General features: G+C 45.5%; 1 pseudogene; it reads right to left on the bottom strand.

Moving 5' to 3' along the window:
* Positions 1-2933: 2933 nt before the first annotated feature.
* LOC133762216 (ETS translocation variant 4-like) lies at positions 2934-46297 on the bottom strand (annotated as a pseudogene).
* Positions 46298-60948: the final 14651 nt, after the last annotated feature.

The following is a 60948-nucleotide window of genomic DNA, read 5'->3' as shown; positions in this document are numbered from 1 at the left end:
GCACACTTCAGGCTTCTGTATGTGGATATCCAATTTTCTCAGCACCATTTATTGACAAGAGTGCTCTTTCCCCATTGTGTGGTCTTGGCATTTTTGTCTGAAGTCAGTTGACAACAAATTTGTTTCTGGGCTCTCTCTTTGAGCTCCACTGGTCCATGTGTCTGATTGCAAGCCCAGGCCATGCTGGTTGGTAACCACAGTTTTGTGCATATTTTAAAGTCGGGTGTTGTGATGCTTCCAGATTGGTTCTTTTGCTCAGGATTGCTGTGGCTGTTGAGGATCTTATGTGATTTCACGTGCTTTTTGGGGTGGTTTTTCTTATTTCTGTGAAGAACACCATTGGAATTTTTATAGGACTTGCATTGAATCTGCAGATTGCCTTGAGTAACACCATTGTTTAAACAGTATTTTTCTAATACCTGAATATGGGATAGCTTTCCTTTTTTGTATTTTTTATGTTTTTCATCACAGTTTTATAGTTTTCATTGTAGCTATTATTTTCTTGATCTATTTTTCAGGCATTTGCTCTTAGCAGATGGAAACACTAAGAATTTTTGTGTGGCTTGAAATTTTTTTACTTGAGTCAGTGAGAGAACATTCCCCATCCACTGCTCACTCTCCAAACACCTGCAATGGCTGGGGCTGGGCCAGATTGAAGCTGGCAGCCGGAACTGAATCCACGTCTTCTATGTGGGTGCTAGGGACTGACCAGTGAATGTGTCACCTGCTACCTCCCAGGGTACGCCTGATAATTCAGGAAACTGCAATCAGGAGTGTAGCTGGGCTTGAGCTGATATGGGATTTGGGTATCTGAACTGGCACCTTTACAGCTAGGCCAATACCCTCCCCTGTGTAGTGATGCATGCCGTCTTTACACAAGAACAGTTTAATGTCTCATTTCCTGTTTTGTTGCTGTTTATTTCTTTCTCTTTCCTGATTTCACTAGTTAAAAATTCCAGTGTTGTTTTGAAAAGAAAGTGGTGAAAGAGGAGCCGTTGTCTTGTTTCAGATTGTAGAGGAAATACTTTCAGGTTTTCCCCATTCAGTGTGATGGCAGTTGTAGGTTTGTCACATAAAACCTCCATTGTGTCAAGGAGGTATATTGCTTCCATATTTGCTAACTTTTTTTTAAATCATGAAGCAATGTTTAATTTTATCAAATGCTTTTTCTGCATGCATTACAATTTTTTTTTTTGACAGGCAGAGTAGACAGTGAGAGAGAGACAGAGAGAAAGGTCTTCCTTTTTGCCGTTGGTTCACCCCCCAAATGGCCGCTACGACCGGCGCTGCGACCTGCGCATCGTGCTGATCTGATGGCAGGAGCCAGGTGCTTCTCCTGGTCTCCCATGGGGTGCAGGGCCCAAGCACTTGGGCCATCCTGCACTGCACTCCCTGGCCACAGCAGAGAGCTGGCCTGGAAGAGGGGCAACCGGGACAGGATCGGTGCCCCGACCGGGACTAGAACCCGGTGTGCCGGCACTGCAAGGTGGAGGATTAGCCTAGTGAGCCGCGGCGCCGGCCTCAATTTTTTTTTTAAGATGTATTTATTTACTTGAGATGCAGAGTTACAGATAGAGAGAGAGGGAGAGAGAGAGGTCTTCCATCCACTGGTTCACTCCCCAAATGGCTGCAATGGCCGGAGCTGGGCCAATCCAAAGTCAGGAGCTTCTTTTGGGTCTCCCATTGAGGTGCAGGGGCCCAAGAACTTGAGCCATCTAATGCTGCTTTCCCAGCATTGCAAATGGAGCAGCCAGGACTTGAGCTGTCACCCACATGGGATGCTGGTGCCAGAAGCAGATGCTTAACCTACTGTACCATAGCATTGGCCCCCACAATATATATATATATATATATATATATATATATATATATATATATATATATGTGTGTGTGTGTGTGTGTGTGTATGTATATGTATGTATGTATATGTATATAGCAGAAGCAGGGGCCTTTATTAAGAGTCAGCAGATGTGGTCAGGGGTAGAGATGAAATCCCAGGCTTGAGCCATGAAAAGAACTCCTTGGGGCAGGAACTCATCCCTCCCCTGCACCCCTTCATCCAAGGTTCCTTCCCCCCTCCCCCTGCTGCAGGGAACACAGAGCACCAAGACCTGACAATCAGGACCCTGAAGGGCTCCGGCTTGGGGTGGAGTACAGAATCCAGGCTTGGATCTCCCCACAGCAGGAAACCCGCAGAGCTCAATGAGCCCCCTGTCCCCCTGCCAAGATGGAAGTCAGGAAGTTCCCTCTCTGTCCCCCAGAACACAGCAAACGCTGGTTCTCTAGTGGGGGGAAGGGAGCAGGGCTTGGGCCTCTAAGCAGGCCCTAGGAAGGGGTTGGGAGGAACTCCTTGGAGCAAAAGTAAAAGCCGCAGTGGAGGGGCCGATGCTGTGGCGTAGCAGGCAAAGCTTCTGTCTACAGTGCTGGCATCCCATATGGGCGCCGGTTCAAGACCCAGCTGCTCCACTTCCAATCCAGCTCTCTACTATGGCCTAGGAAAGCAGTAGAAGATGGACCAAGTCCTTGGGCTCCTGCACCTGTGTGGGAGACCCGGAAGAAGCTCCTGGCTCCTGGCTTTGGATGGGCACAGCTCCGGCTTTTGCGTCCACCTGGGGAGTGAACCATCAGATGGAAGACCTGCCTCTCTTTCTCTCTGCCTCTCCTTCTCTGTCTGTATAACTCTGACTTTCAAGTAAATAAATAAATGTTAAAAAGCCGCAGAGGAGTGTCTGAGATTGCACTACAGATTTGCTAGCTTCCCAAAGACGCTGGTGGGCAGTTGAGAGTCAGGGCTGGGTTGACTGATGGACAGTGGAGACCTGCCTTGGCGACATCTGTGGGTGTCAGAGCAAGGGTTTTTTACCTGACAGCAAATTTAACCACAGATACACAGAGCAGCACCCATCCACAGCGGGGGGAGAAGTCGCTGGGGGCTAATAAGAGTAGCCACCCTTGGGACCAAGGAGCTGGGCAGGGCCAGCCGGCTCTGGGAGCTAGACAGGGCTCTCGTCCAGGTGGGAAAGGACTGTGTCCTCCTCACTGACTGGCCGGTCACACTGAGCCCTAAGAGCAGGACGCTGATTGTCCGGGAAGGCCAGAGAGAAGAGGCCTCAGGCTTGCACACAAACGTGTACACGCAACGCTAGGCAGCCGCCTTCTGCTGATGCCTTTCTCATTACAGTATACCAGCCAGCATCTCAGCTGTGGTTGTTCATGGCTGCTGGTTTGTGTGGACGCCCCGGAGTCTGGCAGTCTCCTCAGGCTTGATGGGCTTGAACTCGATCCCCTGGCCCAGCCCAACAGGGCCAGCAGAAACTGCCACAGCTGCAAAGCATGCCGGGCTGGCCGGGCGGCCTCTCTCCAAAGGCTCCAACCCCTTCCTGCTTCCCTCCTGCTTCCCATCTGCTTCAGATTTCTCAGGGACAACGCAGACACCATCTGGAATGGTTGCAGAGGTTTCTCAGAACCGTAGCCCATGGCCCCATCAGCTGGGGAGGGCCCAGAGAAGTGGAGGGACATGGAGGCACACCCACGGACGGGTGAGTCTTGGCGAGGTCTGTCTGTCCCTGCTTGATCACTACCCCGCTCCCTGGTACCTGTGCCCGCTGAGTCCGCCCTGAGTAGATACGAAGGAGTGGCACGTGACCAGGGGCTGCTGGGAGACGGAGCTGGGTGTGCTGTGCTGCCCGAGGTCCCCATGGCTGGGTGGGGCTGCAGGGCGCCAGGGGATCTCAGGAACCTGCAGGGTTCCGACCGGGAAAGCGCTGCACCGGGGGAGGGAGACTTGATGACGGTCTGGAGTAAAGCGCTGCTCACCATGGTGGTAGGGGAGTAGGACAGGGCCGGGTCTGTGTGGGGACGCCGGGGCTCCTTCTTTTTTTTTTTTTTTTTTTTTTTGACGGAGAGTTACACAGTGAGAGACAGAGAGAGAGGTCTTCCTTTTCTGTTGGTTCACCCCCCAAATGGCCACTACGGCCGGTGTGCTAGGCCAATCCGAAGCCAGGAGCCAGGTGCTTCTCCTGGTCTCCCATGGGGTGCAGGGCCCAAGCACTTGGGCCATCCTCCACTGCACTCCCGGGCCACAGCAGAGAGCTGGCCTGGAAGAGGGGCAACTGGGACAGAATCCGGTGCGGGGCTTCTTCTTGATCCTGGCAGTGGGGCTTCAGAAAGCTAGGTTTTCTGATTGGAAATCAGGGACGACTTCTCATCACTGTCTGGTGCCTGAGCTTCAGCGAGCCCCCATCTCCTGGAAGGGACTTAGATCCTGGAAGAGATCTTCCAAGTTGGGGAGGGGGTGGCAGCAGGGAGCCGGGGTCCATGAGCTTCCCCTGCCTGACCAGCTCACTTTTCCGGGTGATTCACTGCACAAGGTGTAAGCATTTGCTGGCCCAAGGTTCGGCCTTCCATCCTCCTCACCCTCTGACCATGCGGCCATAGACACCTGCTCCCCAAGCCAGGCTGCCACTGTTTGAGCTTCCTGCAGCTCTGCCTGGGCTCGGTTACATAAGCTGAGTGTGTGTGTGTGTGTGTGTGCGCGCGTGCCGTCCCATGCACCATTCGCACACCTGCATTTCCCAGTGTATTTTTCCATACTATTTTGGTACTTTATGCTGTTGATGTCATTTACCACATTTATTGATTTTTGTATTTAAACAATCTTTACATCCCTGGAATGAAGCTCACTTGATATGGTCAGTGATATTTTAAATGTGCTATTGAGTATTTGATAATATTTTCTTGAAGATTTTTGTATCTGTTTGTCAGGGATATAGATATATTTTTATTATCGTTGTTGTAATGTCCTGTATGGTTTTGGTGTTGGGTAATGCTGGCCTCATAGAATGAGTTTGGATAGAGTCCCTCCTCTTCAACATTTTCGAATAGCTTAGAACAATTGGTGTTCTTCTTCTTTACTTGTTGGTAGAAGTCAGCAATGCAGCCATTAGGGTGGGTCTTCTCTCACATTGGAGACTTTGTCTTGATGGAGTAGAAGACGTTACAGCAGATGCCACATAGATCAAGAGCTTTAGAGACTATCTTGAGCAATTAGAAATGGTTTGGGAGTCTGCTGCTATTAGGTCTGAATTTTGTATAAGGGTAATGATTGCCTCATACTATAAGTTTGGAAGAATTCATTTCTCTCCAGTATTTTGGAGTAGGGTAGAAAAAGTGGTGCTAGTTCTTTTTTAAGTGTTGAGTGGAATCCATCACCAAAGCTATCAGGTACTGGACTTTGCTTTGTTGGGAGATTTTTTTTCTTTAAATATGTACTCCATCTCCTTGCTTGTTATTGCTCTGTGCAGGTTTCCTATTTCTTAATGACTTGCTTATGAGATGTTATATTTTGAGGTATTTATCCATTCTAAGTCCTCAAAATTATTGGTGTACAGCTGTTCATAACAGCAGCTTGTGATCCTCTGTGTTTCTGTTGTATCAGTTGTGATGTCTCATTATTGATCTCTAGTTTTATCTGGGTGTCCTCTTTTTTTCATCTGTCTTTCTAATGATTCTTCAATTTTCTTACCTTTTCAAATACCAACTCTCTGTTTCACTGATATTTATCTAAGTTTCTGTTTTACTTGTTTCTGCTAAGATCTCTATTCTTTCCCTGGTCTATGTCATTAGGCTGCTTGAAGTATTCTGGTTTCTGATGGAGGCCCTTACTGCTATAGACTTCCCTCTTAAGTATTGTTTTGCTATATCCCATAGGTTTCAGTGTATTCTGTTTCCATTTTCATTTGTCTAAGAAAGATTTCAATTTCCCTTTATGATTCTTCATTGATCCATTGGTTGTTCAGGAGCATATTGTTTTTTTTTTTTTTAATTTTTTTTTTTTTTGACAGGCAGAGTAGATAGAGAGAGAGAGAAAGGTCTTCCTTTTTGCCACTGGTTCACCCTCCAATGGCCGCTGTGGCCGGCGAATCTCGCTGATCCGAAGGCAGGAGCCAGGTGCTTTTTCTGGTCTCCCATGCGGGTGCAGGGCCCAAGGACTTGGGCCATCCTCCACTGTACTCCCTGGCCACAGCAGAGAGCTGGCCTGGAAGAGGGGCAACCGGGATAGAATCGGGCGCCCCAACCGGGACTAGAACCCGGTGTGCCGGCGCCGCAAGGCGGAGGATTAGCCTGTTAAGCCACGGCTCCGGCCAGGAGCATATTGTTTAATTGTGTTTATACAGTTTTCAGAGTTCTTCCTATTGTTGATTTCTAGGTTCATTTCATTGTATTCACAAACAAATCTTGACACACTTTGATTTTTTTGAGTTTGTTGAGGCCTCTCTGTGGCTGACATGATCTAGCCTAGAGAATGTCCCATGCACACTTTGATGGAAGGCTCTGTAAATATCTGTTAGCTTGATTTGGTCTAGAGTGCAGTTTAAATCTGATATTTCTTTGTGGATTTCGTCTAGATAATCAATCCATTAATGAGAGTGCATATTTAAGTCTTCTGCTCTTATTGTATGGCAGCCTACCTTTTACTTGAAATCTGTTGATGTTAGCTGATATATTTAGATGCTCCAGTGTACATACATATTTATGACTGTTAGATCCTCTGGCTGTATTGAATTCTTCATGATTATGTCATGGCCTGTTTGTCTCTTTACATAGATTTTGTTTTGAAGCCTATTTGACTTGATAGGAGTATGGCTGTCTCTGCTTTCCTTCGGTTCATGTTTGAATGGAATAACTTTTTTTTTTTTTTTTTTTTTTTTTTGGACAGGCAGAGAGAAAGGTCTTCCCTTGGCCATTGGTTCACCCTCTAACGGCCGCTGCGGCCTGCTCACCGTGCTGATCCGAATCCAGGAGCCAGGTGCCTCTCCTGGTGTCCCATGGGGTGCAGGGCCCAAGCACTTGGGCCATCCTCCACTGCACTCCCGGGCCACAGCAGAGAGCTGGCCTGGAAGAGGAGCAACCAGGACAGAATCCGGCGCCCCGACCGGGACTAGAACCTAGTGTGCCAGCACCACAAGGCGGAGGATTAGCCTATTGAGCCGCAGCGCCGGCCTGAGTGTAATAGCTTTTTCTGTCCACTCCTTTTCAGTCTGCGTGTCCTTAGTGGTGACGTGAGTCTGTTACAAGCAGCTGTTTAGTTGGATTCTTTTTTTTAAACTGTTCAGACTATCTCTTTTTAAAGATTTATTTATTTATTTGAGAGGCAGAGAGGTCTTCCATCTGTTGATTCACTCCCCAAATGGCCACAATGGCTGGAGCTAGGCCGATCTGAAGACAGGAACCGGGAGCTCCTTTGGGGTCTCCCACATGGATGCAGGGGTCCAAACACTTGACCATTTTCTTCTGCCTTCTGAGGCACATCAGCTGGGAGCTGGATGGGAAGTGGGGGAGCTGGGACTTGAACCAGTGCCCATATGGGATGCTGATACTACAAGTGGAGGCTTAACCCACTACACCACAGCGCCAGCCCAGCTACTCTGTCTTAAATGGAAGATACGTTTTATTGATATCCAAGGTAATTATTGATAGATTAAGGCTTGGTACTACTGTTTTGTTAGGAGTGAGAGGGGAAGAGAGAGTGATAAAGAGAGAGAGGGAGAGATCCATGACTGTTGTACTCTCCAAATGCCCACTACAACCAGGGCTGTGCCTGGTGTAAGCCAGAAGCTGGAACTCAGTGCAGGTCTCCCACATGTGTGGCAGGGACTCACGTACTTGACCCACCACCCACTAGTCCTGGGTGCGTATTGTAGGCAGCTGGATTGGAGACAGAGTACCTTTGTGATACCTATTACCCCTCTCCCCCATCTGTCTTTTGTGGCTAAATGATTTTCTAAACGCTACATTTGGATTTTTATACTTTTAATTTTTGATGTGCCTATTACTGGTTTTGCTTTGTGATTACTATGAGGTTTCTGATCAACACGTTATAACAAGTTATTTTAAACTGATAACTTAATTTTGATTGCAGAACTTTAACCTCCTCCCCTCACAATGTGGATTCTATGCAGTCCACACGTTTTTATATTTCCTTTCCTTAACAGTTACTGTAGTTGTTGCTCTTTTCATTTGTTTTGTCTTTAACCTGCCTACTTCTGCCATAAATGGTTTAAGCCCCATGTTTACGGTATATACGGACTCAAAATCTGGATGCTTTTGTTGATGGGTTTTCTACACTCAGATGTTTTTGTGTTACATGTTGGCATTCTCTTCCAACAGTCTGAAGAACTTTTTAAAGCGTTGGTTGTAAGGCATGTCTGGTGTCAATGAATTCTCGGAGCTTAGATTTTCCTCTCTGTCTGGGGAAGTTGCTACTTCTCTGTCGTTGATGAAGGATGGCTTTGCTGGGTAGAGTATTCCTGGCTGACAAATTGGTGTTCCTGTTGCACTTGGTCATTCTAGCTTCAGATCAGGGCTTTCTCTAGAAGGCAGGCTTAGGGGGCTTTAGGAAGAGAGCAGAGAGATGGTGATGCTTGGACTGAACTCACCGGAGTGCTTGATGTCCGCTCAGTAAGGGCGGCCTTACTTCTTCTCAGACTGTGTAAACGAAGGCAGATTACATCAAGGGTCTGTGCTCGGCTTCTCGGGTCCCAGAGGGAATGCGAATCCTTAGGCCTGTGCCTTGTTCGGAGCCGTGTGTTGCTCAGACAGGAGGCCCACGGCTCCTGTTGGCCTGACCTAGACATCTGCCACTCTGCAAGCCCTGGGCCTGAAGGAAGGGAGAAGAGAGCTCAGTGCTCCTCGTTGATGAACACAGGCACCTGCCCACAGCAGCTCCACAGGGTGAGACAGGAGGGCTTCTACAGACCAGCAGTTTGACTGGACTGGGATTTTATTAAGTATGTTTTTGAATATTTGGAGAATTCATAAACATTTATGAAAATAATCTCATTTATAATAACACAAAAAGAATAAAACATTGGGGATTAAATTTAACTAGGAAAAGAGTTGCACATTGAAAACTATAAAACTATGATCAATGAAAATGAAGAAAATACAAATAAATAGAAATAGATCCTTTGTTCATGAATTGAAAGAATTAATATTGTTAAGATGTCCCCAATACTCAAACTCATCTACGTATTCAGTGCAATCTCTAACAAAATTCCAATGGCATTTTTCATGGAATTTGAAAGAGCAACCCTAAGATTCATATGGAAACTGTGAAAGATCCTGAATAGTTAAAGCAGTCTTGAATAAGAATAGTCAAAATAATATTGCACTTGCATAAAAACAGAAAAGAGACCAATGGAACAAAATGAGGATTCTACAAGAAACCCACATGTATGTGCTTAACTAATCTTATACCAAGCACCTGACATACACAGTGTCCGCTGTAATAAATGTAGTTAGGTAGACTGTACACCCACACACAGAGGAATGAAATATGACACCCATTCCTATACAAAATCAACTCCAAATCACATAAAAACTGAAATGTGAGATCCATAAATATAAAACTAATAGGTAAAAACAGGAGAAAAGCTTCCTGATACTAATGTTGGCAATTGTATATATATATAGATACAGATATATAGATAGATAGATATAGATATGACACCAAAAGTGCAGGAAACAAAAACAAAGATAAACAAGTAGGACTACATCAAATTAAAAAGTTTCTTCACAGCAAATGAAATACTCAGTGAGATGCAAAGACAGCCAATGGAATAGGAGAAAACTTTTGTGAACCTTATACCTGATTGCAGTAATGTCCAAAATTTATAATGAATTCCTACAGAAAAATGGATAACTCAATTGCAAAATGAGCAAAGAACTTGAGTAGACATTTTTCCTAAGAAGACAGAAAAGTGGCCAACAGATACATGAAAAGATGTTCAATACCACGAATCATCAATGAAGTACAGATTGAACCCTCAGTGAACTATCCCAGCTGTTACATTGTATCTATAAGGAAGCTTGTTTTCAGAAAGTCAAAAGGTTAGGGGTGAGGATCTATACGTTGTTGATGGGAATGTTCATTGGCACAGCTATTATGGAAGATAGTATCTTAAAAAATAAAAATATCTCATGATCCAGGCATCCGCCTTCAGGATATGTATCAATAGGAAAATACCTCACTATCTTGAGACAATTGCCATCTCATGTTTATTGCAGCTTTATTCATAATAGCCAACATACAGAAACAACCTAAGTGCCTGTTGATACGTGATTGAATGAAGGAAAAAACTGGTGTGTGTGTGTGTGTGTATGTGTGTATGTGTGTACGTATGTTTGTCATTTGGATGTGTGAAAGTACATACATGGCTTTCAAAGGAAAAATGTGATATATGCTTCTATGTGAACTGTTATTTTGTCTCGACGTAGGAGGAAATCCTGTCATTTTTGGTAGCATGAAGGAACTTACAGGAAGCCAGAAACAGAAAGATAAGTACTGGGTGATATTACTGATATATGAAATCTAAAAAAGATTCACAGAAACAGAGATGAAAGGTGGTTATCAGGACTTGGGGGAGGGGGAGGGGGGAGGGCTGGTCATCAGCTGTGCACAGTGATGGCCCCTAGGGACCTGACGTAGTGCAGACTCACGCTAGTTAACAGTATCATATGAGATACTGGAAGCTTCCCAGGCGAGTAGCACTTAGGGCTCGTGTCTCACTCACACACACACACACATACACACACTCCCCTGTGTGAGGCAATGGCTCTGTTAATTAGCTCGACTGTATTCACTGCTGTATAGTGAAGATGTGTCCTGAATCATCTTGTAAAGTGCCTCAAGTGTGTACAAGCTTTGGCAGTGATACCTCTGTTGATCACGTTGCACACCGCGTCGAGGGGAGGTTTTCTGCATTCTTGTAGGCCCTGCAGATCAGAGGGGGCTCTTGTCTGTCCTTTCCTTAGTTGGGCTATTTCCCTAGTCCAAGCCTGGTTGCACAGAAACTATTTGCCCTGGAAATCACAACCCCGTGTCCCCTGGCCCTGGGCGCTGCTCCGTGCTGTCCGCCCGCAGGTCTGCATCACCTCCAGGTGGTCTTCGTATGGTCACTGTGCAGCTTGTGTGCGTGGAGCAGGTTCTGGCTTCCGTCTGTACAGAACATGGAATCCTGCTTGCACTGCCTTGCTGATTTAGTTCAGCCCACAAAACGAATGAACATTTTCATATTGGTCGCAAACATGGACAATTTTTAGGCTTTTAGCTTCTTTGGAAAACCTGGAAGATCTGGCTTGGAGGCTCCAGCTGCTTACATGGGCGGGGTTAGCAGAAGCTGACGCCCCATGCAAGGAGCGTTCCTTCCTCTTTTCAGGAAATCCCTCACCCCTCAGCATTTGGATGTGTGACGACCTGCTTCCTCCATGCTGGCCACAGCTTGCCCCACACTCCCCCAGAGCCACCGAGCCAGCAGGTCTTCCTGCTTGCCAAGTCGCCATGGTGGTTTCTGGGATGCGCTCCTCTCCTGGGGCTCTTGGACAACTTGAACGAACCCTGCTCCGTGCTCGATCGCTTTCACTCCTGTTGGCTTCCTTTGTGTGGATCCTCATGCATCAGAAGCGTGGCCCCGCACTCCTTTTGGTTGCAGCCCGGCAGGCAGTCACCTTTGAACTTTCTTGGTCATTTTTTAGCCAGCGCTCGAGGGCTTCGCTCTCAATGAATTAACTTCTGCAGTGAAGTGTTGAGTCCACGCAAGTAAGGCAGGAGTGCTGGCTTGACCAGGTGCCCAGGAATCTTCTCCACACTCTACAGGGTCATCCACTGGCCGGCAGCGTGGGACCAGCAAACCACCTCCCGGGCAGCGACCAGAGGCCAGCAGCACCACCTGTAAGGGTGACATCAGGTGTCCCGGAGAGAGCTGCTGTAACTTGCTGCGAGGAAAATGGCGCTCTGCTGGAGTGGGTGCAGCTGTGACCCCTCCCCAGCTTCTGGATAAACAGGAGGGAAATTCTGGAAGGAATAGAAAACATGGGTTATGAAAAAAACTGTGTGGCTTTAAGAATATTTGGCACCCAAATAAACAGCTGTATTTCTATTTTTCGTGAACTCTCTGAATTATTGTTGTTCACAGTAAGAACACCTAAGTGTTTAGATTTCTTTTCTTTTTTTTTTTTTTAAATAAAGATGTATTCATTTATTTGAAAGGCAGCGCTACAGAGAATCAGAGGCTGAGAGAGGGAGAGAGGTCTTCCAGATTCACTCCCCAGATGGCTGCAATGGCTGGATCTGTTTCAGTCCAGAGCCAGGAGCCAAGAGCTTCTTCTGGGTCTCCCACACAGGTACAGGGGCCCAAGGACCTGGGCCATCTTCCACTGCTTTCCGAGGCCACAGCAGAGAGCTGGATAGGAAGTGGAGCAGCCGGGACTCGAATCGGCACCCATGTGGGATGCCGGTACTGCAGGCGGCAGCTTCACCTGCTATGCCACAGCTCTGGCCCCGCGTTTCTCACAAGATGACCTTGCCAGTTTTTTTCTTTTTCCACCTTTCCAGTACAGCTTCCAGGGTTGAATGAATAAAATCCTGGAGTTCAACCTGGATCACACAATCTCACGAGCCCGTGGCACAGCCCCGAAGCTGAAGGAGAAGCTGGTGTCAGGGTAAAGCTCCAGCGGTCTTAGGGTGCTCTGAGTACAGACATCTTTTACGACTGCATGCCAACTTGCTACCACTGAGTATTCAACCAGAAAGTGAAAAGCGGTGTAGAGTGATAATGAACGATTTCTGAGAGAGAACACTTGTAGTCTGTGAAGGAAAATGTGTTAGAACTCCAAGTCAGGTGTTGTCCAGATCTGAATCTCGTTCCACCGCCCACACTTGTCCTTGTTAACTCCAGCAGCATGGAAGAGGAAGCAGTGTTTGAAATAAAAATGATTCATGAACACCTCAGATTTCAAAATCAGCGTTCGAGATTTGAAAGTGCTTTTCTTGAAAAGATACCTGAAATCAATTCACTCACATTTTAACTTTCAGAAATAAAGCATAAATAGAAGTTTTCCAAAATGCAAACTACTATAATTTTACTTTCTCTCACTTTATTTATTTATTTTTTTTGTATTTGTGTCTTAAAATGTTTTGCTTGCATTTCTGGATAGCTGAGCTGGATTTCAGTTTTCAACCTGGAAGTCCAAAAAGGTACTAAGCAGTCCCAAATGACCATGGTTTTAAGAATAAATGACTGGGGCTAGCCCTGTGGTGCAGTAGGCTGGGCCTTGGCCTATGGTTCTGGTATCCTATAAGGGTGCTGGTTCGGTTCCTGGCTGTTCTTCTTCTGATCCGGCTCTCTGCTGTGGCCTGGGAAGGCATTGGAAGATGGCCCAAGTATTTGGGCCCCTGCACCCGTGTGGAAGACCTAGAAGAAACTCTTGGCTCCTCGCATCAGGTTGGTCCAGCACTGGCCTTTGCAGCCATTTGGGGAGTGAAAGCAGTGGATAGAAGACCTTTCTCCTTGTCTCTCCCTCTCTCTGTCTACAACTCTGCCTCTCAAATAGACAAAAGCTTTTAAAAAATGACTAAGATTTTTAAATTAATACCTAATAACTGTATGTGTTTGTGAGGTGCAGTGTGATAATTCAGCTCATGCAAGCAACATACAATGATGAAGTCAATATAGTTAGAATTTCGATGAGCTCCTTGGACATGTATCATTTCTTCTGTTGAGAGCCTTTAGCTCTTCTCTCTCAATGGAATATTTAATGAATGTCTGTGAACTACAGTCGACCTACTGTGCTGCAGGGCACTCACAGTGATTCCCCCACTTAACTGCACTTTGGTACCCGTTATCCAACCCCTCGTCCTCCCTCTCTCAGTCCCCTTGCTGCCTCTAGTGAGCACTCTTCTCCGGTGAGATCAACATGTGGTGGATGTCCATCAGCGGAAGAATAGGTAATGAAAATGTGGAATAATGACTTAGTATTCCAGCCACATACACATGAAATCCTGTGGTGTGCAGCCACATGGATAGAACCAGAGGACATTATGTGATGTGAAATCAACCAGGCATAGAAAGACAAGTATCTCAAGTTCTGACTCATCTGGACTTACAAAAGGAAAAAAAAAAATCATCTTAATGATTTCTACGCAAGAAGAGTCTCGGAACTCTGGCTCAGTGGAAAGAATTTCCCCTAACTAACCTCCTTTGCCTTTCTCTCGTCTGTCTAAATTTCAGTAGGGATTAAGCCTCTCATTTTCAGATATATGAAGATGAAGCTCTGTAGCAGAGAAGTACCTGGTGCAAATCTTCTTGGCAAAAAATGTATTATCTAGGAAGGCAATGCATTATGTTAAAGTAATGTGATTATTGAAATTCAGTTCTAAGTAGTTTATCCTCCATTTAATTCTCAGGGTAGAAGGCACTAGCTAAGCCTGGTCTTTTGTGGTTTCCAAGGACATGGCGAGTTCAGGAAGCAGAGAAGATAAAGCACACTTCAACATGGCACAGTGACAGTTTAAGGAAGAAATAGCACCATCAGGAGCAAATGCCCTAAACACAAGCAGAGATAAGGAGATGGAAATGCTGGTTGCCTTGTTTGATCTGCTTGGGTGGTGTGTGTGTGCTGGAACATACAATGTACCCCATCACTATGTGCAAGAAGTACCTGTGAATAAAAAAATCAGGGGAGCATTAAGCCTTTGGCTATAATGCCAATTAAAAATATTTTATTTCAAAAATTAGAGAAAAAAGGGACAAGGAGGAAGGAAAGTATCATTAATATTCTTAGAATTATACCAAATGGCCAACAGACACATGGAAAAACACTCAGGATCACTAGCTGTCAGGGAGATGCAAATCAAAACCACAGTGAGGATTCACCTCAGCCCAGTTAGAGTGGCCTTCATACAGAAATCAACAAACATCAGATGCTGGCGAGGATGTGGGGAAAAAGGCACCCTAACCCACTGTTGGTGGGAATGTACACTGGTAAAGCCATGTGGAAGACAGCATGGAGATAGCTCAGAAATCTGAATATAGACCCACCATATGACTCAGCCATCCCACTCTTGGGAATTTACCCAAGGGAAATGAAATCAGCAAACAAAAGAGCTGTCTGCATGTCCATGTTTATTGCAGCTCAATCCACAATAGCTAAGACATGAAAGCAACCTAAATGCCCATTAACCGAAGACTAGATAAAGAAATTATGGGATATGTACACTACGGAATACTACACAGCAGTAAAAAAAAAAAAAGCGGTCATTTGCAACAACATGGATCAATCTGGAAAACTTCATACTTACTGAAATAACCCAGTCCCAAAGGGACAAATATCGTATGTTCTCCCTGATCTGTGAGAATTAATAGCACTCCTAAAACGAAAGCTGCAGAAGTGAAATTGACACTTTCAGAAACAATGACTTGAATAGCCCTCATCCTGACTGTCAAGGGACAGTTTTTTATTTTTATTTCCTTTTTTCTTTGTTTTCTTTTCTCTTCTTCATACTATACGTTGAACACTTTACGTAACATAGTTAATCATATGTATATAAAGTCAATTGAAAATAGATCCCAGTAAAAAATAAGAGGGGGAATAGGAGAGGGAGGAGGCAGTTTATAACTGTAAAGCTGTATAGTTCTACTGACTTAGTTCTAAGGGTGCAGCTTAAAAACTTGTTATCGGACTCCAAACCCATAAGAATCGGTGGTCTAAATGCCATCTTAGCTGTTAAAATGATCATATTAAATGTTCAAGTCAATATATAGATAGGTTTAAGTGTAAAAGTGATCATATAAATATCAAGTGCCTGGTAATAATAATAAAATTAAAAAAGGAAGGAAAGTCCAACATGGGAAGCAGTCCACATAGCAGACCTCTAGAATGACATTCGCTGTAAATAACCACTCTGACCTCAGAATCAGCCCTTTAGGCTTCCAGGTCTGGCTGAAAGGCCTGTGAGAGCATTTCAGGTGTGGAAACCAAGACTCTGTGGCAAAAACTATACCCTCATGAAGGTTATCTGTGAGACCCCAGTGGAAAGAAGGGGCTATCTCTTCAGAAGGGAGATGAGAACTTCCACTTTGCTTATGGCCGTGTCCAAATACCGATGGAGTCTGTGGTCACAAAAGGCTCCCACAGCCTTGGCAGCCCATGGCAAGAGCCTCGGGTGACCACTGACATCATAAGTAAGCGTGTTGTTAAATGACCCTCAGAAGTCTCTGTGCACGTACTCCCCATGTAGGACCTCTGTCCTTAATGAGTTGTACTATGAGAATTAACTATAAATCTTGTTCTCAAACTGTATTTTAATGTTGTGTGTGTGTGTGTGCGCGCGTGTGTGGGTGCAAATTGTTGAAATCTGTACTTAGCATAGAGTTGCTCCTCTGGATATAAAGTTAAATTAAAAATGAACCATAGGCTGGTGCCATGGCTCAACAGGCTAATCCTCCACCTAGTGGCGCCGGCACACCGGGTTCTAGTCCTGGTCAGGGCTCCGGATTCTGTCCCGGTTGCCCCTCTTCCAGGCCAGCTCTCTGCTGTGGCCCGGGAGTGCAGTGGAGGATGGCCCAAGTGCTTGGGCCCTGCACCCCATGGGAGACCAGGAGAGGCACCTGGCTCCTGGATTCGGATCAGCACGGTAAGCCGGCCGTGGCGGCCATTGGAGGGTGAACCAACTGCAAAGGAAGACCTTTCTGTCTGTCTCTCTCTCTCAGTGTCCACTCTGCCTGTAAAAAAAACCAAAACAAACAAACAAACAAACAAACAAAAAAACCATAATGAAGAAGGGAATGGGAAAGGGAGTAGGAGGTGGGATGGGAGGGCAGGTATGGAAGAAAGAACCAATATATTCCTAAAGTCATACCTAGGAAAAATGCATTCATTAAATAAAAGCTTTAAAAAATTTTAAAAAAAGAATAGTAGGTAGGAACTATATTGAATCTGTTCTCTTTGTATTAGTATTATATTAACATAAGACAATGAGAATTGTGTTGTAGTCATTGTGTATTTGCTGTGGCCCTGAGAAAGAATAATTAACTATTAATAAATTCCTAAAATAGTAAATTATATAATTAAAAATAAAAGAAGGAATTGCAAGAAGTATAAAAGTAAAATAAGTGTGATGTAAGGCAAGGGCTGCACACGCAGAGACCCCAGAGACAGAGGACAAGGCAGACTCCCGGCAGGCAATTAGAGTTCCCTCTCTCTGCAGGCTCGCTCACGGAAGGCCATTTGCTTCTGTGCTTGAACTGTGAGCAACACGACTTCTAGTCCTGGGATCCTCCAGGTACCGTTCGGTTTGCTTTGACTTGTCCCCTGCTGTAGTATTGTGAGAGAAAATATCACAGGGATTGAATTCGTAGAAGAGAAATCGATGTTGGAATTTTTGCCTAGGATTGTACTGCAACTTAAATTTTACTAACCTGATTTTGTTTTTATTCTTAAACTGAGTAAAGACATACACTGACACACACGAAAAGTAAATATTTGATTAGATTTGCTATTAACTTAATTACTCTAGGTTTTAGAATAGTTCACATATCTGAGATTACTAATAATTTACAGGCTGTCAGGGTCGTACAAATATTGATTGTCTTTGTTTTGTTAATTGGAACTATAGCCTGGGGCAGACTAGGCAGCATGTACTGTTGGTGGCTAGTATCTTGGACAGACTTCATGGGTGATCGGCAGTTCTCAGTGCGGAAGGAGCCAGAAACCACTCCCTTCCAAAGCCAAGCATTTACCTTATTTTCTCAATTAAGAAATTTCTTTACTGCTTGACACAGTGGTGCTGTCACCTGTTGGCGAGGTTTTCACCTTGAACTTCTGTGACGTTGCACTTCCATTGTTCCATGGACTCCTGTCTCTTAGACTTACTTTTTCACCCAGCCTCATCACTCATCATTAGTGGCAATCCACTAAACTCCCTGCACTTCATCAGTGAAATGAAGAGGTTAAAATACTGCTTTCTATTAATCTAACATGATTCTCTCTCTTTTTTTTTATTAAACTTTTATTTAATGAATATAAATTTCCAAAGTACAGCTTATGGGTTACAATGGCTTCCCCCTCCCAAAACTTCCCTCCCACCCACAACCCTCCCCTTTCCTGCTCCCTCTCCCCTTCCAATCCCATCATGATTCATTTTCAATTCTCTTTATATACAGGAGATCAGTTTAGTATATATTAGGTAACGATTTCAACAGTTTGCCCCCATATAGCAACACACAAAGTGAAAAAAAATACTGTTGGAGTACTAGTTATAGCATTAAATAAGAGTGTACAGCACATTAAAGACAGAGATCCTACATAATATTTTTTTTAAAAATTAATTTTCTATGCCATTTCCAATTTAACACCAGTTTTTTTTCATTTCCAATTATCTTTATATACAGAAGATCAATTCAGTATATAATTAGTAAAGATCTCATCAGTTTGTACCCACGCAGAAACACAAAGTGCAAAAATACTGTTTCAGTACTAGTTATAGCAGACTCATAGAATGGCAGACGTCCTAAACAACACTCTGGCCTCAGAATCAGCCCTTAAGGCATTCGGATCTGGCTGAAGAGCCCATGAGAGTATTGTAGGCATGGAAAGCCAAGATACCATGGAAAAGAAAAAAAAAAAAAAAAAAGAAGACCTAAATGAAAGATCTCTGTGAGTGAGATCCCAGTGGAAAGAACGGGGCCATCAAAGAAGGAGGTACCTTTCTCTGAAGGGAGGAGAGAATTTCCACTTTGACTATGACCCTATCGGAATAAGATCAAAGTCAGCGAACTCTAAAGGCTTCCATAGCCCTGGCAACTCATGACTAGAGCCTAGGGAGATTACTGACGCCATGAACAGGAGTGTCAAATTGTTAAGTCAGCAGCAGGAGTCACTGTGTACTTACATCCCATGTGGGATCTGTCCTTAATGTGTTGTCTAATGTGCAGTGATGATTCTCTCTTTTTATTTCACCAGAGAAATTGGCCTATTTGTTTTATCACCTACGTATGAAAAGTTCCTAAATCTATATTTCTAGCCCCAGATTCTCTCACTCTACACTAGCAGAAACTGTTGCAAAATATATGTTCTATTAATATTCAAGACTTAAGTGGTGGTCCCTGCCAATTGGAGTAGAAACTGGTACCCACTTTTAGAAGCAAATTAATAACATGGCTTAATGTGATGGGAATATGTTTCCTCATTTTTCTGTACAAAGTGCTTGTCCTCACACAGTTAAGAACTCAAAGCTGGGGCGAAAGCACAGTGCAAACATGAGGGCAGGATTTATTTTAAGTGAGCATCAGAATGCAATTTGGGGCAACTCCGCAAGGTGAGATCCCCACCATGAGAGAGCCAGAGCCTGCGAGGAGAGAGTACGGGAGAAGGTCCGAAAGGCAAAAACCCGCTCACATGCAGCAGTCCCTATGGTGTAGGCGGTGGTGCTCTAATCGAATGGACAGAGGAGGTGGAGTTTGGTGCATGTGAGGTTCTCTGGGAGTAGCATGGTGCCTGTACATGGAATTTGACTTCCATGTGGCCATCATGGCGTCTCCTGCTTCCTGATCCCATATGAGACACAGGTGCATCACGGGAAAGTCGGTGTGCTTGTCTGACAGGTAAGGGAGTGGAGTTACAATGCAGGGACGTGTAGAAATTCTGAGAAAGTCTTCCAATTCATTATTCCCGCCTAACTTTTGGCCATTTCCCCCATATCATTGAGAGTCATGAAATACATCTATACTTGATGACCCACAATTTTTACTTCTAGGAATCTATGATGAGAAATAATTCAAAATCTGTTTTTGGAAAACCATTATCATAATGTTCTTTGATCTCCTTTCCCAAATTGCAAGGAATCTAAATGACCTATAGGGAATTAAGTAACTTAAAATATGCTAGTTTGAGTAATAATAAAGTACTATTAAAGTAATGACATATAATACGACGTAATGCTCTAGTTCAGCCACTTAAAAAAGCTCCAAGGGCAGTATACCGAAATGGTAACAATTATGTGAGTTTTTGTTTTGTTTTCTATTTTTCCAAGCTTTCAATTAAATATACTTTGTACCACTTGTGTGAATGGAAAAAAAAATCAATGCTGAAAGCTGATTTACTTTGTTTTTATATAAAAAAATTCCCCTTTCCTGGCTTCCCATGGCTCTGAGCGGCCCTGTGTCTTCTGAAACCTCTAGGTGCTCTGCCCTGGAGTTTTTTTTTTTTTTTTTTTTTTTTTTTTTTTTTTTTTTTCCTCTTTTACCTCCCATCTCAAAGTATCCCCAAGGGAAGTGGAATCTGTAAAGCTGATTGTACCCAGTTATACTCGCTGCCCAAATCTGAGTGATCATTAGCCCTCGGGTAGCCGCCAAACTTCCTGTTGACACGGATCTGCCTCCACCTGTTATCTGGACCCCATTGTTGGGATTACCACCCTCTCCATGTAATCTCTCTGCAACCTTTTACCTCGCTGTACCGGTATCCCATCTCGGATGCTACACTCTTCCCAGCAGGGCCTGGAATCTTCTGCTTGCAAGCTTTGTACTTGTCAGTCTTCCTCCTTCCTTGTAGAGTATAGGGACCTCTGACCTTCAGTTTAATCCAAAATACTAGAGAGGGTTATGACTGTCATGGTTTGTAGTGTGACTGAATGACCCAAGGCAGGAAGTATTCTCACTTTACCATTGACTGATTGAACCAGAGCTCAGCAAACCAGCTTTATTCTGGGTGCCCAATTTTTCAAAGCGGGAATTGGATAGTCTGGAAAAAAGTAAAGTGATAAGACCAGAAAAGAAATGAAAGGGAGGCAGGGCACAGGAAGAAGAGATAAAAATTCAGGTTAAAGAGAGAGACCACAGAAGAAGCACTATGAAAGCTGCCTGTGTTCATAACAGACTCTAAGGCGGCCAAGGGACAAGTTCAACAGAAGGACCAAGAAGGCATGAGGACAAGTGCCCTGCACAAGGCATCAAGTGCTGTCTCTCTGAAATGCATTTATTTGCTTCTAAAGAATGAGCTGAACTGATTTTTCTTGAAAGCTTCTCCATGGCTGGCATGTGTGGCTTAAGCACTCTGCACAAGTCAGCACATGAAGAGGACGTGATGGAAGAGAGGCAGGCTGCTCCGCATTGCGTCGCTGTGCCCAACGTCAGCAGCCTGAGGAGGGGAAGTGAGGGCTTCCTGGCTTCGCTCTGCATCCAGAGATCGCGCATGTAAGGCGTGAAAGATGGATGAAGGGTGTGTGAACTTGGGTTAGGACAAGGGTTGTTCTTACCAATACACTGCTTATAAATGTTCACGATATTGATGGTATGAAATAAAAAATTGTCAGTATTCTCTTATAGTTTATCCAGACGAAACCCAAGTTTCCATTGATTAAACAGTAAGGCAACTGCCATTTCTTGAACACAAATGAGGTTAAAGGTATACATTTTTGTCCCATTTTACTTCTATATATAATAAAATGTCTCCAAGAAGGAATGAAGAAACAGCAGAGATAGATTACAACCACTTTTAAGGTCACCAAACATTTTTAAATAATACCTTTTCTGAGCTTGGAGCACATTAAGTTTGGATTGCTGCTCTTTTTAAAGCTGAAGTTCAATTTTGGTCTCTCAAAAATAAATACATTGAAAGCTTCAGGGTATTACAGAAAAATAAAACTTTTTTCAAAAAGTATTATTAACATTTTATAGAGGTGTAATAATAATTTTTAAAAACTGACTTCACAGGAAGTCAATGCAGTTAATGCAGGAACAGTTATTGGTTTTTATTATTTTATTTATTTGAAAGGCAGAGTTACAGAGAGGCAGAGAGGTCTTCCATCCACTGGTTCATTCCCCAGAGGGTCACAATGCCTGGAGCTGTGCCAATCCAAAGCCAGGAGCCGGGAGCTTCTTCCAAGTCTCCCATGTGGGTACAGGGGCCCAAGGACTTGGACCATCTTCTACTGCTTTCCCAGGCCATAGCAGAGAGCTGGATGGGAAGTGGAGCAGCTGGAACTTGAACCGGCACCGGTATGGGATGCTGGCACTGCGGGCGGTGGCTTTACCCGCTATGCCACAGCGCCGGCCCCTGTGATACTAATTTCAATGACTGCCATGAAGGATTGACCTGCAGTTGACGCTGCAGATGCTCAGCAACATTAAACTAAAACAAGCTTTCCAGATCATTCCGTACACCGGCTTGGGGGAGCACAGAGAAATCCTCCCAGGCTCATGTTTGCTGGTTACTCGGGAGGTGAGGTTTCGAACTCTGGCCTCCCTGAGCACTGTCAAAGGCTCTGGATATCACACCACCGGGAAAGGGAAGCCCAAAGTTAATTAAGTCAAGAGGTGCTGTATTAGCATTTTTGTGCAATGCACTGGGCTAGATGCTGGCAGGAGGAGGAGGAGGAGGAGGCGCCACGCGGACACGGCACTGTTGCGAGCTAGGAGACAAGCCTGGAAACCTTTTTACAACTCAGTGCAGCAAAGAGCCCTGTCCAAACGGTTCTGGGAAGGACCCAAGATGACGGACCTGTGTGTCCAGCCCACTAAGGATCTTGTCATAAAGGAGTACAGCTAAGGTGGGAGACAGCAAGGGAACTGATGCATTTTTCATAGGCTGTACTCCTTAAACCCGGGCTTGTGGGAAGGTGTGTTGGAGAGGGCCAGGACAAGCGCTAGGGTGAGAACGGGTCGTGCACGTGTGCCTGGCTTCAGGATGCATGAGCTTGGTAACCAGAGCAAGCAAGGCGAGAGTCCTCTTGGGAAAGACGAAGGACTCAGAGCTACGTGAGCTAAGGAATGTGGGTGGATAGAAGCGACGTTTCTTCCCCAAAGCCTCTGTCTGACTCAACACACAGACAAGCACGGGGTGCGCGCTGAGAGGACACGGTCAGATTACTTTGGTTGGGTTTATTATTTATTTAACATAGTATTTCAGTATAGCCTGAAATTTACAACACAAAAAATTGTGAGTAGAAATAGAAATCCCGTATACTGCTCACTTCACTTCCCCTTTTGAACAGCACATATCAGTGGATCTGTCACAAGCAATGAACCACGCTCAAACTCTTTATCCTCCCACCTCTCCCAGCCGCTAGTAATCAACCGAGATTTTAAAAAATTGTGAGTAGAAATAGAAATCCCGTATACTGCTCACTTCACTTCCCCTTTTGAACAGCACATATCAGTGGATCTGTCACAAGCAATGAACCACGCTCAAACTCTTTATCCTCCCACCTCTCCCAGCCGCTAGTAATCAACCGAGATTTTAAAAAATTTTGGCTCCCCTTGGGAGAAGAACATGGAGTAGTTGTCATTCCGTGTCTGGTTTATTTACTCAACTTGCTATCCTCCAGTTCCAGGTATTTTGTTGCAAATGACAGGATTTCATTCTTTTTTTTATGGCTGAATAGTATTCCCTGGTGTGTACGTGTATATGTGTTTTCTTAATCCATTTATCTGATGATGGACACTTTGGTTGATTCCATCTTTTGGTTATTGTGAACAGTGCTACACTAAGCATGGTGGAGCAGGTAGCTCTTTGAAACAATGTATTCATGTCTTCTGGGTATATATGCAGTAGTGGGATTGCCAGATCACATGGCAGGTCTGTGTATTTTTTTTTTTAAGGAATCTCAATTCTGCTTTTCACAGCGGCCACACTAATTTACATTCCCACTATCAGTATATAAGAGTTCCCCTTTCTCCACATCCTCACCAACATTTGTTACTCTGTCTTTTTGATAATAGCCATTCTACCAGGGGTAAGGTGATACCTCATCGTGTTTTTGATTTGCAGTTTGGCGATAACTAGTGATCTTGAGCATTTACTCATATATTTATTAGCCATTTGTATTTCTTCTTCCTAAGAATTGTCTATTCAGGTCCTTTGTCCATTTCTTAACTGGATTGGCTTTTTGTTGTTGAGGTTTTTGAGTTGCTGATATAGCCTGGGTATTAATCCTTTGTCAGATAAAAAGCTTACAAGTATTAACTCCCTTTCTCTCTGATGTTTCTTTTCTGCATTAATAATTTCCTCTGTTGAGCAGGAGCTCCTGGGTTTGAGATAATCCCATTTGTCTAGTTTCACTTTTGTTGCCTGCACTTTTGGGATCGTACCCCAGAAATAATCACCAATGTCTTCAAGTATTTCTCCTATGTTTTCTTTGAGGACTTTCAGAGTTTGGGGCTGTATATGTAGGTCTTTGATCCATCTTGGTTGATGTTTGTGTAGGGTGAGAGGTAGGGATCTAATTTCTTTCGTATATATACCTATAGATGTCTAATTTTGTCAATACCATTTTATTTATTGATTTCAGTACCATTTATTGAAAATACTTTCATTTCTCCAATGTATGTTCTTGGTAGCTTTGTTAAAAATACAGCATATTGTACATAGATGGATTAATTTCTGGGCTCTCTATTCTGATTCATTGATCTGTGTGTCAGTGTTTATGCCAGTAGCATGCTTTTTTATTTTTTCATTTTTATGGTCAATGCCTTACAACAGAGCAGTCTGTGGTCTTGGGTTACCGGTGTTAACGTCTGCCTCTCAGACCCCACATGCAATCCCGGGAGTGCTGAATTGTCCCTCGTCTACATGTACTTCTGGTCCGTTCACTCCTCTCTCAAGCTGCCATCTATGGTCAACTCCCACCTCCTGGGAGAGAGAGGTCTCCCCGTGTCAGCCCCCCCCCCCCCCCGGGAGAGAGAGGTGTCCCCGCGTCAGCTTTCCCCCTGGGAGAGAGAGGTCACATTGACTAATTTGGGAGATACAGATATTTTAATGATATTATTTCTTTTGTTTCTTCTTGATGGTTTCTGTCATCCAAGTTTTATAATTTTCAGTATAGAGATCTTTTTAATTCTTTGGTTTAATTTGTTCCTAAATATTTGATTTTTTGGGCTGCTAGCATGTAGTGGTATTTCTTTTTTGATTTCTCTTTCAACAAGACTGTTACTGGAGTATAACAATGCTACTGTTTTTTTCTATGTTGTTTTTGTATCCTGCAGCTTTACTGAATAGGTTTATCAGTTTTAGTGCCTTTTTCATGGAGTGCTTGTTGATATCATTTATTTCCTATTTAATTCTACTTTAAAAATGTAGCACTTATAAACTTCTCTTAATACTGCTTTTGCTGTATCCCACAGGATTTGACATGGTGTCTTTTTATTTTCATTTTACAAGAAAATTTCTAATTTTCCTTTTTCATTTCTTCAGCAACCCATCGTTGTTCAGTAACATGTTTGATTTCCATGAGTTTAGAAATGTGTCAGTGTTCTGTTGTTCTTCTTGTTGATTTCTGGTTTTATTCCTTTGTGGTCTGTGAAGACACGTGGTATGATTTCAGTCTTTTTAAATTTATGGAGACTTGATTGGTGGCCTAATATACATCCTGTGCTATAAAATATTCCACGTGCTGATGAGAACATGTATTCTGTAGCTGGTGGATGAACTGTCCTGTAAATGTCTGTTGGGTCCATTTGCTCGACAGTCCGTTTCAATCCTTACGTATCTTTATTGATTCTCTATCTGGACCACTGATGACAGTGGGGTGTTGGAGTCCCCCACCACTGCTCTATTGGAATCTATCACTCCCCTTATGTCTGATAGTATTTGAAACTTGTGGGTGGTCTTGTGTTAGGTGCATATGTATTTACGATCGTTATATCTTCCTGCTGAATTGCTTTCGTGATTGATACCCATGGGAAAGAACAACCTCCTGTCATTTTGTTGTTTGGTTACTGATTGCACCTGCTGTGTGAGTGAATCTGGTACTTTGATATGTTCTCATGATGATTATTGTTAATGTAGGAGTCATTTCAGGATTTCTTAAAAGGCTGGCCTGGTGATGATGAGGTCTCCCAGTTTTTGCTTTCTGAAAAATGCTTTATTTCTCCTTCATGTCTTTTTTTCCCTAAAGGTTTATTTATTTATTGGAAAGTCAGAGTTACAGAGAGGGGGAGAGACCCAGAAAGAGAGAGATCTTCCATCTGTTGATTCACTCCCCAGATGGGCACAATGGCCAAGGGTGAGCCAGGCCACAGCCAGGAGCCAGGAGCTTCATCTGGGTCTTCCACATGGATGCAGGCGACCAAATGCTTGGGCCGTCTTCTGCTGCTTCTCTCAGGCCTTTAGCAGGGAACTGGATCAGAAGTAGAGCAGCCGGGAAACAACCTGGCATGCGTATGGGATGCTGATGTAGCAGGCGATGGCTTTACCCACTACACCTCAATGCTGGCGCCTCTCTTTCTTTTCTAAAGAATGGCATCTGGCGCTGGCACTGTGATGCAGCGGGTTAAGGCCCAGTCTGCAGCGCTGGCATCCCATATGGGTGCCGGTTTGAGTCTAAGTTGCTCCGCTTTCGTTCCAGCTCCCTTCTAATGGGCCTGGGAAAGCAGTGGAAGATGGCCCACATTCTTGGGCCCCTGCACCCACATGGGATACCTGGAAGAAGCTCCTGGCTCCTGGCTTCAGATTGGCTCAGCTCCAGATGTTGTGGGCATTTGGGGAGTGAACCAGTGGATGGAAGATCTTTCTTCCTCTCTATCTGTCTCTGCTCTCTCGGAAACTCATTCAAATAAATAAAATAAATCTTTTTTTTTTTTAAAGAATGACTTTTCAGGATATGACATCTTTGGTTGGGAATTTTTTAAATTTAAGATTTATTTTGTCTATTTGGATGGCAGAAATACAGATAGAGGAGGGAGAGTGAAATACATATCTTTCACCTGTTGGCTCACTCCCCAAATGGCTGTGATAGCCAGGGCTGGGCCAGGCTGAAGCCAGGAGTCAGAAGTCTCATCCGCATTGCCTATGTGGGTGCGGAGGCCCAAGCACTTTGGCCACCCCTCACTGCTTTCCCAGTCTCATTAGCAGGGAGCTGGATCAGAAGTGAAGAGCCGGAACTTGGATTGGCACCCTCATAGGATCCCCATGCTGTGGGTGCACCACAGTGCTGACCCTGGGAACTATCTTCTCAGTAACAGGTCATCCACTCTGTTCTGGCCTGCACTGTTAGAAGGAGAGGCAGAGAGAGAGAGAGATCTTCCATCCTCTGGTTCGCTCCCCAATTGGCCGCAACGGCCAGAGCTGAGCTGATCCAAAGCCAGGAGCCAGGAACTTCTTCTGGGTCTCCTATGTGGGTGCAGGGGTCCAAGGACTTGGACTACCTTTTCCTGCTTTCCCAGGCCATAGCAGAGAGCTGGATTGGCAGTGGAGCTGCCAGGACTTGAACTGGTGCCCATATGGGATGTCGGCACTGTAGGTGGTGGCTTTACCCATGCCACACCGTAGCACCAGCCCCTATTTGTAACTTAATGGTTTTCTCTCCCTGTCTTTAGGATTTTGTTCTTGTCTTTACTTTGGACAATTTGACGATAATATGCTTTGGAGGAGGTCTTTTTTTGTTGTTGTTGTTACATCTCATTATGGTGCTTTGCACTTACTTGGGAAGTTTTAAACTATTATTTTTTTTGGTAGATTCTCAATGCCCTTTTCCTTCTGTTCTCCTTCAGATATCTCCACAATATGAATATTTGCTCACTTAATGATATCCTATTTGTCATGTAGGCTTCTTCATTCTTTTTAATTCTTTTCTGTTTTTCTTTGACTGAGTTATTCCAAAAATCTTGTCCTCCAGATCAGAAACTCTTTCTTCTGCTTGATGTGTTTTGTTATTGAAATCCTTTGTTGATTTAAATTTTCAGCTATGAAAGTTCCTGTTTGGTCCTTTTTAAATACTTCTATCTCTTTATTAAATTTCTCATTCATAGCATTTATTGTTTTCCTCATTTAATTAAGCTGTTCATCTTTATTCTCTTGCATCTCACTGATGCCAATCCTTAGAATTATTACTTTGAATTCTTTTTCTGACATTTCGTACATTTCTTCAGAGCAGGCTCTGTATCTGGAGATGGATTGTGTTCTAGAAGTTTCATGTTACCTTCTTGGTCATGTTCCCTGTGTCCCTACACTGATTTCTACACACCTGGCATAATTGTTCCTTGTTTTTATGGAGTACATTTTTTGGGGAAAGACTTTTTTCTTTAGGTGGACTGTGGGGCACACTTTGGGTCATTATTTTGGCTTTGGTGTGGATGAGCCCAGAAGTGTAAATCCTGAGTGGTTTCTTCACCTTTGATCAGTGTCAGCAGTGTTTGTGTCTGCCATGCTGGCTTGCAGTAGTTTGCTCCCAGCAGTATGTGTCGTTAGTACTCAGAGGACTGGTTGTCAGAACACTAGAGTCTGTGATGGCTGCAGCTCTTCTGGTGCTATGGGACACAGGGATGGCTGTTCTTTTGTCCCACTATGCAAGCCTGGGTGATTCTGGGTCTTGTGGTACCAATAGCTGGATTAGAATTAGAGCAGATGGAGGTGGGTGCCGTGGTTCACTTGGCTAATCCTCTGCCTGTGGCACCAGCATCCCATATAGGCGCCGATTCTAGTCCCGGTTGCTCTTCTTCTAGTCCAGCTCTCTGCTGTGGCCCGGGAGGGCAGTGGAGGATGGCCCAAGTCCTTGGGCCGCTGCACCCGCATGGGAGACCAGGAAGAGAAGAAGCTCCTGGCTCCTGGCTTCTCATCGGCGCAGCACTGGCTGTGGGAGCCATTTGGGGAGTGAACCATTGGAAGGAAGACCTTTCTCTCTGTCTCTTTCTTTCACTGTCTATAACTCTACCTGTCAAAAAAAAAAAAAAAAAAAAAAAAGTAGAGCAGAATGAACAGGAACTACTGCCTATGTCGGATGCCAGTTTGTGGGTGGCAGCTTTTCCTGCTGACCCCCCGTAAGGTTTTTGTGGGGATCTGCTGCTATAATGGGGCTCACTAAAGTGTAGACAGGTGCTTTGTCTTGCAGATTTTAGCATTCTCTTTTTACACTTTGGAGAACTTGACTATATTGTGTCACGGTAAGGATCTGTTCTGGTTATCTCCTTTGGGGTTCTTTGGGCCTTCTGTACTTAAATGTCCATCTGTTTCTCAAGACTGGGGAATTTTTTGAGTTTTTATTTCTTTATTTCTGTGCCTTTACTTTTATCTTTTCCACTAGGGAGCCTCCACATTTAAATATTTGTTCAGCTGTGTTCTAGAGGTGTCAGAGAACTGTCTTCATTTTTTTTCAAAGATTTATTTATTTATTTGGAAGTCAGAGTTACACAGAGGAGGAAAGGCAGAGAGAGAGAGAAAAAGAGAGAGAGGTCTTTCATCCGATGGTTCACTCCCCAATTGACCGCAATGGCCGGAGCTGCGCCGACCTGAAGCCAGGAGTGAGGAGATTTTCCAGGTCTCCCACACAGGTGCAGGGGCCCAAGGACTTGGACCACCTGCTGCTGCTTTCCTAGGCCATAGTAGAGAGCTGGATTGGAAGAGGAGCAGCCGGGTCTTGAACTGGTGCCCATATGGGATGCCGGTACTTCAGGCCAGGTCATTAACCCACTGGCCACAGTGCCAGCCCCCTGTCTTCATTTTTTAAAGTAGATTTTTTTACTTATTTGAAAGGCAGAATTACAAAGAGAAGAGGAGAGACAGACAAAGAGAGAGAGAGAGAGAGATCTTCCATCTACTTGTTTACTCTCCAGATGGCTGCAGTGGCTCAATGGTCCACGCCTGGGCGTGTCTGGGGCCAGGAGCCAGGAGCTTGTTCCACGTCTCCCATGTGAGTGCAGGACCCAAACACTTGGGCCATCTTCCACTGCTTTCCCAGGTGCATTAGCAGGGAGCTGGATCAGAAGTGTAGCAGCCAGTCTTAAATCGGTGCCTGTATGTAATGCTGGCATTGCAGGTGGAGGTTTAACCATCTACAGTGCAATGCCAGGCCCAGCTATCTTCATTAATAATTTTTTTTTATTGTTTGGGATATTTTCTAAGACTTGTCTTCAAGCTCAGATTTCTTTTTCTGTTTGATCTAGTCTGTTGTTGAGACTTCTGATTGTATTTTTTGACTTACTGAGTTCTTAATTTCCAAAATTTCTGTTTAAGATCTTTCGCTTTGCTTTCTTTCTATGCCATTCATTATTTTCCTGATTTTATTCAATATCCATTGTTATTCTCTTCTATCTCTTTGCATATCCTTTAAGTTACTTTTTTGAATTATTCATCAGGCATTTAATCAGTCTCTAGTGCCCCATGGGAGGGGCAGGAACTTAACCACTTGGACCATCAACTGCTGTACTTGTTAGGGTGTGTACCGGCAAGAAACTGAAATTGGGAGTGGATGTTCCAAGGGCCATCTTAATTGCTTTTGTAGCAAATGCAAACCCTGTCACTTTTGAAGAGCGGCTTTTATGGTGAAGAGCTTTTTCTCTGAGTATCTCTGAGTGCTGATTTGCTTGGTTGTTGTGGCTTAGTTCCAGTTGGATGCTCTAGCGTCTTCTCCCTGGATCTCCTGTAATTGGTGATAGGAGCAGTAGTGCAACCTCAGACGGGCTTATGTGGGTCTTGGTCGTGGTCATGGGCATGGGAGGGCAGGGGTGCACGGGCACCAGCCCTGAGTCCATGTGGGTGGAGTCATGGGAGCACCAGCTTAGGGTTCTGAGGAGTCACTCAGGCCCCTGTGTAGGCAGGAGTGTGGCCCAGGTCAGGTCAGTGTCAGCCCTCAAATCAGGCAGGAGCCTTCAGATCTTGGAATTTTTTTTGGGGGGGAGGAGAGGATTTTTATTACTGATTCAGCCTGGTTACTTGGTCTGTTTGAATTTTTTTTTTTGTCCTCATGATTCAGTTTTAGTAGATTATATATGAGCATAAATTGATCCTTTTCTTTTAGGCTTTTCAATTTGTTGGCATAAGTGTGCATCAAAGTTCTGAATGTTCATTTTATTTCTGTGGTATTAGCTGTAATAGCCCCCTTTTCAGATCTGATTGCATTTATTTGAATCTTCTTTTTTCTTAATTAGTCTAGTTAATTGTTAATTTTGTTAACCTTGTGAAAAACCAACTCTTCACTGATTTTTTAAAAAGATTTATTTTATTTATTTGAAAGACAGAGTTATAGAGAGAGGTAGAGACAGAGGGACAGGTCTTCCATCCGCTGGTTCACTCCCCAAATGGCCACAGTGGTTGGAGCTGAGCTGATCCTAAGCCAAGAGCCAGGAGCTTCTTCCAGGTCTCCCACGTGGATGCAGGGGCCCAAGGACTTGGGCCATCCTCCACTGATTTCCCAGACCATAGCAGAGAGTTGGATTGGAAGTAGAGCAGCTGGGACTAGAACTGGAGCCCATATGGGATGCCAGCACTTCAGGCCAGGGCTTTAACCTGCTGCGCCACAGCGCCAGTCCCCTTCATTGATTTTTGTATTGTTTTATTTTCTCTTTTGTTTGTTAGGATTTGATTTTTTAAAAAGTTTTCTTTATTTATTTGAAATGCAGAGTTACATGGAGAGAGGAGAGGTAGAGAAAAAGAGGAGGTCTTCCATTGCTGGTTCTCTCCCCAGTTGGCCACATTGGCCAGAGCTGTGCCAATCCAAAGCCAGGAGCCAGGAGCTTCTTCCAGGTTTCCCACGCAGGTGCAGGGGTCCAAAGACTTAGGCTAGCTTGTACTGCTTTCCCAGGCTATAGCAAAGAGCTGGATCGGAAGTGGAGCAGCCAGCACTTCAGCTGGAGCCCATATGGGATGCCGGCACTGCAGGCGGTGGCTTTACCTGCTGTGCCACAGTGCCAACCCCATCTTTATTATTTCTTTCCTTCTACCGCTTTTGTCTTTGGTTTGTTCTTGCTTTTCTAGGTCCTTGAGTTGCAGTTATGGGCTGTTTATTTGAATTATTTCTCTTTTATGACATAGGCAATTACTGCTGTAAGTGAACTTCTTTCTTGTATTCCTTTTCTGTATCCCATAGACTTTGATAAGTTGTGCTTTTACTTTTATTAGTTTCAAGAAATTCAGTTTCTCTTTAATATCTGCATTCACTGGTTTTCAAGAGTTTTTTTTTTTTAATTTCATCAAGAAATGTTTTTTAGTATTTGTGCAGCTTCTAAAGTTCCTTTGATCCTTTTGATTTCTGGTTTATTCCATTTAATACAGGAGATACATATGATTTCAGCTTCAAAAAATTTTTGTGACATTTCGTGGCCTGCTATGTGCTGTGTCCTGGAGACTGTTATATGTACTGGAGGGGCAAGTGTAGTGTGAAGCCACTGGAAGATGCTCCATACATATCTGTTAGGTCCCTGTGTTTCACAGAGTACTTTACCAATGATGCTTCTTTGTTTTTTTGTACAGATGCTATCTTCAATGGTGAAAGTGGAGTTTTGAAACACTGTACTATTCTGTAGAACAGATCTCCCACCTTCTGGTTCACTCCCCAAAGGCTGTGACAGCTGGATCTGGGCCAGGCCAAAGCCAGAAGCCAGGAACTCATCTGGGTCTCCCATGGGTTGCAGGGGCCCAAGTACTTGAAGCATCATCTATTGATGTCCCGGGGCAGTAGCAGAGGGCTGGATCAGCAGCGTGGTGGACAGGAGTTGAACAAACCTTCCGATATGGGATGCCCGGGCTGGGAGTGATGGCTTACCCTGCTGCACCAAAATGCTGCCCTCTCAAGAATTCAACCTGATTACATTCAGGGTTGTTGTTAACGTGTAAAGACATATTGCCATCATTCGGTTGGATTTTTTTCAGATTATTTTGTGTATATTCCTTTTTTTCTCTTGTTATGAGTCTTCATGGTTGGTTGTTTTCTGTTCTGATAGGGTTTGACTCTCCTTTTTCTCTTCTGTGTATCTCCTTTGCTGTTGAGTATTATTCCTTCATGACATGGTGGTTAGCATTTTTTCACTTCTAGTGAGGGGTTCACGTAAGCATATGGTAGAACAAGCCTGTCGGGACGAATTCCTTCAGTGCTTGCTTTTGTCCATTTATTTGAAAGGCAGAGTTATAGACAGACAGGGAGGGAGAGAGACAGGGAGGGAGACAGGGAGACAGGCAGGGAGGGAGACAGGGAGACAGGCAGGGAGGGAGGGAGGGAACTGGTTTTCTATCTGCTGGTTAATCTCCAGAGAGCCACAGTGGCCGGGGCTGGGTGAGGCTGAAGCACGAGCCTCTTGCAGATCTTCCACGTAGGTAGAGGGGCCCAGGTATTTGAGCCATGCTCCGCTGCTTTCTCAGACACATGAGCAGGGAGCTGGATTGGAAGTGGAGTGCCCAGGGCATGCGCCAGCATCCCTGTGGGATGCTGGCGTGGCAGGTGGAGCCTTTACCTGCTGTGTCACAATGCTGGCCCCCAGTCTTGCTTTTCATGAAAAGGCCTTAACCCTTCTTCATTTCTGAAGGGTAGTTGCGCTGGGCTGGCATGGTTTCCCTTTCAGGGCTCTGAGCTTGACTTTCCAGGGCTACTCTAGCCTGCACACTTTCCACTGAGAAGTCCGCTGTACGTTTAAGAGGGGTTCCCTTGTGTGTGCGTTGATTGATGTTTTCTCTTCAAGTTGTCAGAATTCTCTCTTGCGCTCTTTCTTTTGACAGTTTGAATATGACATGTCTCTGAGAAGTTCTTTTTGGTCGAGTTTATAAAGGGTCCTTTTACTTTTCTAGACCTGAATGTGTACGTACTTTTCCCAAGATTTGTGAAGTTTTCAGCAGTTACTTTGTTACATAGGTTTTCTCTGCATTTTCCCTTTCCTCCTTCTAGAGTACATATAGTCATAAAGTTTGCTTGCTTATTGGTGTCCCTTGTTCTATAGGCTTTCTTTGTTCTTTTGAGCTTTTTTTCCCCCTCTTTTCTCTGAGTGATTTCAAAAGACTTCGTCTTCAAGCTCAGAAACTCTTGGCTCTGGCTGATCTATGTTGATATTGCAGCTCTTAACTGTAATTTAAGTTGTATTTATGGAGTTTTTAGCTCCATGTTTTCTGCTTGGTTCATTTGATGATCTCTATAGTTTTAATTTCTCATTTGTATCATGAATTGTCTTCTTGACTTCATGAAATTGTATTCTCTTGTATCTCATGACGTTTCCTTAAAATCATTATTTTGAATTTGTTAGACAGTCATCTCCCTTTTTCTGAGGGGGAGGGCTTTTGTTAGAGAGGTAATGCGTTTCCTGGGAGAGGCATCGTGTTAGTTTGCTTTTCGTGTTTCTTGTGTCGCTGCGTTGGCGATTGCAGGGAGGATGGGTCGGTTGCCTCTACTGATTTTATAGGTGGCTTCCATGGTGCACTCTCTCGTTACCGATGTGCGCTGGGACGTTGGTTGCATAGCTTGTGCTGACTTTGCTTCCAAGAAGATGCCTCAGTACAGGGTCCATGTGGCTCTCCCACTGCGACCACCACGGGCGAGGATGTGGCGGACTCAGTGGCCTGGGTTCCAGGCTGGCCGGCCTTGCTCCAGCTGGGCTGCTGCTCTCTCAGGTGGTGCATCTGGCTGTGGACTGGGGTACTAGTCAGTTTCACTGAGGTTTTATTTTTTATTTTTTTGACAGGCAGAATGGACAGTGAGAGAGAGAGAAAGGTCTTCCTTTTTGCCATTGGTTCACCCTCCAATGGCCGCCGCAGCCAGCGCACCGCGCTGATCCGAAGCCAGGAGACAGGTGCTTCTCCTGGTCTCCCATGGGGTGCAGGGCCCAAGCACTTGGGCCATCTTCCACTGCACTCACAGCAGAGAGCTGGCCTGGAAGAGGGGCAACCGGGACAGAATCCGGTGCCCCGACCGGGACTAGAACACGGTGTGCTGGTGCTGCAGGTGGAGGATTAGCCTATTGAGCCATGGCGCCGGCCAGTTTCAATGAGTTTTGATGCCTGTGACTACCACTACAGTGAACATCTTCATCAGCACACGTAGTTTTCTTGTTTATCGAATAGCAGCCCTCTGTCAGGTAGCTTGCTAAGCAGTCTCCTTGCATGACTTCTTCTAATTATCTTTACATGTTATGAAACTGACTGTTGTGGGCTGTACTCTCTCCAAAATTCTTTTTTTTTTTTAAAGTTTTATTTGAAAATCTGAGTTACAGAGAGGCAGAGGCAGAGATAGATTGATAAATAGAGGGTGGGGGGGTGGTCTTCCATTTGCTGGCTCATTCTCTAGATGGTTGCAGTGGCTGAAGCTGTGCCGATCCGAAGCCAGGAGCTTCTTCTGGGTCTCCTATGTGGGTGCAGGGGCCCGAGGACTTGAGCCATCTTCTACTGCTTTCCCAGGCCATAGCCGACAGCTGGATAAGCCGTGGAGCAGCTGGGACACGAACCGACACCCATATGGAATGCTGGTGGTGGTTTTACCTGCCACTGCATGGCGCCGGTCCCTCTCTACAAAATTCTGCCGAGTCCCTAAGCCTTAATATCTCAGAATGTGGCTGTGTTTGGAAACATGGCGTTAGGGAGATGATCAAGTGAGAACAAAGCAGTTAGAGGGTGTCCTAGTCCAGGCTGACTGGTGTCCTTGCAAAAAGTTGTTTATACCAGCTATTATGATCTCAGTATTTTAAAAATAACCATTTAAAACTACTTGTCTTTTTCTTTCTTTAGTTTTTTTTTGAAGATTTATTTATTTATTTGAAAGGTAGAGTTACACACAGAGAGAAGGAGAGGCAGAGAGGTACAGGTCGTCCATCTGATGGTTCAATCCCCAGTTGATTGCAATGGTCGGAGCTGCACTGATCCAAAGCCAAGAGCCAGGCACCTCTTCTGCATCTCCCACACAGGTGCAGGGGCCCAAGGACTTAGGCCATCTTCCACTGCTTTCCCAGGCCACAGCAGAGAGCTGCATTGGAAGTGGAGCAGCCGGGACTTGAACTAGCGTTCATTTGGGGATGCCAGCCCTGCTGGCAGTGGCTTTACCCGCTATACCATAGCGCCAGCCCCATTTTCTTCAGTCTTTACAATCAAGGAGGATATATTTTATTTTGAAACCCAAACAGGGATAATCTTTCGCCGTTCAAAGAATTTTATGAACAACTGAGGTTCGGCATCAGAGCCATTTCCCTCCTCCCTGACACCACAGTGATTTCCAGCGTCGTGGTCACCACGGAGGAAAGACCCCGTGAACATGACCCCCAGAAGGCAGCTGTCTGCAAGCTGGGGAGAACGCATTCAGGGAGAACCAACTTGGGGGCACCCTGACCCTAAACTTCCAGCTTGCAGAGCTGGGAGTGATACGTGTCTGTTACATCAGCCAGCACGCCTGGCATGTGTTTCTACGGCAGACTAAGATGGAGACACTGGTACTCCTTTCTTGACAAGGTAAAACGGAAGCAGGGCTTACAGATGCTGTGGAATTTGCCTACAGTTACTCAGATACACAGTGGTGGAGAAGCCGTTAGATCCTGGGTATGCAGGCTCTAATTCCATGCTTTTTGTTTTTTTTAAAGATTTATTTATTTAAAAGGCAGAGTTACACACACACACACAGAGATAACGAATGAGCGATACTGAGTTTTCATCCACTGGTTCACTTCCCAAATGGCCACAATGGCCAAGGAGCCGGGAGCTTCATCCAGGTTTCTCCCATGGATGCAGGGTCCCAACAAATTGGGCCATCTTTTGCTGCTTTTCAAAGCACAGTAACGGGGAGCTGGATCAGAAGTGGAGCAGCCAAGTCTCAGACTGGTGCCCATATGGGTGCCAGCATACCGGGCGACAGCTTAACCTATTGCACCGCGATGCTGGCCACCGATTCCATGTTTTTAACCACTGATCACACAATCTCTCAAGGACCACAGCTCCAGGATTTTAACTGCAGCTGTGACTCGGGGCAGTCCCACTGCCAGGCCACACTCCGCCCCTTTCCCTCAGGGACTCTGCCGTAGTTGCAGGCACTGGCTGGGGCAGAAGCCTGGTTGCAGGCTCTCATGGGGCCAGAGTGCATCCCTATTGTTCTGGTCCTGCACCTTGATCGAGGGGAGTGATCTGTACTTTCTGGCTTCTCTACCAATGCTTGTTAAATGTGCAAAACACTGCTGTCTACTTTTGTCTCTTTCTAAAGCTTTTGGCAAATCTCTTTCCTAAGTTTCTCTTTTCCTTGACAATGCAGGGGGTAGAGTAAGGATTCAGTTTATGTATCTGTAATTCTGCAGCTCTACAAATGCTACAGAAATGAGAGAGTACTTCAAAAAGCTTGTGGAAAATGCTTATTGTGAAAACTGTGCATGGATTCCAACATTTTTTTTTTTTTTTGCACCAAATTATTCCGCTTTAATTCTGTTTCCACACAAACTTTTTGAAGGGCCTTTGTAATCCTAAAGACGAGTGAATCATCCCAAGTCTCTTTCAGAATAATAGAAAATAGTCATTAGGGCATCTAATTCCTGAACACCTACTACTTAACAGGCTTTGCTCAAACAGAGAGAGAGAGAGAGAGAGAGAGAGAGAGAAAGTGAGAGAATATGAGTGCTTGCATCTACTGGGTCGTCCCCGAAGTGGCCACGGTGGCTTGGGGCTGGGGAGAAGGATGGGTCTGGCCGTACAGTCCAGGGCTCCTACAGGACTGCAGGAACCAATCACTTGCCTTACTGCCACTGTCACCCAGGGAAGAGAGAATCTGGAACCAGGAGTGAAAGGCAGGAACTCGAGTGTGGGATGCGGCTGTCCTAATTGGTGCCTTAACTCCCAGGCCAGATGCCCACTGTGAAATGATTTTAAATGATTAGATAAGTGCCTGGCATATAGAAGTCACCATTTTTGTTGAGTTATGATGTCATTTAGAAAAAAAAATCACCATTTAAAATTACTTATCTTTTTCTTTAGTTATTTTTTAAATTCAAGGATAATAGAACACATTTTGAAACACAAGGAAGTGATACTCTTTCATAGTTCACATCACTTCACAGAATATTGAGGTTAGACATCACAATAGTTTCACTCCTAATATCACAGTGAGTTTTCAACCCAGTAGACACCGTAAAACCCAGTTGGTGGCCAGCGCCGTGGCTTAACAGGCTAATCCTCTGCCTTGCGGCGCTGGCACACCGGGTTCTAGTCCCGCTTGGGGCGCCGGATTCTATCCTGGTTGCCCCTCTTCCAGGCCAGCTCTCTGCTGTGGCCCGGGAGTGCAGTGGAGGATGGCCCAAATGCTTGGGCCCTGCACCTGCATGGGAGACCAGGAGAAGCACCTGGCTCCTGCCTTCGGATCAGCGCGGTGTGCCGGCCACGGCGGCCATTGGAGGGTGAATCAACGGTAAAGGAAGACCTTTCTCTCTGTCTCTCTCTCACTGTCCACTCTGCCTGTCAAAAAGAAAAAAAAATTTACCTTGCCAGCACCGCAAGGTGGAGGATTAGCCTAGTGAGCCACCGCGCCAGCCTCTTTCTTTTTTTAGATAACATATTTTTAAAGTTTTTTTTAAAGTTGCAGACTATATCTGGGATATTAATTCTTTGTTGGATAGGTGGTTTGTAAATACTCGCTATTCTGTTTGATGTCTTTTCACCCTACCGACCATTTCCTTTGCTATGCAAAAGCCCCTGAGTTTAATATAGCTCCATTTATTTGGTTTTGCTTTTGTTGCCTGTGCTTTGGAGGTCTTGTCCAAGAGCTCATGCCCTATACGAATGTCTTGGACTGTTTCCCCTGTGTTTTCTTGTGGCATCTTTATAGTCTCAGATCTTAAATGTAGGTCTTTGATCCATCTTGAATTGATTTTTTTATATGGTGAGAGGTATGGATCTAATTTCATTCTTCTACACATATATACCCAGTTTTGCCAGCACTATTCAATAGACTATCCTTACTCCACTGTATGTTCTGAGCACTTTTGTCAAAAATTAGTTGGCTATATGTATTTGGATTAATTTCTGGGCACTCTATACTGTTCCATTGATCTGTGTATTGGTTTTTATGACAGTGCCATGATGTTTTGAATACCGTAGGTTAGAAGTATGCTGTGAAGTCTTGTGGGGGCCAGCTCTGTGGCATAGCAGGTAAAGCTGCCACTGACAGTGCCGGCATCCCAATTGGGCACTGGTTCAAGATCTGGCACTTCCGATCCAGCTATCTGCTGTAGCCTGGGAAAGCAGTAGAAGATGGCCCAACAACTCATGACTAGAGCCTAGGGAGATTACTGACGCCATGAACAGGAGTGTCAAATTGTTAAGTCAGCAACAGGAGTCACTGTGTACTTACATCCCATGTGGGATCTGTCCTTAATGTGTTGTCTAATGTGCAGTGATGCTGTAACTAGTACTGAAACAGTATTTTTACACTTTGTGTTTCTGCGTGGGTACAAACTGATGAGATCTTTACTAATTACATACTGAATCGATCTTCTGTATATAAAGATAATTGGAAATGAAAAAAAAAAAAACCTGGTGTTAAATTGGAAATGGCATAGAAAATTAATTAATTAAAAAAATATTATGTAGGATCTCTGTCTTTAATGTGCTGTACACCCTTATTTAATGCTATAACTAGTACTCCAACAGTATTTTTTTTTCTTTTCTTTTCACTTTGTGTTGCTATATGGGGGCAAACTGTTGAAATCGTTACCTAATATATACTAAACTGATCTTTTGTATACAAAGAGAATTGAAAATGAATCATGATGTGATAGGAAGGGGAGAGGGAGCGGGAGGGGGGAGGGTTGTGGGTGGGAGGAAAGTTTTGGGAGGGGGAAGCCATTGTAACCCATAAGCTGTACTTTGGAAATTTATATTCATTAAATAAAAGTTTAATAAAAAAAAAAAAAAAAGAAGATGATGGCCCAAGTCCCTGGGCCCCTGCACTCGTGTGGGAGACCCAGAAGAAACTTCTGGCTCCTGGTTTTAGATCAGCTCAGCTCCAGCTGTTGTAGCCAATAGGGGAGTGAACCAGCGGATAGAAGACCTCTCTATCTCTGCCTCTCCTTCTCTCTCTGTGTAACTCTGACTTTCAAATAAATAAAAAAAACTTTATATATAAAGAAATCAGGTATTGTGATGCCTCCAGCTTGATTTTTCTTATTCAGCATTGCTTTTGCTATTGTGGGTCTCTGTGATTAGATAGGGATTTTAGGATTACTTTTTCTAATTCTCAGATAGCTGCAGTGGCCGGAGCTGTGCTGATCCAAAGCCAGGAGCCAAGAGCTTTTTTCAGGTCTCCCACATGGGTGCAGGGGCCCAAGGACTTGGTCCATCTTCCACTGCTTTCCCAGGCCTTAGCAGAGACCTGGATTGGAAGTGGGGCAGCTGGGACTCTAACCAGAGCCAGTATGGGATGCCGGCACTGCAGGCAGCAGCTTTGCCCACTATGCCGCAGCACTGGCCTCTTTTTCTAACTCTGTAAAGCATGTCATTGGTGTTTTGGTAGGGCTCACATTGAATCCATAGATGATTTTAGGTAGTATAGACTTTTTTTTAAAAAGATGTGTTTATTTATTTGAAAGGCAGAATTACAGAGAGGCAGAGAGAGAGAGAGAGAGAGAGAGTGTGTGTCTTCCATCTGCTGGTTGACTCCCCAGATAGGTACAATGGCCAGGAGCTGTGCCGATCCAAAGCCAGGAGCCAGGAGCTCCTCCAGGTCTCCCATGTGGGTGCGGGTGCCCAAAGACTTGGGCCATCCTCTACTACCTCCCAGGCCTTAGCAGAGAGCTGGATCAAAAGTGGAGCAGTTGGGACTTGAACCGGTGCCCATATGGGATGCCAACACTGCAGGTGGTGGCTTTACTCACTACGCCAAAGCGCTGGCCCCAAGACATTTTAATGATACTGATTTTCCTGATCCATGAGCAAGGAATACCTTTCCTTTTTTTGTCCTTGATGATTTCCTTCATTAATGTTTGATAATTTCCCTTGCAGAGATCTTACACTGTATTAATAAAAGTGGAGAAAGTGGATGTCCTTGTCTTGTTCCAGATCTAAGGGGAAATGCTTTCAGTTTTTTCTGTTCAGTATGGTATTGTGATATATAGCCTTTATAATTCTGAGCAGTGTTTCCTCTTATACCTGATTTGTAGAGGGTTTTTAGCATGAAGGGGTGTTGAATTTTTTTTTTTAAAAATTTATTTGTTTATTTGAAATTCTGAGTTACAGAGAGCACAAGGCAGAGGCAGAGAGAGAGAGGGAGAGAGAGAGAGAGATAGAGAGAGTGAGACAGGGAGAGTCAGTCTTCTATCTGTTGGTTCCTTTGACAAGTGGCTCTCATAGCCAACTCTGTGCCAGGTGAAAGCCAGGAACCAGGAGCTTCTTCTAGGTCTCCCACATGGATACAGGGTCCCAAGGACTTGGGCCATCTTCAGCTGCTTTCCCAGCTGTATTAGCAGGGAGCTGGATGGGAAACAGAGCAGCCAGGACTTGAACCCTGGCACCCATATGGGATGCTGGCACTGCAGGCAGAGGCTTAACCTGCCACACCACAGCGCCAGTGCCGGGTGTTGAATCTTATCAAATGCTTTCTCTGCATGTGTTGAGATGACTGTATGGTTTATGTACTTCAGTCTATGGATGTGATTTATAACGTTTATTGATTTGTGAACTATCTTATTTCTGACATGTTTCACTTGATTATGATATATGATCTTTTTGATGTGATTTTGGATTCAATTTGTTAGTATTCTGTTGAGAAACTTTGATCTATGTTCATTAAGGATACAGGTCTGTATTTTTCTTTTTATGTCATATTTGTTTGATTTTGGTATCAAAGTAGTGCTGGCCTCAAAAAGAGTTTGGCAGGGTTCCATCCTGTTCAATATTTTGGAATAATTTGAAGAATACTTGAATTACTTCCTCTTTGAATGTTTGGTAGAATTAAGTTTAAAGCCATCAGGTCTTGCACGTATTCTTGATGAAAGACTTTTGATGATGGGTTCAGTTGCCTTGCTTGTTACAGGTCTGTTTAGGTGGTTTGTATCTTCTTTTTTAAAAATTTTATTTATTTATTTTTTGATAGGCAGAGTGCACAGTGAGAGAGAGACAGAGAGAAAGGTCTTCCTTTACCGTTGGTTCACCCTCCAATGGCTGCTGTGGCTGTGGTGCTGTGGTCGGTGCACCGCGCTGATCCGAAGCCAGGAGCCAGGTGCCTCTCCTGGTCTCCCATGCGGGTGCAGGGCCCAAGCATTTGGGCCATCCTCCACTGCACTCCTGGGCCACAGCAGAGAGCTGGACTGGAAGAGGAGCAACCGGGACAGAATCCGGCGCCCCAACCGGGACTAGAACCCGGTGTGCCAGCGCCGCAGGCAGAGCGTTAGCCTAGTGAGCCCCGGCGCCAGCCCTGTCTGTATCTTCTTGAGTTAATCTGGTAGTTATACAAATCCAGGAATTTATCCATTTCTTCTAGGTTTTCCAGTTCATTGGCACACAGTTCTTCGTAGAACTTTCTTATGATCTTTGTATTTCAGTGGTGTCAGTGGTAAACTCTCCTTTTTCATCTCTAATTTTATTTATTTGAATATTTTCTCTCTTTTTCTTAGTCTGGCTAGAATTTTAAATATTTTCTTTATCTCTCAAAAAACCAACTTTTTGTTTTATTGATTTTTCTTTTAGTTTCAATTTTATTGATGTCTTTCAATTTTATTGTTTCTCTACTCCTGGTGATTTTAGTTTGGTTTGTCCTTGTTTTTCTAAGTCTTAAAGATGCATCATTTGATCTTTAATTTGTGACAGTTCTCTTTTTCAGTGTAAGCACCTAATGCTATAACCTTCCCTTTTAATTCTGTTTTTGCTGTATACCACAGATTTTGCTGTTGCATTTTCATTTATTTCAAGGAAGTTTTTGATTTCCTTTTTAATTTCTTGAATGGCCCATTGATCATTCAGTAGCATGTTGTTTAATTTCCAATTATTTATGAGTGTTCTATTCTTCTTCTTCTTGATTCCTTGTTGTATTCCTCTGTGGTCTGAGAAGATACATGGCATGATTTCAGTCTTTGTACATTTGCGGAGACTTGATTTGTGGGCTAATATGCGGTCTCTCCTAGAAAATGTTCCACATGCTGTTGAGAAGAATGTGATTCTGTAGCTGTTGGATGAAATGTCCTGCAAATGTCTGTTAGGTCCATTTGCTCAATAGTATGTTTCAGCTCCAGAGTATCTTCATTGATTTTTCTGTCTGGATGACCTGTGCATTGATGAGTGTGGGGCGTGAAAGTCACCCACTGCTATTGTATTGCAGTCTATCTCCCCCTCTAGGTCTAACAGTATTTTTTGTGTATGTCTGGGTGGTCTTGTGTTAGGTGCATATATATTCTATGACTGTCATGTCTTCTTGCTGAATTTTTTTCTGTTTACAGTTTTTGATTTAAAGTCTGTTTTATGTGATATCAAGATTGCTATGCCTGGTTGCTTTTGGCTTTCAGTTTTTAGGCAGTTGCTTAACAATTACAATAATGTGTTTGTTCTGACAATGTAGATCACCCTGAGAGGATACTGGGCACTGTTAAAATACCCTCAAGCATGAGTTAAATGTGTAATGAATAATTTTATGAAACCGCAAGGCAGTTACAGATCCAACTCCTATCAAAGATGATTGAACTGTTAATCGTTTTGGTAGATTGAAAGATTCATTCAGAATGTGAGAAACAAGTCAAATGACATTTTTCTGTGAATTGATCAGTCATGAGATAAAGTCCACAAGCTGGTTTTCCACATTAATGAGGACAGCCAATATTTGGTGAATGAATGACTGAAATCAAAATGGTTAAAAATCTGTACAAGTAGGTACTGCCTCAGTACCTACACTGTTCAGTTAGCTGTAGTCCCATTTGCACCTACATCAGCCCCGAGAAGGATGCCCCACCTTGTTTTCAAAATCCTGTGGTCCTGAGGGCTATATACCAGGAGTCTCAGTATTTGTGTTTACAGCTGAGACCAGATTATGGGGGGGGTGGGGGTGGGGAGTGGTGGTGCCTGTTTCAGTGAGACAAATACTTTAATTTGTGTTAATTTATTTACTTAATTTTGTTTAAAAGGCAGAGAGACAGAGAAATGGAATAAGAAAGATCTTGCGTTTTTTAGTTCACCTCCCAAAAGCCTGCAACAACCAGGAATGGGCAAGCTACAGGAGGAAGCCAGGAACTCCATCCTGGTCTCCTATGTGGGTGGCTGGGGCCCAAGGACTTGAGCCATCCTCTGCTGTTTCCCAGGTTACGCATTAGTGAAAGGCTGGATCAGAAGCGGGAGCTGGACTTGAAGCAGACCCTCCAGTGTGGGACGTGGTCATCCCAAGTGGCGCTGTAACCGCGGTGCCTGCACCTGCGCCTGAGACATGCACTTCAGAGTATAAGTGACCCCAGGACTAGCCAGGGAGTCCTTGCTCTTGGCCTCCTGCACTCCCTCGTCTGTGAAGTAGCCATCATGCAATGATCTCTAATCCCCTGATAGCAGTTCCCAAACTTTTTTGTACATTCGCATCATCTGGAAAACTTTAAATAATCTGTAAGGAGTGGGCGTTTTGGCACAGTGGGTTAAGCTGCTGCTCACAAAGGCTGCATCCCACACTGGAGAGCAGGTTTGTGTCCGGGCTACTCTGCTTCCCATCCAGCCTCCTGATAATGCGTCCGGGAAGGCAGCGAATGACAGAGCAAGTACATGGGTCCCTGCACACACATGGAAGACCTGGATGGAGTTCTCCGCTTCTGGCTTCAGCCTGGCCCAGCCCTGGCTGTTGTGGGCATTTGGGGAGCCAACCAGCACATGGATGATCTCTGTGTGTCTGTCATTCTGCCTTTCAAATAAATGAATAAAGAAATAATAAACAAATCTTTAAAAAAAATGACAGTGATAGGGTCATACCCCATTACCAATTAACCAGAGGGTCAGGGGTTGGGAGGCAGACATCAGTATTGTCAAAGGGATCCCTACATTAGCTTATTGTGATGCAAAGCTTGGGAGTCTAGCAAGATGCTTTGAGAGAGAATTTAAGAAACACCAGTTAGAGAGTTAAATAGATTTAGGAAACCACTTGGTGGCAGCAAGCCCCCTATTAAAATACCACAGTACACTCTCAACTGCTTGGAGGGTTTTTAGATCTCTGTCGGTATTTGGGAGTCTTTTATCCACGTTGTTTTGATCCCCAAACAGTGTCTCCAATGAAGAAGAGCATGTGTTGCTTTTTCTTTATGACAGGCTGCAGTGGGCACAGGTTAGACCTTATGCCTCTTGTAAAAACTTGAATTTCGAGAGTTAAATGGTGAAGTCTGACCTGGATATTTTAGTGCATCTGTGATTCTGTGCTTCCCTTTTCCAGTGTGAAGGTTGGTTATACACTTCACGGTCGCTTATGTGTCAGAATGTCACAACAGGGGTCAGGGCTGTGGTGCACCAGGTCGGGCTGCCGCTGGGGATGCCGGCACCCTATATCAGAGCATCAGGTTGAGTCGTGGCCGCCCCACTTTGGATCCAGCTCCCTGCTTATGCACGTGGGGAGGCGGAGGAGGATGACCCAAGTACTTGTGCCCCTGCCACCCATGTGGGAGACCCAGCTGGAGTTTGTGGTTCCCTAGCTGTTGTGGCCTCTGGGAAGGGAACCAGCAGTTGCAAGATCTCTCTCTCCCTCTCTTTGTCTGTCACTCTGCCTGCCAAATAAATAACAGCACGGTGCGCCGGCCGCAGCGCGCTACCGCGGCGGCCATTGGAGGGTGAACCAACGGCAAAAGGAAGACCTTTCTCTCTGTCTCTCTCTCTCACTGTCCACTCTGCCTGTCAAATAAATAAATAAATAAGTAGGCAAGATACCTTGCAAGAAGCATTTATTGTTCTGTAGAATTACATTGTCATTTTCCCCACAAAATTTGTCACAGTTCTTTCTTCATCTTTTATCCAGAGTTTAAGGGTAGAATGGTGGCCTGGCAAGATAATTTAACAGTCATTGTGAATCAGTAGGTTAGGTGCCTACATATTTGGAATCAAGACATTTGAACGTGGTCAGTAAAAAAAAAAAAAAAAAAAAAAAAAAAAAAAACCAAAAAAACACACACACACACACACACCACAAAAGGCTAATTATGGAGTAAGTAGATTCAGTCTTTGTGTTGCTCCTGGGGAGAGGGATCAGCCTAGGGGCTTGTGGGACGCTCGGTTCTGGGCCAGGGTTTGTTACCGCCTGGCTGTGCAGACTGTAGCAGCCTCTTACATTCTGTGAACTGCAGTTTCTCTGGTTTAGAGGACTCTTCTGAAGAAAGTACATTCATAAGCTGGATACACAGGGACTTCAGAGAGTGTGTGGGAAGGGGATTAAAAGGCAAGTGTATTAGGACGCAAAAATATTTGAAATCCATAGTTTTTCCATAATACCGTTAGCCATGAAGTTTTTCAAGGCCCCCCCATATGCCTGGATTTCAAATCTTTTTCATCAAGATAAACATACTGTAATCCCATTTTCCATGAACTTTTTGGAGCTCCTAGTGTAAGAAGTTTCTGGAGGCTGCCCATGCGGAGTAGGGGGTGGTGACGAATGGAAGTTTTCTCACCTCATCACCAGAGAGGAAGCCACTTGTCCCCCTTTGCTCAGATCTCCAGGCTGCAGGATTGGGTTTGGCTCATTGCAGCACCCCCGGGGCAGGCCGGGAGCCCGCCGTGCACCGTGGGACTCCGGACGCTTCGGCTGTCTCAGCGTTTGGCTCTCCCCTGCTAAAAACGGAGGAGCGACATTATCCCTGAGTTCTGGGTCCATAGTCACAGAACGGCAGACATGGGGATGACTCACCAGGGGCCCTGGCACAGGGCCTGGCACAGTGGGTTCTCAGTCTTCCCTTGTTGCTTGCTTGGAGCTGCTCGCTTCCATTGGCTCTGTGAGGGAATTGCTCCTGCACTCCGGAAGGCAGCGGTTGGCCACTCGATGGCTGTGTGGTGCCAGTTCTGTGTCGCGAGGGACTGGTGTTGGGCAAAGTAGGGACTTTCAATGCAACACTAAAAAGACTAATTAAAAAGCGGACAAGGGTTTGAGCGCACACTTCATCAACAAAGACATATGGATGGCCAGTAGTCGCCTGAAAAGGTGCCCCAACGTGTTTGGTGCAGGGGTGAGGCTACTCCTTGAGGGGCTGGCACTGGGTACAGTGGGTGAAGCTGTAGCCTGTGGTGCTGGCACCCCATATGTTGGCACTCCCACTTGGAGTCCCAGATCACTTGGGCAATCTTTAGCTGCTTTCCCAGGTGCATTAGCTGGGGGCTGGATTGGAAGTGCAGCAGCCAGGACTCAAACTGGTTCCCATATGGGATGCCAGTGTCACAGGAGGTGGCTCTACCTGCTATGCCACAGTGCCGACCCCTGAACTGTATTTTTCAAAAAGGTAATAATACAACCAGTAAAACCCACACGTGAGCAGTAACACCGTGTAGCTTTCAAGGAGATGCGTGCATCTAAGGCTGACTCAAACATACAACAGTGAGTGCCCCTAGGGGGAAAGGGGAAAAGTGAAATCAGAACAGGAAGAGAAGAAACCCCACAGCGCACTTGTGGGCCAGAAAATGCATCCATGGTGTCCAGGGGCTGGGAGTCGGGGGGGGGGGGGTCTACCGCTGCGAAAAGGCAGCACTGAGTAGTGTGGCACCGTGTGTCTGAACACGGCCATGCTGTCACAGGACGGCCCATGCGTGGGATGGATGTGCAGAGTTTGCGTCAAAAGCAGCAGCCCTTTTTTCTTTGCTAAATATCAAGTTAAAGGCGTACGGAGATACCTGTGTTTTCATGTTAATACTTTAACCTTTGTGTTTCCCATCACATGCCGTGTTGTTCTGCATGTGATTACCCTCTCTTCATTTGCATTTATTGTCACGCATTTGTCGATTTTTCATTGCTGCTCAGTTTAGTGCATATAAGGAGTTCTTTTTTTTTTTTTTTTTTGGGCAACATTTCAGAGAGGGATGAAACTTACCTGTCATTTCCCTACCCACGTATGAAGCTGTTCATTTCTTTGGCATTAGAATCTGCCTTCAAATGTGTCCCGTAGGTTCTGGTCCCGGTCGGGGCGCCAGATTCTGTCCCAGTTGCTTCTCTTCCAGTCCAGCTCTTTGCTGTGGCCCGGGAGTGCAGTGGAGGATGGCCCAAGTGCTTGGGCCCTGCACCCCATGGGAGACTGGGAGAAGCACCTGGCTCCTGGCTTCGGATCAGCGCGGTGCGCTGCCCGCAGCACACTGGCCGGAGCAGCCATTGAGGGGTGAACCAACGGAAAAGGAAGACCTTTCCCTCTGTCTCTCTCTCTCACTATCCAGTCTGCCTGTCAAAAAAAAAAAAAAAAAAAAGGATAATAGATTCCTTCTACAGCATTGGGCTTTCATTTGAACTTGAACTGACTTTGAGTTTATTTGCAGGGATATGTAAACACCCCTAATAAAGCACAGAAATATGACATGGCTTGTATCTAATGATTGTGATAGGTGTCGGTTAGGCAAGGGAGGACCCTGTTAGGGATTTTCCCGTGTGTTTTTTCTGCCTCTTTTAGGTCTCTATCTCTTTAAATAAAAAATTTATCTCTTTGTTTATTGAAAGAGTTACAGAGAAAGAAGAAGTGCAGAAAGAGAGAAAGAGAGAGATCTTCCATCCCTTGATTCACTCCCCAAGTGGCTGCAATGGCCAGGGCTGAGACAGGCCAAAGGTCACAGCCGGGAGTTTCTTTGGAGTCTCCCACTTCGGGAGCCTCAAGCACTCAGGCCATCTTCTACTGCTTTCCCATGCTAAGAGCAGGGAGCTGGATTGGGAGTGGAGCAGCTGGGGCTGGAACCTATAGCCATGTAGGAAGCCAGCATCACATGTGGTAGTTTTACCAGCAAGGCCACAGTGCTGGTCCCTTGGTTTTCCATTTCTTTTTAAAGAGTTATTTATTTATTTGAAAGCCAGAGTTACACAGAGAGAGGAGAGGCAGAGAGAGAGAGAGAGAGAGAGAGAAAGAAAGAGAGAGAGAGAGAGAGGGGTCTTCCATGCAATGGTTCATTCCCCAGTTGGCAGCAACGGCCGGAGCTGTGCCGATCTGGAGCCAGGAGCCAGCAGTTTCTTCCAGGTCTCCCACACAGGTGCAGGGGCCCAAGGACTTGGGCCATCTTCTACTTGTTTCCCAGGCCATAGCAGAGAGCTGGATCAGAAGAGGAGCAGCTGGGACTAGAACCGGCACTTCAGGCCACGGCGTTAACCCACTACGCCACAGTGCCGGACCCTGGTTTTCCATTTTTTCAAAGCAAATATGTTGCCTTCTGTTTCATTGAAGATGTGCTTCCTGATTGCTGGATGAGGCCATCAGTGTCCGGGTCACGTCGCTCCCTGCTTTTCCTTTGGCTCTGTTAGCTCAGGGTCCATGTCAGGAGATGGCTTGCTGGGACCACCAGGTGAGGAACCTGTTTTACATCTCTCTCTGGGGTACACTGAGATCAGGGTATCCGAATGGCACTAAGCACTTACCAGGATGGTTTGTACACACAAAAAATCTGTAATCTCTTTCTTGGAGTTTGTGTAACAGAAGAGAAATGGAATAAATTATCATTTCATACATTACTAGATGTTTCTGAAAAATTGCATATAATTAGAAAAATCTGAAAGTCCTGCCGATCGCATCAGCAGACTGAATACCCGGATAAAGCCTCTGGAGAATTATTTTCAAAGAGGAAAAATCAACCTACGTAGTCACCCTCATTCAGAATTTTATACCCCAGAGTCTTTTAATATAAGACGTACCTTTATTTCTAGAACATGAAACAGCTGTTTTGAAAAGTAATATTTGCCTGCAAGATGTGGTCTAAATATAGTTTTTCTTCCTTTAATTTGTGGCCACCCTTTGAGAAGGCGGGAGAAGTTAACCCAGGATCAGAGGACACTTGGCCCATTGTTGGCTGTCCTACGGGAACGAGTCCTTGGGGCAGGGTTCCGGAACGAGAGGGTTCCCAGGACCTCGTCATTAGGGGCGGGAGGAGTCCCAGGGTGCACAGGTGACCTCAGATGTGCAGATCATTTCGCGTGGAGCCCTGCCTGCCACACAGAGTCAGAAGCCAAGTGCAGGAAACACAGGCAAGGCAGGGCTGAAGGAGCTTCTGACCGTGCGACTGATCAGAGGGTCATGGCCGCTGCTGTGTAGGTCCTGGGTCCTCCGCCCATCAGCTGTGGGACTGGATTCCCGCATCACCTCTGTGAATCCCGAGGGCTGCACCTGTGGAGCGAAGGGTTCGCTCTGCCCTCCGGTTTCCCTAAGGGTTTAAGAACGCCCTGGGCACAGGCTGTCTGCAGATAGGACCCGAGACATGGTGAGAGCCTGCTGCTTCGCCAGTCCGCTTCCCACTTGACCCAACTCTAAAAACCACGGTGGGTTTCACAGCGCGGGGGGTGCAGCTGTCTGTGGGAGGAACCAGCGAGGCGGGACGGCTGTGCCAGGTCCCTTTCTCTCCGGAGTCTTCTCTGCTCTTCTTCAGCTGACCTTGGGTTCATGGACGCAGGACTGCCTTGCTGGGAGCCTTGGCCCGAGTTGTTCAGAGGAGAGCTTTGTCTATTTACTTGGTGACAGAGAACTCAGTGGGAGGGTTTAGTTCCCCCAAATAAGCTGCCTCTCCAAGCAGCACTTAGCTGGGTTTTATAGCGAGGCTGGGGGGAGTGTCCAGGATACAGCGGAAGAGGGGGAGGCCCTCCTGCTCCTAGAATAAGAGGAGCCTGTGCCTTCCGGCTTCTTCACACCTTAGGGGTCAGCAGGTGGAGGCAAACTCCTCCCCTAGGTGGAGAATTTAGTATTACAACAAGGAATGTTGAGCTGAGAGTGTGAAGATGAAGCCTGAACTGGTTTACTTCAGGTTTTACTGCCCCTTGGCCGTGGTGATCTGGCCCTTCCTTGAGAGCTGTGTGAGGAGGTGAAATTTTCTGGAACATTCTGTGAAAAGCAAGCTCCAGAGAGAATATGCACTTAGGAACTGCTCCTGATTCTGCCTGTGTTCCTGCACTGCCCTTGTCGACCTCCCACACTCTAGGTTACAAGGTGGGTTGGAGAGCTGAGCATGGTAGTGCCACAGTCACAACACCAAAGCACCAGGCAGAAGCTTCTTGTCCACAGGTGAGAACTGAGTGTCCACGAGGTTGTCGGCTCCCCAGGCGGACCAACTGCAGAGGCCATGGGTTAGCCACATGTCCCAGTTCTCACGTATGTTCAAACTGGGAGCGAGAACTGACTGCAAAGGGAGCTGAGGAGAATCTCTCGAGTGATGGAAATGTTCTGTCTTTGGAGATGTGGGTTCCATGGTTGTCTCCTTTCCTCAAAGTTCATTGAAGAGTACATTTAAGATCTATACAATCTACGGTGTCTGATGATGTCTCAATCTATAATCGAATTGTGTCCCCTGACTTACATGTTTTAGCCTTAACCCCTAATATCTCAGATTGGGACCTTATGTGGAAACAGAGGTTTTTAAATTTTATTTAAATAATACAAGTTTCATCCATTTCATATATGCAGATTTAGGGGATATGGAGCTTTTATAGAGATCACTGATGTAAAATGAGGGCATCGTGCTGGCCCTAATTTAGTGTGACTGACGGTCTCACAAGAAGGGGAAGTGTGGACAGAGAGCCTTGCAAAGAGCAGGTGGATGGTCGTCTCCAGGCTGAGGCGGGGAGGCCTAGAGCAGGCCCTGCCGATATCTTGATTTTAGACGCCAGCCTAGAGTGTGAGACATTCATTTTCTATAGTTTAAGCCACCTCGTGTGTGGTTCTCTGTATGGTAGCCCCAGTAAATGAACGTGAGAGGTAAGAGGGAATTCTGCCCCTGGGTTAAACGTTGAGCATATAAATGGCGTTCTGGGCGGTGTCTGAGCATCTAATACGAACTGTTTAGTTAGTACCAACACATTGACTGTGACGTTAGAGACAGGTGCTTTCGTTGTTTGCTTTCTTCCACTTTCTCTGGATGCTGTTTGACAATCTTTTGCTAGCTTCTTCAGATGGAGACTTCACTACGTGATGTTTCAGCCTTGTTTTCTAATATTGCAGCTGTGGGTCTCAGTTCGCTTCTCGGTACTGCTTTAGCTTTATCCCACAGGATCGGTATTACTACCCCCTTGCAAATCGTTTCTGCTTTCTCTGTGGCTCTGTTCACTCATGGATTAGTGAGTGTCGCTTAATTCCTAAGGAGTTAGGAACTTTCTAGTTGTGATTTTGCTAACGATTTCTAATGTAATGCTACTGAGGTGAGAGAACATAGTTGTAATGATTTCAGTGTTTTGAAACTTACTCATGTTTGCTTTGTGATCCGTCGGGCAGTTAATTTTTATAGGCATTCCAAGTGGACTTGGAAAGAATGCGAATTAGATCAAGTTAGTTTATGTTGCTATTCTGTTCTTTTGTATCCTTACATGATTATTTCCTCTGATTGTCCCATCACTTATTAAATGAGGTTTAAAAGATTTCCATTTTGGTTGTGGGTTTTTTATGTCGCCCTCTGTTTTTGTCACTTTTTGCTTTATTTGTTTTGGAGCAGTGTTACTGTCTACGTGTACGGTTGTACTGTTTTGCCCTTCTGACGCATTGGCTCCTTATCATTGTGAAAATCTGTCATTACGTCAAGTGATGCTTGCTGCTTTAAAGTCTGCTTAGTCTGGTATTTGTTGCATCAGCCATCTTTTGGTTAATATTTGCATGTTTTACCATTCTCTACACATTCACAGTTTTAGAAAAAGATTTATTATTTATTTGAAAGGCAAAGTTACAAAAAGAGGCAGAGAGAGAGAGAGAGAGAGAGAAAGTCTTCCATCTGTTGGTTCACTTCCCAAATAGCCACAATGGCTAGAGCTGCGCCAATCCGAAGCTGGGAGCCAGGAGCTTTTTCTGGGTCTCCCACGTGGGTGCAGGGGCCCAAGGACTTGGGCCGTCTTCTACTGCTTTCCCAGGCCACAGCAGAGAGCTGGATCAGAAGTGGAGCAGCCGGGACTTGAACCAGCACTCATATGGGATATCAGCATCACAGGCAACGGCTTTACCTGCTATACCGTGGCACTGGCCCCCATACTTTCATTTTTAACCTTTGTGGCTCCTTATATTTAATGTATGTCTCTTACGAGGAACACATATTTAGTTTTTTCATTTCAATCCAGAGTAACAGCACTAGTTAAGTAGATGTGATGTTTCATGCCTCATAGCTTAAGTCAGTGTAAGAAGTGATTTCTAATAAATAAGCCTCATTTCCTTGATTGTTCTGATTGGATCACTCCTTTCCCACCTGTATCCTGATCTAGGGGTTGGCTGAAGTTGTCACTCAAGGGCTTACCATGACTGAGTTTCACATGCATCCAGGAAAGGTGATGAGCTTAGGCCAGTGGGGAGGTGCACTCCCTGTCTGGGGAGACTTTAGATGGATCTGATAATTGCCTCTTTTGGGAACAGTTATGCATGGGAATGAAATATTGGTGTTCTGATTGCTGTGGGAGAACAAAGACAAGAGCAGGAGGTCCCTTGTCCGTCGCTTTCTCACACAGAGCTTTCTGTGCGGAGCTGTCTTCTGACCTCAGAACTGTTTGTTGCAGCCACTGAGACAGAAGCTGGCATGGTGGAGAACACACTTCATGAGAATCAAGAGATTGCATCAAGTTCTTAGCAAGCTTCGCACATTAAGGTCAACAGAAATCACACTTCGCAAGGCTAGATTTGGTACCTGATGGGGGTGGACATTCGAAAAACCATTCCAGTCTACTTAGACACAAATTATTCCCGAATCTTGAGAGAGTAGGTATGCATTTTAATCAACATTTTGTGGCAAGGTTCATTTTGTATAAAAAGCTGAGTATGGGTAAGTAAAAATACAGGTAGAAACAGTGTAAACGAACTGGACAAATTTTTATCTTAAAAATAGGCGCGCACAGAAATGAACTTCTTTGTACCAATTCCATTAGATGGGCAAATGTGAGGCTTCGGAGTCAGAGGCAGATTTCTTACTTACTTACCGAGTGTCATCTACTTTCAGAATGTCTTCATGTTGGCTTCCAGTTCTTCCTGTGGGATGATACAGTGAGGCAGACATCACCGTGTGTGTATGGGTGCACGGAGGGAGGCCGTGATCCAGAGAGGAGCCCCAAAGTTGTGCATCTGGGAGCTTACATAGGAAACGCTGTTCAAGAGAGAGGGAGAGAAAGACCATCTTTCCAATGCAAGCACACCATCTGTTGGACAAGAAACACAGAGGCTCCCTATGAGTTCTAGCTGTTTGCAATAGAAATATAAGTCTCTGACATTCATTTTCCTTTGAATTTTAAATAAACAACTTGAGGGAAAAATGAAGCTGGAAATTTCTCAGGAGTAGCTGAGTATCTCCAAGATTCGGGGCGGTCGGCCCTCACCTAGCCCAGGTTGTCTGCACCTTTTCCCCAGGAAACAGTGACTCTGTGGAGCATGGACATGCAGTTGTTTCTCAGTGTCTTAAAATTCAGTGTGGTGGAATTACATCTCCCATTCAAGGACAGGTGACCACTTTCTCTGGAGGTTGCTTAGCATATGCAAGAAGTAGGCGATGGTGGTAAAAAATACAGCTGTGTTAAGGAAAGTCCTGGATGCTAGAATGTTTGGACGGACAGTTTATATTTAAGAACTAGGTAAGCAGTGAATATTTCTGACTTCCTAAATTAAGAGGAAGAACGGAACAAGAGTGGCATTGGACGCAGAAGAAACAAAATAAATGAACATATAAACAAAGAATGTGAGACTTCCATAAAAGCAGGGGTCAAGGTCAGTGGCAGCAACTTAGGGGCGGGGCCTGGACAGGCAGTTACAAGAACAATAAGATGTGAGGACGTCTAGGGCAACACGGCCCGCATCGTTGAGATGGCCGGGTGAGGTCAGAGATGGATGTGCACATTGTGAGGACAGCGAGATTAGAGGCCAGGAGCACACAGAGAGCAGGCCCAGCACGCAAGGGGGGTGTGAGGGGAGAAATGCTGTCATCCGACATCACGGAGGGGAAGGTTCTGAGAAGGCGCGAGCCGTCTCACTTGTCAGTCTTCACCATCCAGAAGTGAGCATCAGCAAGAATGGGGTGATAGACGTAGGAGGGTGGCAGAGGGACAGGGGGACGTGGCAGAGGGACAGGGGGACGTGTCACGTGCAGGTGCTGGAAGAAGAGAGGATTTCAGTGTTGAAGACATCAGTGGTGGAAGATGCTTGGGGTGGAGAATAAGGTGTTGGAAGGAAGGAGACGGAGGAAACATGATATAGGAAGATAGTAATGGATGGGAGTGAGAGGAGAGGAGAGGAGAGGAAATTTGCAAATGTACTGGCTGGCTGTGGGGCTCCATGGGAGACAAGGGTGCGGGCAGAACTCTCACTGGGGTGTGACGTGACAACACCTTGAGACCATTCTTTCAAAAGTGTTACATTTACTGATCAGGCTAGGCATTAATGGGTTCTATGAAGCTTCAGTCTGGAATTGGGAAAGGTTTGAGTTGTAGTCCTGACACTAAAAATGAAAGACAGGATGACTGTTTAAAAATCTAAGAAAAAAAAAATTATCCCCAGGATTTGAATGCATTTTAAGAGTGATTGCTGCTAAAAAGGTTGCCTTTTTTGGAATGGAAAGATACTGTTTTTGGAACAAATATTTTCTTCAAAAATTTTGTCAAAATCATTTTGAGATAACGTATTTTCAATTTACATAGCACTCATAGGCTTAATACTCTGCTAATAGTTCAAGAAGGAAAAAGGAAAAAGTCCATGGTTCAGCAGAAACACAGGCAGGGCCATAAACAACAGTGATCTGGAAAGATGCCAACTTCACTAATATACAGTGACTTCAAAATAGTCACAAATCATCCAAACTACAGCAGTACACACATCCTGACAATTTGTTCAACAAAGAGTCAAAACAGAGTTTGACCAAAAACCGTATTTGCAGCAAAACTGATACAGACGTTTCTTTCTTTCTTTGTTATTTTTTTTTGAAAATTTTAACTCTCACATATAAGGAGGAATACGTAGAATTTGTCTTTCTGTGTACAGCTTATTTCACTCAACATGATATGCCCCAGTGGCATCTGTTTGGATGCAAATGGTAGAATTTCATTTTTATAGCCGAATAATAGAACATTGTGTGTGTGTGTGTGTTTTGCACATTTTCTTTATCCATTCATCTGATGGACATCTTGGTTGATCCATATTGTAGGTATTGTGAACAGTGCTACTATAAACTTGGTGGTGCAGGTATCTCTTTGAGGCGAGTCACTCTGAGCCCCACAAAACTCCCCCACCTACTGAAAGCCATGACATTCCCAGAGCCAGCTGCTCTGCCTTGACAAGTAGAGTCTGGGCACTGTGATAGAGTGAGGGGCGACAGAGCACTTCACGGGCCTCCGTGGGCAGCCTGTCCCCTCCAACCTGCCAGGCCAGACTCAGATCCAGTGGGACTGTGGATTTATCATCTGATACAATCCCCTGGTCTTGTGCAGGCCACAGCAGCCTGTACTTGTCTTACTAACATGCCATTTCCTCCCTGCTGGTTACTCCAAGAGTCTGCTTCAAGTAGATGGCACCCCCTCCAGCCACTGGCTGCAGGAGTCGCGGGCAGTTTGCTGCCCACTGCTGTGTGACTGCAATGTCCCTTCCAGCCACTGGCTGCAGGAGTCACGAGCAGTTTGCTGCCCACTGCTGTGTGATGGCAGGGTCCCCTCTGCTCCAGTGTCTCTCTTGTTTTTGTACAATTTCTACTGCAAGCTTCTTTCCAACTGTCCTTTGGAAATGCAGTTCCCGTCCTTGTCTCTTGTTATCTTCCTGTGGTCAGAACCAGCACCTGTTTTCCCTGTGCGGCCCTCTCGCGATAACCTCTGTGATTATCTCTTGCAGTTTGATTTCTATGCCTTTGGTATTCTCAGGTCTCCCATGAGCCCAGTTACCTGGGTGTTTGCTCTTTCCATGTCATCCCAAAGTTCCTGGAAACTTTCATCATTCCTACTGATTTGCTTTTTTCTCCCCTGTACATTTTCAAGTAACTTAGCTGCAAGGTCCTTTCGGATCCATTCTGTTATTGATAGCTGACACACGTTTCTAATTTTGCCCCGTGTAGTTTTTAGTAGAAGGGCTTCTTGGCCGGTGCCGCGGCTCAACAGGCTAATCCTCTGCCTTGTGGCGCCGGCACCCCAGGTTCCAGTCCCGGTCGGGGTGCCGGATTCTGTCCCGGTTGCCCCTCTTCCAGGCCAGCTCTCTGCTGTGGCCCGGGAGTGCAGTGGAGGATGGCCCAAGTGCTTGGGCCCTGCACCCCATGGGAGACCAGGAGAAGCACCTGGCTCCTGCCATCAGATCAGCGTGGTGCGCCGGCCGCAGTGCGCCAGCCGCGGCGGCCATTGGAGGGTGAACCAACGGCAAAAAAGAAGACCTTTCTCTCTGTCTCTCTCTCTCACTGTCCACTCTGCCTGTCAAAAAAAAAAAAAAAAAAAAAAAAAAGAAGGGCTTCTCTGATTTTTCTCATGTACGTTATTTTTCTGTCACGGCTCTCTGTTGGAGTACTGAATTATTTCTGTGTGTGCTGTAAAGGACGCTGAGTTTCCTTAAAAGATCTGCTTCAAAATCCTCCTCTGAGCACCTGGCAATGTCCGGTCTGAGCTGGTTGGTGTGTGGCGCCTAACTTTCTTAGGTGAGGTCATGTCTCCCTCGAAGTTCTTGGTGTTTGTCGGTAAATAACGATCTGCACATGGGAGGACCAGGTGTTGGTTCCTTTCATTGGCTGTTTTCCTTTGTGGCTGTCCTCTCACAGTCTAACCCATCCATCCGTTTATTTCCTCTGGGCCTGGGGACACTTCTGCCACGTCAGCACTAGGTGGCACCCTAAGTCGGTGTTTACTGCAAGCCTGCTGCCAGGCCACTGTCACTGCCCCAGTGACTCCCTGAGCTCACGTCTGTCTCCAGTCTGCAGCTGGCAGCTGCTCAGAACGGGCTAGGGAGGAATTCCCTTCTTCTCCCTCAGGCTGGCACAGCGGCCACCAGTGCCACGACGCCTTCGCACACGCAGACCGGCACGGAGGTGGGACGAATGCTGTGTGCTGCTGAGATGGACTCACAGCCTGTTGCCCACGGAACTAGTCACGGGTGAAGGTGGTTGGAACATTAGTCCAGTCAGCTGAGGCCCTGGGACTCCTCTTGGTGCAGGTCCAGAGACGCTGTCCATCAGCACTGGCCTCAGGAAGGGGGGAACTATTAGGATCTGCCCAGTGTTGGTCTATTTTTTTTTTTTTTAAAGATTTATTTCATTTATTTGAAAGACAGAGTTACAGAGAGGCATTAGAGAGAGAGGTCTCCTATCTGCTGGTTCACTCTCCAGATGGCCCCAACAGCAGGAGCTGTGCTGATCCGAAGCCAGGAGCCAGGAGCTTCTTCTGGGTCTCCCATGTGAGTGCAGGGGCCCAAGGACTTGGGCCATCTTCTTCTTCTTTTTTTTTTTTTCTTTTCCTTTTCCTTTTTGTTCTTTTCTTTTTGATAGGCAGAGTGGACAGTGAGAGAGAGAGACAGAGAAAAAGGTCTTCCTTTTCCATTGGTTCAACCCCCAATGGCCACTGAGGCTGGTGTGCTGTGCTGATCCAAAGCCAGGAGCCAGGTGCTTCCTCCTGGTCTCCCATGCGGGTACAGGGCCCCACGACTTGGGCCATCCTCCACTGCACTCTGGGCCACAACAGAGAGCTGGACTGGAAGAGGAGCAACCAGGACAGAACCGGCACCCCAACTGGGACTAGAACCCAGGGTGCCAGCGCTGCAGGCGGAGGATTAGCCTATTGAGCCATGGCGCCAGCCTTGGGCCATCTTCTACTGCTTTCCCAGGCCATAGCAGAGAGTTGGATCAGAAGTGGAGCAGCCGGGACTAGAACCAGCGCCCATAGGGGTTGCCAGAACTTCAGGCCAGGGCTCTAATGCACTGCACCACAGCGCTGGCCCCCAATGTTGGGTTTTACCAGCATTCCTGATATGGGGTCCCAAGATAAAGACAGTTCCTTTTGCCACCCAGGTTGGCACTAAGCTGTGCCACACATGGTCTTACAATTCACCAGGCCGGGCGAGGAGTTCACACCAGGCCCATGTGGGGTGGCAGTGATGCATAACGAAATCAGTCTCCCTGGGACACACATCTTTGCTTCTTGCTGGAGGAAGTGAAGAGGCTTTGTCTGCAGGTGCAGGCTTAGATATCAGGACGCTTAGCATCTGGTGTGTATGTGAACAGCCCGACCCTGAGGCCTACAAGAGAGTACCCGGATTCCTTGCTGTCTGCTTGAGGATGAGGGAGGGGTGATGCAGGTAGAACATGGGCTGGCTGAGCTTGCAGCAGGCTGGGTCTTAGGGTAGGCTCTGTGCAATCGTGGGGATTCACATAAGGCCCATGTGTGTGGCCTGCAGCGATACAGGCTGTGAGGAGTCTGTCCCACTGGAGTGCTGACCTCTCTGCCTGATGCCAGGGCCATTTCAGAGGCTCTTTCTGTGACTCCTGGCCTGGGGGACCAGGCCTTTGGGGTTGATCAGGTGCTGCATCTCATAGCTGTGGCCCCACTCTGAGCAGTAAGTGAAGGTTCTAAGCTCCCTTTCCTATCCTGCTCTGCAGTGGCTTGGGTCTGGCTCATTTTTCTTTTCTTTCAAGATTTATGTATTTATTTGAAAGGCAGAATTACAGAGAGGCAGAGAGAGAGAGAGAGAGAGAGAGAGGTAAGTCTTCCATCTGCTGGTTTACTCTCCAAATTGCTGCAATAGCTGGAGCTGGGCCAATCTGAAGCCAGGAGCTTCCTCCAGGTCTCTCACATGTGTTCAGGGGCCCAAGGACTTGGGCCATCTTCCACTGCTTTCCTAGGCCATAGTACAGAGCTGGATTGGAATTGGTGCAGCCAGGACTCAAATTGGTGCCCATATGGGATGCTGGCGCTGCAGGAAGAGGCTTTACCCATTATGCCACAGAGCTGGCCTCTGGCTCTTCTTTCTGATGGAGATTACGGGAAAGGTAGAGGAGGTATCTTTGCCACCTGGCTGGGAGGGGTCCCAATACTCAGTCTGCAGCTATAGGCCTTGAGGCAGGGGCTGTAGGATCCTGTCTGGCACTGGTTTTTGATTGTGGTGGGTCTGTTACTGGAGTTCAAGTCTGAGAGCTGAACTTAATCCACACTCGCTCTCCCAAGGAGAGATGAGGCACCTCTCCCGACACTGTGCCACTTGGAGCCAGGGAGTGGGTGGCTTAGGCCGTGCTTTCTGCTTGTTTCAGTGCCATTTTTCTTATCACTAGACTAAAACCAGGCACTGGAGTCTTCTATCACCTGACTTCTGCAGCTCCTGTGAAGGCGAATTGGTGGGTGAGTAGGTTCAAAGTGGGGTCTCCATGGGGAGATGATCGTCCAGCTGTTAGCTGCCATCCTGCCGGAGCTTCCCAGGCAATGCCATTTTCAGTTTGCATAGTACGCATCAGTAGGTGTTACAGTGCTCCATGTCTAAATGTCCTGTTATCATATTCAGACCCTTTAGGCACGTGCACTTTCCCATAAAAATTTATGCTACTCTCGGCTGCTTCCTGGAAGCAGGAGGTTTTCACATTTATTTTCTAAGCAAATTCAGTAGTAATTAGTCCAAGTTCAGGATGTCTCCTTGGAAAGCACTTTCTTATCAGTCTTTTACATGGGGACTGTTGCTGTGGATTTGTTCTGAGAGGAGGAGTGAGGTGGGGGCAGGAGGCATGGAGTCACCACACAGACCCCTGGAGCTGGGTGAAAGTGGGCCAGAGGCGAGCAGCCTGCAGACTCGTTCATTTCAGTTGGTGCAGCAGCTTATATAGCCAAGGCAGCCAATCCGGTCAAGGTGTGGTTAATGCCCTAACCAATCACAGCCCGTTGCCAGGCAGGCTCCATTGCCAGGTGGGTTTTGAAGACATTCCTGAGTAACTGATGCTCACTCGCCAGTGGCCATCTTGGCACGGCCTTTTCATTTCACCACATTTCCCCCTTTTCGTTTATTTTTGAGCAACGGGAGGCATGATCCTTGGCCATACCATTTTTGAGTCCGTTTCCATGTGGACTCCATTTGTGGCTGTGCCTGTCTTAGGTTGTCCCCCCGGGGATCTTACCCATCATTGACTAACCAGCGCTCAAAACGGGAGACCACAGGAGTGCTTGCTCAGATGGGGGTGGGAATGAGGAACAGTGGTAATCAGGAATGGCGTGACTACACACAGGCTGTGGGCCGTTTGAGTGGCTGACCAATACTAGTGGGTATAAAACAGTAACGGATGTGGCTATGGGCAGTTCCTCAGGGCAGGATGATAGGGCAACAACTTGATAGTCGGTAGCAGGTGTGTCCACTAATAAGGCAGACTCTCAGTCTTGTTCAGCTGGTTCTGGTTGGCTGTCAGTTGCAGACTTGATAC

The sequence above is a fragment of the Lepus europaeus genome, chromosome 6 (genome assembly GCF_033115175.1).
Source record: "Lepus europaeus isolate LE1 chromosome 6, mLepTim1.pri, whole genome shotgun sequence".
NCBI lineage: Eukaryota > Metazoa > Chordata > Mammalia > Lagomorpha > Leporidae > Lepus > Lepus europaeus.
The sequence above is the reverse complement of the archived record's forward strand: the minus strand, read 5'-3'. Positions and strand labels throughout refer to the sequence as shown.